The sequence below is a fragment of the Acipenser ruthenus genome, chromosome 23 (genome assembly GCF_902713425.1).
Source record: "Acipenser ruthenus chromosome 23, fAciRut3.2 maternal haplotype, whole genome shotgun sequence".
Lineage (NCBI taxonomy): Eukaryota > Metazoa > Chordata > Actinopteri > Acipenseriformes > Acipenseridae > Acipenser > Acipenser ruthenus.
This window is the reverse complement of record NC_081211.1, coordinates 18,094,867-18,156,224: the sequence shown is the minus strand read 5'-3', so window position 1 is coordinate 18,156,224 and position 61,358 is coordinate 18,094,867. Positions and strand designations below refer to the sequence as shown.

The following is a 61,358-nucleotide window of genomic DNA, read 5'->3' as shown; positions in this document are numbered from 1 at the left end:
GATGGCTGGTGTTGTAGACGAACCTGTCACTGAAGTGCAAGTACCGAACACAGTGAGGAAAAATTGATTCAATCATATGCCCATGGTCAAGTCATCCAATTAGGATTAGGGTTATAATTCGATTTAACTGACATTTTCCGGACCTGTTTAAACATTAAATACACCTCATATTTCAGAGCACTATAAAAGTCAAAACAAAGAAAACGTGCCTATTTGGGTCTAAAATTCCTACTGCGTTTAAAAAGTAAACAGCATGTTGTTTGAACCGAGGTAGCTGTGCTTGATTGGATCTGTAGTGCTGATTTAACTTGGGTACAACCAACAGGAATACTTTTTTTTTTTTTTTTGGTCTGCGCTGACTTTCGATTTTGTTTTCTGAAAGCTGTTTGTTTTACGTTCTGTTCAGCAGCTTCTAGCATTTTGTTTAATGTGTGATTCTGAAGTTCTAGCGATCGATCGTATTTTCTTTAAGTCACATTACAAGATGTGCAAAACAATTACCTCCATCTGCATGTACAGTTTATTTGGGAAATGTCTTGACACGATCCTCAGCCGAAATATACTTTGCTTGTTAATTGCTTTGTCGACCATTTTTGGTATTTTACGTCTAATGCTGAAAACTAGATTTTAGCAACCTAAATCAAAACAATGCAGCACTGACTTTGTCCCACCTGCTACGTACAGTACAGCAGTTCACAGAAATGCCAGTACAGACGCACTGATAGGCTGATTAAACATCGTAGTCATCTAGGCTGATTAAAACATCGTTGTCATCTGAACCGTAACAAGAGAGTTAGCCGCTTTGGAATATTTTTTAAAATTATATTTCTCTAAGTTTTTGTTTTTGCAATGCACACAGGAAGGCAAAGGAATAGAAAAAATCCTATCTACAAAAGAAAGATGCGTAGTTTGCGTCGCTTGCGTTGTGCAGTAGTTCATGAGGTTTCTTTCCTCCCCTCACCAACTGAAAGTGTCCCGATTTTTCACTCTTTCTATCTGGTCATCCTAGTTGCATGTAGAGCAGTGGCCCACAAAGTGCATTCGATTTGCACAAATAAAAGGAACGTAGTTTGACTGCACGTGTAATAGCCACGTTCTTACCTCGTATTAGCTTTATTAACATTAGTACTGATCTCTCTTGTATTGTACTATGATTTGGTTCTCTTTTGGCAGTCATTACATCACTTCCTGTTAAATTTCATACCTGTGGCGGATCTGAACATGCTTTAAATCACAAAATAGTACGCTACAATTGACTTTTCCCTTCATGCATTTTTGTTTTCCTTTGCTTATTCTGCCTTGTCTTCCATATAAAAGATTAAATAATAATAATAGTACCGAACTAGGTTTGAAAAAAAACTTTATTTGTAATGTACTTTATGTTATACAGAGCATATACAAAAACGTTATGTTTTACAACATTTTAAAATACATGTTTCCAAATCTTTGGTACCACAGAGTGTACAATCATGGTATTCTAGATTATTAGTCTGCACTGTGTGCTGTGTCTGCAGGCTGTCGAGTCGTACTAAAGGGAATATCCACACTGAATAGCATCTGTTGTACAGTTTTTACTGGCAGGCTTTATTTAATGAGCAAATAGAAGTTTCTGATAGTTAATATACAGTAACCTATTTATGAACTAATTAAAAGACAGCTAAAACTTTCAGCAAGCATCAGATACTGCTACAACTCCAAGTCGATTATATCATTGAAATGTTTATTCGTTTATTAATAGGTTCATATATATTAACAATTAACGCAACATGAACAACCCGTTAGTAAGTTAGTTGTCAACTGTTAACAAACGTAAAAAGTGCCACTTAAAATAAAGTGTGACCCAATGATATTCCAATCCTAAATAACGAATTTGCAATCTAATGCCAAATCTAGCCTAAAGTTGTGATTGACGGTCGGGATTAGATTTATGTGTAGATGCTGGAAGCTTGGATGATCCCGGACCATTTGAATCAATCGACAGCTTGTAACCGATTCACAAGCTCTGTAAAATACCCAGAATGATTTATAATACTGTAAAAACAACTTGGATAGAAGTATACATGGAAATATACACAGCAACTGCATGTAACGTTTAACAGAATAGAAAAGGCTAACACTTGTATGCATGTATTGTTTGTCTAACAATGCAGAGAGAATCTAAGATTCCTGACTGGCAGTATATTTTTCATCCCTGTGGCGACACAGCCACGTGAGTCACTGATGGATGCCACTGCCCTGTCTGAGCAATCAGTTTACCTTTCAAGCACAGAGATACACTGAGCTGTGGTGATCAGTTCTGAATACTGTACAACAGAGTCATTGGCTACCTGCCTTTCAGTCACTAGACATTTTGAGAGAAACTTCCCCTCACATGTATACTGTATGTCTTAACCCTGAACAGCCCAGTACCCTAGCACTAAATTTGCACCCGCTATTTCTAAAATCAAAAGGGCAATATTTACTATGTGCTTACTCCAGTGAATTAACTCCTATTTTTTGGATGGAGAAATACCGACGTTAAAGGTAATAAACTGAAAAACAATGAAGGTATCTTGAATTTTAAAATTTAGTAGTTTGGTTCTTGTAAAACGTAATTGGAGGACTGGAGGATACGTGGTAATGTGAAAGGAGTTTCAAGAAATAAATATCTTGTATGTAGGAATTTAGAGATATACCTTCAGAGATGTATAACAACTTGGTCCAGAATGTTTAAATAATGTTGGCCTGATAATTTGCTCTTAACAGTATCCTATCTAAAAAAACATTTTGCCAATACCACATTATGAAAATACTAAGGACAGTGCTTTAATATTTTTACTGAGCCGTACAGTCTATTAAACATATGACTAAATACAGTCACATACTGCAGTATATATATATTATAAAAATCAAACAAACAAGCAAAACAATATTCATAATCTAAATTTTAAAAAAATGCTTACTTTCCATAGTGCTGGAAAAGAATAAAAGTGCAACATTGCTACAAAATGTAATGTTTTTTTATATTTAGATATATTTCAGATATACTATACTTTACATGTTTGATAATATGAATGGTATCATGAAGTCCAGATTTTGTGATTTTTCTGGTTCATATAAGGCTTGGATTTCATAAAAAAGTATTCCCTTCTTATATAAAATAAACTAGTGTATCTAAAAGTAAATGTAATACAGCTTAATAAAATCTCAATCTGGTGTGCGGGCACTGCTCTAGGATATACTCTTATATACTAAATGAACAAGATGAGTGAATCTTGGCAATTCAAGAACATCTGGCAGTGATATAACATTGTACAATGCAAACATTTCCCTTTTAAAAAATCCTACAACACATAACAACATTAGGAACAATTGTAAGTAGTGGAAAGCCCTTTTCTTATGCATAGCTACTCAAGAGGGACAGTTGCAGGATCTACCCACGTCAGAGCACATGTGCGGCTCAGTTTTTGTTGAACAGCCTATAGAATATAACAGTAGGCTAGGTTTTGAAAAAAAAAAAACAAGCAACTCAAATCTAACTGCCAAATGATAGTTCATAACTGCAATATTGTTTTTTTCAACTACAGCTATGGCCAAAGGTTTTGCATCACCTACAATTTTAGGATTGAGACATATATATAGACACACACACACACACACACACACACACACACACACACACACACACCCCGGTATATGTGTGTGTGAACATCATTTAGATATTTTATCTAACATCATGTAATCAAAGAAACTACAAAATGATATCACAAAAGTCTACCGGAGGCCATAATAGTGGTACAGTATTTCATGTTAGATTCTGAAAGGTCATATTTTTCAATTTTTGTCAGTTTTTTGTTAAGTATATGGAAAACTACAAAGCGGTATGCAACAATATGTTAACATAACATTATTCAGGAGGTTTCATTCCACTTTATGAAGCTAAATTGGTGATTTCTATAGGATGATGCAAAACATTTCATTTTATTTCCCAATGTGGGGGATGAAGTCTAAATCCAATATCCTTAAATACATATACTTTTTTTTTTGTTCATTTAGTACCCTCAAGTTTGCATATTTCAGGTACCATAAGTCATATCTATTTTATACAACATACTGTTGAACCACAATCGTACCATCTAACTATACAATGAAAAGGAATGTATTTAATTTATTGCACAAGATTCATATTTGTTATTAAGAATAATACTTTGGTGTGATTTAAAGTGCAGTTCGTTTGTATTTGAAAAGCTTTGAGAAAAAACACAAACAAACCTGGAAACAAAACCCTCAGCTAGCCGGGCCAGTGATATTGAGTGCTATGAGCATCAGTCTTACTTTAATTAGTGGGAATCCTTTTGAACACATATTACAATGACAAGCCAGCATCACTAACTTCCACAATGTTCAAAACCCAATACAAAATACTGCTGAACAAATGTACAGACACATTCGTCCTGACAAGCAGTATATGTGCTTTGTAGAAACTATTTCTGAGGTTGTTTATTTGTGGGGAACTGTGGCAATGTGCCCCGCCCCTGTGTGCATTTGTGTGTTATATGTTGTGTGTGGTGTGTTAATGTTGGTGTATAGATATTGGTGCATGGGATATAAATGGGTCTGTGTAGCACGAGTGATTTAAAATATATAGTTGTATTTAGGCATGGGGATTGTACTTCACATGCATTTAAAGTATTTAATAGTATGTGCACACGGGGTTGCACAAATTATTTCACGTGCTGGGATTCAAGTGAATAATTAATTAGTAATTGAGTCCCGGCACAACAGTATATATAGATGCACCTTTCACTCACTCGGGGTTGTGTGTTCTGTGAGTGGAAAACGGGTGTGGAGAGGAGAGAATTAAAAAAACTAAACGAAGGAAAAAGTAAATATAAGTTGCTTTGATTTACCGTGTTTGTTTGTCTGTTCGTCCACTGTCTGATTATTGTTTTATTCGTTTATTCATTTTGGTCTCAGTTTCAACCCCAGTACTGCCTGCTTGTGTGATTCTTTCTGGCCTGTCACCCTACAGCCAGCCTGTTCACAGGAACATGTCATTGTAAATACATCTAATCGTCCAAAACTTCCCTTTGGTTTGGTGTTCACTGCTTAGCTGGTACAAAGGGCACCAGTTCTAATTGCTAATGATAATAAAGTAAGAGAATTGATTGTGAAGCCTTGATTATCACTGGGGTCTGTTTACTGATCAACAGTGGATCTTAATACTGTAGCCCTAAAATAAGATAAACCTGATCCTTCCAAACCTGATCTCTCCACAGAGTGGACAGGGTATGGAATGGGCTACCTTAAGGCAGTCAATGAAATAAGGCAGTCAATGAAAAACACCAGAAGCACCACCAGATTCTACAGTACCAGTAGGCTCTTTCTCCACAAAACATTGCCACCGTGTAGATTGTAGTGTTTATATAGTAATTACTGGATATAATAGGATATATTTTATGAGGCTACTAAATGAAGTACAGCAGATGTGTCCCTTCTTGTGGTGACCCTGCTTGCTAAAGAATAAAAACATGAGGTAAGAGTTTTGAAACCAGGTTGTCAGCTTCAAGCTCAAGTCCATACTGGCTCCGCACTCCCACCTTAAATCACACGGGCTGTGAACCTGTCATAGCCATGTTGACTTTTCTTTGGTCAGGGTTTACTCAAGTGTCCCTGAAGAACCACAGCCAGGTCACAGGAAGCTGTCCTCCACTTCTGGCTCAGATTGATCTAGCTTTGGGCCTGAACCTGGGCCTGATTCCTCTGGCTCTGCATGTGGCATCTCCATGGAATCAGTACCTGAATCCTGTTCTTCAGTTGCTTGCAAGCTTGAGAAAGAGAACAAAGGAAGCCTTTTGTAACAACCGATGAAGCCTAAGTGGGCATAACAGGAAAAAAAAAAAAACACGTTTCTGTCTGCGTTTTTAAATTAACATTTTGGAGAAGCGAGATTCAGTGGTGGAAAAACCCTTGAACCAAACTATTTTGGAACAGATTTTGGCTTTTGTTCAAAACCATTTTATTTTGGAGTGGCATACTTCAATTAGATATATGTGCTACAGGAGATTCACGACAAATCAAACAACTAAAGTTTTGATTAGAAAAGTTTATTAAGTGGTGAACCGTAAAAGCTGCATGGATTGTATAAAAGGCTGGAGGGACAGATTCACTTGGTTGGGCTGGGAATCTCTGCTTTAGGCTAATGATGAGTGTTACCTTGTTTTTTTCTCAGTATTCATATCGTTGATTTCTTCCTCTTCCTCTGGTCTGGGGTCTGGTATGGGGATGATGTATTCATTATGAGGGCTTGGTTCATTGTCAGTATCCTGCCTCACCTCTGCAGCAATGTTCCCTGACATTCTTGGCTTTGTGCGTACAATTGCAGGGTGGTCACTTTTAAAGAATTCCTCATTCACCTGGTTATATCTCTGCATGACACAAAAAACATTTTGGATGAACAACTCCAGCCAAAGGTAATCAATAGGCAGTTTTAACAGATTCAGACACATTCCCACAATATGGGGCATGAGTTACATAGCTCTTCTTTGGTATGTACACACCTATCCTGGAACTATGACATGGTGCATGTGTCATCAACCACAACCCTCAGCTGGAATGATACATATGTAATACGAATAGGCACGTTATTTCCCCTCAATAGCGTTACACATCTAAAGGTTATGTGCCTCACTTGTCCCTTTGTATGTGTACTGTCTGCATCCATGTTGTAATTCCATATGAAATCTTTATTTTCACGGTTTATACAGCACTTCGTATTGTTATGTTTTGTCAGCCTCTTTTCACTGATTTAATTTAGCCTAAAGCAAGTTGCCAGGGACAAGGGACAAAGCCTCTGCAAATCAGCAACCTCATTCGTTGCTAGGGAACCTTCCTTGGTCACGCCCGCACTCCATGTTTTTCTTTTATAGTGGGAAAATACTGAAGGGCAATGGGAACTTGTAAAGATAAGCACTAAAGGATTCTGTAGACAGGTGGTGGTAAATTTAATTTGATACACAGGACAGATAATAAACCAGTAGAGCTATCAAATCTTTAGCAAGAGTCACATACTTCTTGTGGCTCATGCTAAAGATCTGACAATCGAAGAGAATCTATAGGGTGTCAGTTAATCAAATAATAAACACAGTTGCAATCTAATATATTGATATAATAACTATAACAAGTAGAAAATCTAATACTCACTGTACAGAAGGAAAGTCAAGAAAATCCAACTTACCTTTGTGTAGCTGTCAGCAAGCAAGTTTCCAACTGCATGAACCAGCTCACTAAACTCTGGCCTTTTCTCATACTTTTCATTCCAGCATTTCTGCATAATCTCATAACTAAAAAAAAAAAAAATGTAATGAGGAATTGTAATGAAAGGATTTTTCTTTTGTAGATCAATGACCTGAGAACTAACAATGTTGCACGATAAAAGCTGTTAATCCCTTGTAAACTGCACAACCCCCGTTGTCAGAAGTTAGAAGTAATATTACTATACCTCCCCCCCCCCCCAAAAAAAAAAAGCTTAAAAACACACATAAAAAGCCCTAACGCTCTACACTTCATTACTAATGAAACTGTACAGTCTTCGTTGAGTCTTTGGCACCAACTAGATGGATACTTCCCAGAATTCTATGCATGCTACTGCCCTAGGTGTAGGGGAAGCCAAATCTGTTGAGGCACACTGGGGAGCCAATGGGCAGCAAAGCAGGTGTGGCATTGTCTGTAAGGCTCTGCAAACACATTCCTCTCTCTCACACAATCCCCAGGTTTTCATTTGGGATTTACATCTCCCAACCTGCACTCAAAGTTTGTTTAGGCATCTCCAGTTCAACCATTGATGGGAACCTCCAGATGCCATCTCATCCACTGGTAGAATACCTCTGTTGCTTCATTCTACTGATCTGTCCCCGTTCCTTCCACTCCATCCACCAGAGGCTCTCTCTGGCAGATTTCTCTGAGGTTATTAGTGGTGCTCAGCAGTTTAAATAATTAGCTGCGTGGTTCCTCTTGCTATGTTTCCGTGACTGATATTAAGAATGCTCTTGGAACCTCTCTCAGAAAGATTTGAGGTAGATGGCGAAGAAACAGAATAAAGGGAATGAAAAAAGGCAAAGAAGAAAATGAAAAATGTGGAGAGATAAAAAAAAAGAAAAGAAAGTGAGGTAGAGTGAAAGACTCACATTTCATCAGAGGCGTGGGCAGGCTTTGACATCCTGTACCCTGTCTTGAGAGCGTTGTAGAACAATTCATTCATGGGGAGGTCTGGGTAAGGAGTCCCACCTGCATTGCAATGTGATCCAATAGTGCTTATCAAGATATTCATATCTTACTACTGTAACAGATAGGCTTAAATGCAAAGATTAATTCATAATATTCTAATAATAAATTCATTCAAATGGTTTCAAAATTAGATAAATATTATACAGATATATACACATTATCTATATACAGTTTTAGAACTGAAGACAATTTCATATGTAATATACTACATTGAAGACATGTGCTCTTCAAATAATCTGTCCATAACTTCAAACAGTTAATCATAAATTCAGAGGTAAACTATACAAAACTTAATATAAGTATTGTCTAATGAACAACATAATGTAATTTTCATTCAAAGAAAACCAGAAAAAGAACATTTGGAATAGACAAGACAACAACTTTGAGTCGTCCTTCCAATTGTTAAGGGCCATTTTAGCGCCATGAGTGAAACTATGTTTACAAGAAAGGGGAAAGAAAACTGCAGGAAACCGAAACAAACTGAAATAAAGAAACTTGGGCGTTAAACCACAAGTAAGAAAACATGAAGAGATTGCCAAGCACATGTGGTGTACCTGAGATATTCCCCTAGAAGAAAAGAGGGATTACCTGAATGGTGCAGCGTTTAAATTGAGTTTGGCATTTTAGGGTGGTCGGTAAAGCTGGGAGACTCATGTCAAAAGGTCAAAGAAAACTAAGAAATTCTGCAAAACATCATTGCTCGTATTTAATTCCTCATATGTTGTGAAAGCAATCACCTTATTTACACATTTTATGTCACATTTCAATGATGTCAGGCTATATGTGCTTGTAAAACTGTCTAAATAGAAACATCATTCTGATTTCTACAGTGAGCGATATGTAGTGGAATAAATGTGTCTGTCTGAGGACTGAAACAGATGCCACCTAGTGGTGACTAAAACAGGTACAAAGATTTTTGACACAAAGAGGCCCGATCAAGATATTCCTCATCTTGCTGTATATGGTATAAAACACCATTTGAAAAAGGAAAAGAATACGGCCTTCTTAATAGTCATAATAGTGTTTCTGGGACGTGTTGGCTGAAAGAACATCTATCAAGGATTAATTGTGTGTCTGGAACAAAGAGCATGACTGGGTCCATGGGGGTAGCCATGTCATTATAGTTCTTGACTAAGACTAGGTACCTACCCATAGTGAAGATCTCCCACAGCAGAATGCCAAAAGACCAGGAGTCACTCAGTGTCGTGTACAGGTTGTGGAAGATACTCTCTGGTGCCATCCATTTCAGGGGCAGGAATGTCTGTGGTGATGTGATAATGAGATAAGTGACCTGCTCTTAAACTGATTGCCATTGACGAAAAAAAGTCATTATAAGCATACATGCAAATGACCTTACCAACTGCTGGTTTTTTGATATCCCTTTTTTCATATGGATTGTATTGGCATTGCGCTCACTTTAGACCTTTAGAGGTTCTTTATTTAGTGCCAGATGACGGGCATCAGAAAACTAAATTAATTGAGGTTCCATCACAATTTATCTGATGATTTTGGGATGGCTTTTTTGCACTTAAAATATGAATACAAAATAGAGTTAAGAAGGTTGAAATGGTCTGTGTCCCTTTGTGTGGAAAACAGGTTATGAATTTGTGTCACAAACCAAACGACCGGTAACATTTCTTAAGGATCTTATGAAACACCATTTGTCTGCCGCCCACCCCCTCCGAGAGCCCAGTTTTTTCAAGTCGTAACTCACGCTGCCTTTGGAGATGTAGTTAGAATCGTGCATGATGTCTCGTGCGAGCCCGAAGTCACAGATCTTCACCAGCTTTCCTTCACAAATCAAGACGTTTCTCGCTGCTAGGTCACGATGTACACACTGCAGTTTGAAAAAAAAAAAAACACACACAAAAAATTTATTGCTGAGCTCTAAGAGATTACTATTGTGGTGTGCTAGGAGGTTCTGAATGGGAGTTCACACTTGCAGAATAATACAGCAGATGGAATCCTTGTAACTTTGTCCAGTAATTTTAAATATTAATAATTAGGTTTTTAATTTTAGATTTTATTGGATCAGCAACAAAAAGAAACACACTTATTACTTATTCTGACAACTTTAAGTCAATTACTTCTGTTGTGTTTTTGCAGTGGTTTTGTAACTAAGTTTCCTGACTGTGAACAGACAGCAGAACAATACATAATGATGTACCTTCCTATGATGGCACTCACGTTTTTGGAAGCCAGGAACTCCATTCCTTTAGCCACCTGGTAACTGAATCCCACCAGGTCTGTGTAGCTCAGAATTGGAGACTCGTTAATCACCAGGGCATTGTCAACTCTCTCTGGAGCTACAGCGGGAACAAGCAGGGCCATTATCCACACACTCAAACCAGACTGATATGCACACAGTACAGTCATGTCTAGTTATTGCCAAGTGTTCTGGGTAATTCTAACAAAGATGGCAAACACCTGTATTTCAGTTATAATCTGTACAATTGCAGCCAGAATGCCCTCTAGCATGCAAAAGACCCTAATTCCACCCTGAACTCAGAAATAATAGATTATATCAATTATTATATAGATTATATAGATTATTTTCTACCTCTGAGGCAGAGTGGTGCTGTATATCTCTCCTCTACAAACTCTTGTGTCTAGTCAAGTTAGAGGAACAATCCCCATGTGGTCACATTTTGACATACGAGTTGTTTCATAAGGATGAACCAACAAATACTGATAATCCATTGCAGTGCCATGGTACCATATCTGCAGTACTGTGCTAAACTATCAGAGCCACTGTGGAATATTTGATTAAAATATGTTGAGATTGATGGTAACTGTGTGCTTTGCACTGGTATTATAGCAATATCCCAGTGGTATTTTTCTAACTTTTCTGGAAAGGTAGTTGATTATTATATTAGTATATGATTATTTGAGCCTGTGTTAGCAAAGGTTGAGAAGCCTTTAATGTTAAAATGAAATCCTTCCTGTTTTCCAGTCTCTTACCTTGCCCTTGGTAATTGTCCTGTTGGTATGGTGTTTCATACACGGATGGCTCAATATCTGCATACTTGATGTTGTCTGACAGTTCCAGCATGGGAACATATTCAGTGGTGTCATCCTTGCTCATGTCCATGTATCCACCGTCACTCTCACTGAACAGCGTCACGTAACTGGAAAAAAAAAAAAAAAAAAATTGCTTGTTTCTAAAGCAAAAGCTCTGATACATTTCTGTATTTCAAAATAATTCGGTATGGGATGTTATTGTGTGTGTTGTGTTGTGGTTATGTGTGGTGGATGACAAAACAATTTCTCAAGGGTACCTTTTCCCCTGGCCTTCAGAGGTGGTGTTTCCACACATATCGCTGTCTCTCCTGGTTTTATCAGCGTAGTACTGCAGAAAGGTGTGCTTGTTTCTGTGGAGGTAGTCTACCAGGTCTCCATGGCGACAATACTCCGTTATAAGAAAGATAGGACCTAAAAGGTAAAAAAAAGGTGAAACAATTTACACAATGCAAATAAAAAAGGTGTACGAGCCCTTAATAAGTTTACAACAGTAAATTTGCATGGTAATTTGGCAGTCTCTCCATGCTTTTAACATGGTTATACTATGCATTTACCATGTATTACCATGATTTGCCAGGTTTTTAAATATGCTTTAGCATATCTTGCTGGGCTTTATAATGCTTACCTATGCTTTACCACTATGCTTTATTACACTTTGCCATGTTTTTACTGTAGTAAACTTTTATAAGGGAATTCCCCAGTGATTAGGTATCTCAATCCTCTTATAGTGACCTTTGGTATTAATCTACTTTTATTAAAAGAGATTCAGTATGGTTTTATCTGGCACATATCATTAAATACACTTTTATTGGTTAGTACGTTACGTTACGCATCTTGGGTGTATGTGTAAAAGATGCCCTCTTATTCAGTTGAGGGCAAGGGAACTGCAAAACAAGCAACTGGAGATAGTAAGGAGGCAGCAAATATCCGCTTATAATTGTATTTAAGAAATAAGACGATACGAACATTAGAAAAGATAGGAACAAGAGGAGGCCATTCTGCCTATTGATGCTTCTCCGGAGAAAAACAAAAGTGCTTTGAACCCTGGTTTGTACCTCGTTTAGTGCAGGCTCCCAGCAGGTTAACAATGTTAAGATGAGGTCCCAAATGGCTCATGATCTTCAACTCTGACATCAGAGCCTGAGTCTCGCTCCTCTTAGCTGTGGCTGTGAGTCACAAAGGAGGAAGAAATGGATATGGAGCAGTGTGTCAAAAGGAAAGAGCTGGATCAAATCCAAGGCTTCCAAATACCATTACATTTCTGTACTCGCTGCTCACATACTGTTTTTATATATCTTCTTGTAGGGATGCTTGGATGTTGCTATATTTGAATATTTGTTTATTTCTATGAAAGCGGGTGACTATTATTGCACAATATTACAGATGCTAGTGTGACAGAAGGGTCAATTATTTTGGCAGTTGGTGTCTAGACATCCTCTGTTTACGTTTTGGAAAGTAAACAGAGTTTAAGAAGGCTTCATTATGACACACTGAAACCTGATTAAGCTTGTTTAAGAGGAATATAGTGTATATAGTGTGTGTGTGTGTGTGTAAGATGAAAATGTATTGGCAATATCTTTTGAGAGTAACATTTATTGGTAATGTTAAACCAGTTTACTGGAAGCGATTTGCAAAAGTAGAACAGATTTAAATTGATTGAAGAGACAAAGCATGTGCAGAAATGTATGGAACGAAATAGGGTAAACAATTAACCAGGGCTAAATTATATTACGGTATACAATTTTTAATTGAATATTATTTATACAAATTGTACTGGTTATATAAAAGTCATATAGATGTATGAGGGACATACAGTGACTGGTGGGTTTGGTAACAATTTATTTATTCACCACTATTAAACCCTGGCATTGTCCCTATTGTTAATATCTATAGCAAAGTAGTTAATTCCATGTTTACCCTAACACATAAACCTTACATGTGCATCATAGGAAACCTACATTTGAGCATTTTCACAGCCACTTTAGTGGTTGACTGGGAATGACTGAGGCCATGAGCGGATGCTTCCACAACCCGTCCAAAGGCTCCTGAACCCAAAGTCCGACCTGAAGCAAAAAGTACTCAGAATAAATACAATGGCAAGAAAGAAATAGATACATGTGGGTGATGCTTTATACAGCAAAACCACTGATCACAAGATCATTATCATAATACATTGGACTGCTAACAAGACATACCTGGACTTTATAATAAATTCATTTCAAGGAATGTAGTTTGTAAAGTTTAAATAACAAAAATGTGATTCAAAAATCTTTTTAAAGCAGCCGGCTGAATTCCAGGTTCGGTAGTATTTGAGATTCAGGCTTCGGCTTCGTGCAAGTGGCTAATTTTTGGTAAGGCTAATTCAGCCACTTTCCTTGAAAATCTTGATGTTTGTGATGCACCTTGCATATGAAGGATGACACCTCTAAGGTAAACACAACTAAAAAGCATTTTTAATGCAAACAACCAATCATAGAAATGTGTGATTACTGGAGACTGACGTCTGACCCCACGTCCCAATGAAGGACAATGTATTGTGAGGCTAGAGTTAGTAAAGCCATATTGCTGGTAATTAGTTTATGTAGTAATAACAATAAGTTATAATACAATCTGAATGTATTTCACAGCTGGCACTAAATATGAGATGGTAACCTCTTTAAACGTATTGTGCTACACAACGGGTTGCTGTAACTGACTCTGTGACTTGTGCAAATGAACTGGCTAATGCAATATGTGATGTACATAAACTGCCCAAGGAGTCTGGACTTCTTATTCAGTTAAATATTATTCTGCTCAACGTAATTCTGGCAAGGAATCTCACAATGTGAACTACCTCCCTCAATGGTGGAACTGGTGGTTTTGTAAGCTATTGCCCTGGTAATGACCGTATTCCCATCTTACCCAACACCAAGCAGTCTCTTGGGAATTCCCAGCTGGAGTCGTAGGGCAGGTGCATGGGGTCCACGTAAATGTACTCATGACCGTCAGAGCTGACTGACTCGATCACCTTCCAACGGATCTCATAGCGAGGTTTCTGAATACAGACAAACACTGGAATTTTTAGTGACCAACATAGTAAAGACAAACTGAGCGCTCAAGAAACCAACAGCAACAACAATCAAGCAAGATATAACACTGCTATATTCAGTCAACACAATTAACACATTCTCTGATCAAGGATTGAGCCCACAGTGTTATCATATATACAGTGTGTCTCGTTTCCCTTGGGATAAAAGGAGGTTAACATGTTCAGGAATGCTGTATCTTACCTTTCTCCACAGTATGATGAGCACAACAACTGCAATTACAGCAATAACCAGCAAGGCTACGATGGCGGCTGTTATTGCCACCTGGGAGTTTAACACTGCAAGAGAGAAAAATAAATGACTACATAAGAATTATTGTGTACCGGTGTAGCCAAACACTGGAGGAACGATTCCATTACAAGAATAAGCCCTATGAAGAGGTTGAATAACCTCTCAAAGCTCTTAGCAGACATATTCTATCATTATCAGTTGAGTACCACCAATCACTTAACTGGCAGTGTAGCACAGCAAGGAGGGGGGTAAATATCCTCCCTGCTTAAAAAAGTGTGTTATTGCATTATTATTTGTTAATTTAATTATTGTTTAATTATCACCTGCACCTGGCTATTGTTGTAAATTAGAGCCAAGTGCAGGGTATTTAAAAAAAGCAGTCAGTCTCTTCAGGGCTGCTGATGAAGGCAGAGCCTGGTCGTGAACCGTTGAAAGGTATTCAAAAGGGAATCACGCAAACGTAGTACTGCAAAGTTTTTGTTTGTGTATTGTTTTTGTGTTTTATGGCAGGTAAACAGCTTAGCTGTCCTGCGAGTCAGTCAGGGACCTGCTGTATGTGTAGTAAGTGCTTGTAAGAGCTAGGCTTTTGTTTGTTCATTTTATGGTTCTCTGTATTAAAAGTGTGCAGAAGTGCTAAACTTCAAGTTCCTGTGTGGGTCAATTATTAAAGGGGCAACGAACGACCGTGAGTGACGGCGCGTGTTACAGCAGTTAAGCAGGAACATTGGCTCTCTGCCATTCGAATCTACTAAGTGCTTTTGTTATAGTATTATTATTTAAAGCAAACTAGGAAAATTGCTGAGTATTCTAACTTTAAAAACATGTTGAGGTCCATTCAGTTCTTATAAACAGTCTGACACACACGCAAAAAGAAAAAAAAAACTAAAAAAACACAGCTGGAGCCAACAGGAAACAGTTTGCAAATGTATTTAGCGAGCACTTTTGTGTGCTACTTGTTCCAACAAAAGCAATACCTACAGTGTGAAACCAGTTTGACGTCTTGTGTTTTTCTCCCAAGCTTGTTCCTGGCTTCACAGCGGATGGAAAGCATCGTCGGCACATTCTGAAAGACGATAACGCTCCGTGCCAGATAAACTTTCCGACTCTCATTGAAGCTCACATTGGTCTGAATGCTGATATTATCAGGGTCTGTGGCTAGAGGGTTCCAGAGAACAGTTCTGTTGCTGCATCTGTGGACATTTAGTAAAACAGAAAGTTAGACTGTGGTCTTTTGTACGTACTGGACAGAAACTTAGAAGCGCTTTCCATAACACTGTCAATATGGACATACGAATTTGCAGTTTTGGATATGGAACCGCCCACCCTCTGAGCCCTACAATCAGCCCTATATTAAAGTCTGTCTCATCTTGTCTTTAGGGGGCAAGGAGATGCAGTTTTTATGAAGTTAATGAAACAGTATACAGTAGGGCTACTCAACCCTGGTCCTGGAGGGCTGCTGTCCCTCCTGGGTTTTGTTCCAACTGTAACCTAAATTACTTAATTGGATCAATTAAGTGCTTATTAGAAGCTTAATTGCTCCAATTAATTTAGTGTATATTTAGAACAAAAACCAGGAGGGACAGTGGCCCTCCAGGACCAGGGCTGAATAGCCTTAGTTTGTTTGGTGGACCAAAACAAAGATTTGCTTGTTAAATATGTAGTTCTATCTAATCTACAAGGGGTGTGTAAAAATATCTAAATGTTTTAATATACACTAGCACCACCTAGTGAATTAATATTGTAATTATTCTGTAAACAGTAAAGCTCAGAATTAAGCCTCCTAGGCAATTGTCTAGAATTAAATGCACCCACATCTAAAACTTAAATAAATAAATACTGCCTTTTTCCTCTAAGAAAACTATCAAGTGTATGATGGAGTCAGTTCTAAAAACACCTAAAAATGGTGAGCCACTGCCCTCTAGTGGAGAAAGTGAAGGTTTACAACAAATCTCAAGTCTGGTAAAGCATTCTTTCAAGCTGTGTTAACAGGGCCTGTCAGACTCACTTTTTCATCTGGCTGCAGCTGAACCACTCTATTTCAGGGGAGGGAGCCCCCTCGGCCACACAGACCACAGCCTGGCCCTTGTCGGAGGGGTGGTGGTCTGAAAGCTCCACAATCCTGGGAGGCACTACAAGAGAAAGGGGAAGCACAACTTGAGATTCACAACATGAACTTGTATTTGTGGTGTGGTTTGTAGTAGTGCAGATACTGTCGTTTATTGAACCTCTGCTTCTGTTTTTATCAGGACTCCTTTGAAAACAAGATGTCGATTCTCAGCCTGCATTGCGGTATACCATTTTTAATTGAATATTATTTATACAAATTGTACTGGTTATATAAAAGTCATATAAATGTATGAGGGACATACAGTGACTGGTGGGTTTGGTAACAATTTATTTATTCACCACTATTAAACCCTGGCATTGTCCCTATTACCAAATGCAGTTCACTTACCATTGACATTAAGATCGAAGGTCAACTCCTGGATCTCATCTTCATTAGAGACTCTGATTGTGTAAAAACCGCTCTGTTCTGTTTTAATTCGAACCAGTGTCAACGTGCTGAGGTACCTTCAAACAAGAAAATAGAGGGAGAAGTTATCATTAGCTGGTACTGTTATTAATAATAAAGAATGCACAGCTTCTAGAAGAATTATCATAGCATGTTTTACAAAGGTCTGGAGGATATATTTTGCCAGTACGCCGAAGAAGGCACTGGCCAAAATGTCTATCTACTTTACTCAACTTCTTCTAAGTTTTACCTAACAATTCCAAAGGAGCTATTTGAAGGTATCAAAGGCATATTTTGCCGTTATTCTCAACAGTATCAACTACACTGTTACCTGGTCTCTTCTTCCTCTGTGGTTTCCATGGAAACTTCGTCGCTACTCTCCATTACTATGCTATTGTCCTTCAGCCAGTGCACTGAAGGCTTCGGGTAGGCCTCTATCACCACACTGACATCGAAGCTCTCGTGGAGTTTGACAGACAGATTCCTGTTGAGGTCAGAGCTTAGCCTGACAAACCCCTTCTCTGTGAAAGCACATAGAAAGACAGGTAAGTATTTCCATTTAAAAAAATAAATAAAAATAAATAAAAATCCCTTGCTCAGCAAAAACATACACATCGGTGCTGTTTCAAAACAGAGCCAAAATACACATGGTTTTCCAGCCACCCCCTCTATCTGCACACAGAACAGGGCTTGCCATTTACATTGCTATATCTATCTATATCTATCTATCTATCTATCTATCTATCTATCTATCTATCTATCTATCTATCTATCTATCTATCTATATATATATATATATATATATATATATATATATATATATATATATATATATGTGTGTGTGTGTTTGTACTGAAGTGACTGTTTATGCTCTTTGGCTCAGGATGTTTGACCAGCAGTGTAATATCAGGGCACACTCTAGAGTCTAGAAGCATAAGGTTTTTATTCATTACACGTATGTTTATCTCAGGGAGGCTGCAACTCAATTTCCTATTTGTTAAATAATAGACATCCAATTCAGTTTAGTAGAAAAACAGCAGTCAGCAGAATTTGAAGGCTAACTAGAACAAAACCTGGCATGGAATTAGACATACCAAAACAGAACTAGTTTATTTTGAAAATAATCATTTATATATTAAAATTAACAGGAACAAGTTTTAAAATATATTAAATCAAATGTGACAAATTTCTCCAGTGTGGTGCCACTCAATATATAGAGGTTTGCTATCTCAATGTGTTGAAATTGGTGATAAGGTAGAAGATAGTTACATTGGATTCAAATAAAATGAAGATAAGAGAAAGAACAAAGAATCTAAAGAGAAAGAGGAGGAAGGAGAATGGTTAGGGTTAAAGTGGGTAAGATATCTGTCAAATACAACATGGCTACAAGCACACATTCTTCAGACATGCTTTAGTATAGGAGCCATGTATAAATCACTTAGAAATCAGTTGTAGTATGTTTTCATTATTTATAGATGCATTATTCACTATTTATAAGGGATATTCAACCACAGTGTGATGAGGCTTAATATCAAAGCACTCAAACTGAGGCTCTGTTCCTTGATCAGACAACCTACCAAGAACTGTGATCTTGATATGATCATAAGCCTCCTGCTCCCCGACATTCTCTGTGACGTTGCAGTAATACAGGCCTGAATCTTCCAGAGTGGCGTTGGAAATGTTCAGGATAGACCGCAGGCTCCACTCCAGGCCAGCTGTCACATCTGTTATTTGCTCAATAGTTTTGCCTGCCTAATGGAGGGGATGGAGAAGGCTTGCTTTAAAGAAAAATGACCAAAAGACAGTCCGCCAGATTGACAATCTAGGGTGAATGCAGGGCCAATTTGCACAGCTGAACCCGATTCACAAAGCTCTGACTCATTTGAAGAATGTTTGTTTAAAAGATAAAATACAGTTTGCACTGAAGATGAACTCTATACATGTTATTATATAATGTGTCAGAATAATGTAATTGTATGTAAAAATGTGTCAAAATAATGTAATTGTATGTAAAAATAATGTGATATCTTGTAACAATTGTAAGTCGCCCTGGATAAGGGCGTCTGCTAATAAATAAATAATAATAATAATAATAATAATAATAATAATAATGATGATAATAATAATAATATAATAACTAGCTAATATGGTCACCATAGGGAAGGGTTCCATTGCCATGCTAACATGAAAAACAATAGAATGTATGAGGGACGTGTATATATATATATATATATATATATATATATATATATATATATATATATATAGTGATTTTAAATATATATTTATATATTGACAAATATATACATCTCATTACTGTTTGTACAGATTAAACATTCCTTCTTTTGCCACTTCATCAGTTTTTATGTATGGGGAGCTGTATTTACTAAACCTTTCTTTTACGTAGGATGGTGGAAATAAAACACCAACATAAAATTTAACCAAGCTCTCTTAAATAAGAACAATGGTGAGATACAGTAACACAAAACCCTATTTTTACCTTGCTCGTACCAGTTTTCTACCAATTTTTATGTAGCAGGTAGGTTTTTGTCACCTAAAACAGAATTCATTGCTACTTACAGCTTTGCGTGGGTAATCCCAACTGAAATAAGCAAGCTCCGAGCCATGAATGGAACAGTTAACCATAAGAGGCTCTCCTTGCTTCAGTACCGCCTGTGTGGCGTTGATAATGGCTTCAATCGCCTCTGGAACTAAACGTTGAAAAAAAAAAGAGAAGAAAAACAGCATGAATTAACACTACTAGGGGACTTGTGAAACTGAAAGTGACCTTGTTCTGAGTGAACAATATCTATTATTCACTTTCAAAATAAATAACAAAGCAATTTAATATATAACAAAAGAAAACAAAAAAAAAACAGTTTGCAATCACATTTCTTAAGATGACTTCACCTGTCCCAAAACATCAATGTGAAGGTCCTGTATGCTTCAACAGAGGCATCCACAATAGAGCTAAGGGAACACATGCTTGTCCCTGCAACACTGTACTCATGTATACAAAAAACAAGGGAGAGTTCAGGTCATGTGTATGGAGGTAGCTATCAATAAAAAGTATGAGAAGATGGTTACCTATTATGCTGTAAACATAAAACTGCTCTGACTCTCTCTGGGTTCCATTGAAGGTTGCCCTGCAGTAATAGGACTTGTCTTCGACTTTCCCTGTAAAGCCTTCCTGTGGCTTGTACGATCCAGGAACAGGCAGGTCATGTGACTTATCATGAAGGGTGACATTAAAAGCGGGGTTGGTGACAAAGCAGGGAAAGGTGGCTTTGGCGTTCGTTTTCATCACCACTGATTCGCCATGCTCCAGTGGTAAGAACCACATGTCTGGATCTGAGGAAGGAACATACAGTCTGTACAGTAAACCAAAGCAGAGAAAGTCTCATCTCAGTAGCACACAGTACCATTGCTCTAAGATGTATGGTTATTCAGGCTCTTACCAAAGTGAGGATACGGAGATCTACAGTGTAAGACCATATTCAGTTCTACAACCTAAGTGCACATGTATTTTTTTTTTTTAATCATAATTCACCAGCTTTCCCCTCAAATATCCAACATTTGCATTACATCTTTGAACTATATCACCAATGTCAGATGTTTTTATATATATTATTATTTAATTGAACTGAATGAATTCTATAATTATATTTAACAAATCAAGATCCATATGGGTCATTACACAATATATATCTTGATTTACATATATCTTTTATTATGCATCTGTTAACTATACATTTTCAACTAAAAGTTTACAGGAGTTTGGTAATAAAGGTTTTTGGGGACATGATACAGCATATGGTATATCATGGATTTAGTTTGGTGTTTTTATACTTTCAAACCAACACAGTCAAGCTTACATTTGTAAAAATAAAGACACTGTCACCAACCTGGCACAAAAATGTATGTGCTTTTCTCTTGTTCTTCTGCACTCTTGTGCTGGCAGGTGTACAGCCCAGTGTGTCTCCCCGATACCCTGTGCAGAGTGAGGTTGCTAGATAACTCGCCCTGCACTTCAGTCACACTGGCATCCTGCCTGTATTTCCACACAACCTTGTCAGATCCAGAGCAGGTGAGGGTGAAGGTAGAGGAAAGGTCCAGAACATGCTCAGAATCCTCAGGTGAAATGACTGGTCTACGTGCCCCTGTGCAGAACTGTAGAATCGCTTAAAAAAAGAATTAGGTTTGATAGAAATAACTGAAGTATTTTATATATATATATGTAGGCAATTGAAGTCAGTGGGATCAAGCTTGAAGAAGTCAATAACTACGTATGCTTAGGACAGTTAGTTTCGGCAACAGAGAACCAAATGTGTGAAATGGGCTGGAGTGCCTTTGGAAGGTTAAGCATGGTTCTGAAAGGGAAACTACCCTTATGCCTCAAGAGGAAAGTCTAGTTCCTAGTGCTTATAGATATGAAACCTGGACCGTCAATGCAAAAATGACTAAAGAATTACAAACAACTAAACCGAGTATGGAAAGATGCATGCTGGGAATAACAAGAAGAGACAGGAAAAGGAAGAAATGGATAAGAGCACAAACAAAAGTATGCAATGTTATTATAAGAGCGAAAAAACTGAAATGGCAGTGGGCCAGACACGTAGCAAGAAGAACAGACCATTGCTGGACCAAAGAGATATTAGACTGGATCCCAAGAGATATAAAGCGACCAAGAAGAAGACCTCCAGAAGATGGCAAGATAAAATTAGGAAACACGCCGGAGGAACGTGGATGAGGAAAGCAGCAGACAGGCCTTTGTGGAAAAATCTTGGGGAGGCCTTCATCCAGCAGTGGACTGAAAAAGGCTGATGATGATGATGATAATATATATATTGTGAGACAGCAGGGAGGGGGTTAAATCCTCCCTGCAGAAAACATGTGCAAATGCACATGGGTTGATGTAATTGTTTTGTTTTATTATTTAATTATCCCCTGCACCTGGTGATCATTGTAAATCAGAGCCAGGTGCAGGGTATTTAAAGAAAGCAGCCAGTCTGTTCTATGGAAGGAGGCAGATAGTGTGCTCTGTCTCCAAGCAGTCAGACAGAAGTAAGTGCTGTGTCAAACCTGTGTGGTTTAATTAAGTTTTGGGGCAGGGAAACGGCTTAGCCGTCCTGTGTTAGTTAGGTTCCTGTGTGTGTAGTTAGTGCTCGATAAGAGCTAGGTGTTTATTTGGTTTTGTCTGTTTGATTTTTGTGTTTATTAAAAATAGCGCACCAGCGCTTAAAAATCCATTTCATTGTTCTGGGTCGTATTTTTAAAGGGGCAACGAACCCGAGTGAGTTGTGCTTTGTCACAATATATATATATATATATATATATATATATATATATGTATATATATATATATATATATATATATAGTACCCAGGGCATTTTTGTAAATTATCCAATTAATAACAGATAGCGGTGTAGTAAAAAGAGATTCAGTCAGGCACCTTAAAACTCAGGCACCCGGTTGCTACCTCTATGCGTACATACAGTATATAAATAGTTCACACATTCTTTTAGGACTGGAATAAAATCAAATTCATAGATCATAAAAATGATTGCTGGCGATGCAACAAAAGACTTAGCCCTTTTATTTTGATGCATCTGTGCATTTCAATTAAAAGAATCATATTGTAATGGATTTCAGTTGCTCTTACCTGTAAGAAGAATGGCAGTAGAGAAGGTGGATTTCTTCCAATCCTTCTTCATTTTTCAGGTATAGCTCTGAAAAGAGAATGATTGTTAAACAAGTAAAGGAAACTATATTAACTTCTTCAAACGTTTGAATTCAATCACATCATTAGCTCACAATTGTGCTTTATCTTACAATTTATTCTGCATATAGAATGATTTATTTAATCTATAACTTAGAAAATTAATCTAGTTTTGACAACCTCTTTAATCCCAAATCCCACACTCCAAATATGTTTTTCAAATATGAACTAGCATTCACACGTCTAGGCTGTTGACAACCCCCCTAGGCATGCAGACCCTGGACCATATTTAAACACCTTGGTGTGTGCTATTGCTTTCTTATTTAGCTAAAAATCTAATGACGCCAACTAAAATCTAATGATGGCTGGAGTGTCATTGGAAGATTAAGCATGGTTCTGAAAGGGAAACTACCCTTATGCCTCAAGAGGAAAGTCTTCGACCAATGCGTGCTGCCAGTGCTAACTTTCGGATGCGAAACCTGGACTTTCAATGCAAAAATGACTCAAAAATTACAAATGACTGAATGGAGTATGGAAAGATGCACGCTGGGAATAACAAGAAGAGACAGGAAAAGGATAAGAGCACAAACAAAAGTATGCAATGTTATTACAAGAGCGAAAAAACTGAAATGACAGTGGGCCGGACATGTAGCAAGAAGAACTAACATCTAATGATGCCATCATCCTTATACAGGGAATAAACATAGGAGAATGTAATAACCATAAAGGACATTGGTGGGAGTAAACCCTGTCTTCATTTACTATGTTTAGCCTCTTCAACAAGGAGAACAAAATGAACAACAGTAACATTTATTTTTTTTAGTGGCAATACTCTAGATTTCTACTCTAGAAACCTAGAGTAGAGAATGTCTTCAGAGCCTTGTTACTGGATGAATTGACAACCTGAAAAGGACATACATTGAAGATGTCATTGACCTGATACAGAGACCATCGATAAAGCTGGGTCTCACAGTCAGCCAAGGTATGTAACTTGACACTTTTTCAAGTGACATTTAGTTAGGCCTGTGTGCAGTTACTCCCCATGATACCTTCCCCCTACAGGTCAAGCTGCGTTCCAGATGTCTGGGGTATCAAAGGCATCCAGACAGAAGTAATTCACCTCTTTATTTAATTCAGGGTTCTTGTACAACAATTATCAGGGCAGGTTTTTGTAACAACTAAAAAATAATATTACATTTACTTTGAGCACATGCGTTTTAAGTGTCAAGATTTAAGATAGTCTGGGATCAGTTTTCCATGACAAGATTCCATTTTTTTTTTCAATGTGGCTAAAACTGTTATGTTCCCCTTTATAAATATCAAAAGACATAACGTAAGTGCATTTTACAAGACAGGGTTAGATTTCCAAAATCTTTTACCCACAATAGTTGAGATGTTAGTTTATGAGTAAGTAGTATAATTTTTGAAGTTATTACTTATTAGTTCAGAATTGTAATCTATGTTTTTTCTTTCAGAAAAAGTAGTGATTATAGGTAAAGAGATGAGTTTATGGCACGGACTGAAGTCGACCTAACTGTGTTCTACACTATATCGTAGAAAGATGAGCTTACCAAAGTATAAACCCAAGTCTACAACTAGCTGTGCGGTTTTACACAGGCTGGCACGTTACTTATCAATGACCTCAACGGGACTCCGGCTGTTTGACTGTGGAAGTCAGGAAGTTCTAAGGAGAGGCCTGCAACAGGGAGGGTATGGATCGATGACAAAGCTATTTGACATACACCATGTGCCAACACCACTAGAAGCTCTCTTTCATCCCCCCTATTATTTCATTATTTAGGTCTATTTAGGCAAATGAGATTTCAAACTCAGTGATGCATGACTAACACTGAACCATTCTTAAAAAAATTAAAAAGCACTGTATTCATGAATCCATTCTGACTAGGTATGATGTTAGCAAATACATGTGCTTGCATTTTATTTTGTTTCCCTAGGCTGTAGCTGACCTTGCAGATTCTAGATCAGCCTGATGCTGCAGGTACTATAGTAGCAGGAGAATGGTAAGGCTTTAAAGAAGCAGAAAGCATGTATATCGGCTGGTAAAACTGCTTTTTTGAAATGTCAACAAACTGTAAATAGAAAATGTAAAGGTAACTCTTGAGCCCACAATTGGCTTGTAAGCCCATTTGAAAGTCCCAGGGCTGTTGTCAGCACTCATTTTGCTCAGAGTTGGAATCTTGATATGGTTTTAAACACCTTACAGGTGGGCCCTATGCTTATTCTGCATGAGTAGGCCTCACTCAGCTATTGTAGTGATTCTGAATCCAGGCCCAGATATTTCCTAATTGAACAAGTAACAACAGCCCTGTTTAATTTGTTTCTGGCAATATAGTGTAAATAATGGGGTTGTATCCTGACCCGTGCAGTCGGGTTGCTATGAAAACCTGGCAGTCTAGTCGGGTTGCTATGGTAACATGTCCATTTAGGGTGATTGCACATTTGTTTCAATTAATTTTTTTTTTTTTTTACTGTTAGCACTGTGAAAAAAAATAGTAACTGTATCTTGGACTTCAAAGAATTCTTAACATCGTTACATTTATCACCATGTTCTTTTCTGGGTAATGGTGATAAAACACATTAGCAATCAATTGTGAAGTTTAGAGGCACCAGCACTGGGAACTCAATGCTGTCTATGCAGCTCAGATAGACTCTGTTTTGGCCCATGGTTCTAGATGCATGAAGAGTACACAGAGAAACCCAGTCGACAGCAGGCATTTTTGCCATTTCCTGTTTAAACATCTCTATGGCCACAAGATAAACAGTGCTGGGAAAATTGCAAGAGGAGGCTGAGAAAAAAACCCAAAAAAAACACATTTAACTGCAATAAAGAGAATGTCTTGTTTTGGGACTTTTTCAGTAAACACTGTAAACAACCCATCATTGTCTTTTTCTTCTGATGTTTTCTCATCGCTTGTACCCCAGGCTGCATGTATTTATTTAGCAGCGCTTTTGTTTGATAGTGTGTCACCAGTGAGCTAAAGAAATGCAAGGGGTGAAAAGCTTGGTTGCGTGTAGCTTTGCACTGTTGTGGTGTTATGCATACATTCAGCCTATATTCACTGGGCCGTTCCAAAGGGTTCAGTTGAAGAGGAAAGACAATCATTCCTATTGCTCTTCTAAGCACAATCCTGTTATTCAAGCTTTGTGATTTTTAGCCTTTCCTCTTTAATCTTGCTACATTTCTGCCCCAATGATCATAATTAATTCTCACTAAAGACAATCTGGAACAGAAAATAATCAAAATTACTGGACAAATACACATTATGAAACCAAAAATTAGCACACCATGGTTACATTCCTCATGCACTAGGTTAATTACTTTGCAGTTATATACATTCTGATATTCTATCAAGAAAACAGCTTTACTAAAAAAGAATACTGCGTAAATAAAACAGTAACAAACAGAGCTCTTAATGTCGATAAAATACTTGTAAAAATGACACAGGACAAACACAAAGTCCCCTTTCCCCTCCACAAGATATACAATCCCACATTGTATTGCATTAGTTTACAAACACTGGAAAGAGCCGGCGGGGGATTCTGTTAGAGAATACATTATTCATTCTATTCCCACAGCCTTCTGCTCTGTTTGTGTTTGCCCGTCTCACTTTGGCCACTTCCCCGCCAAACTGTTTGAAAGGCTAAAGGGTCCCATTTGAATGCTGCCTGGCAGGTTCTGAGGTATGCTGAGGCAATAACAGAAGCAACATTGTACGAGTGTGAAACTGGGCGCACTCTGCACGGTGGTTGCTTCACAATTTTGAAATAATTGATTTGAGGAGGATACTGTGTATTAGGTTATATACTGTTCTACAGTACATAAACCATAGCTTTCAAGACCCCAAAAGTCTCCTTTTCAGGTGTAATTGATCCACTGCCTACAAGGTATAAGTCTCTGATTAACTATTTAACTTTATGTAGTAACTCATGTTTAGTACATGTCTATTTAGGCTGGGTCTGAACCCGAGCACTGAAACTGGCCATGGGTAGCATCCAGACGTGATTAGGGATTGGTCTTCACACAGACAGACTACCAAGATTACAACCCTTATTATACTCACTGGAATAATAGGTAATAACTAACAGACTCCTAAAGTTAAGAATCTTAGAATTACACATTCTTATTCTTTATTGAACTGAACCTAATGTGCTTAATTGGGTCACCTAGTCAAGGCAAACCTTCTCTCAGATTCTGTGCAGGCTGCAAGGTTTCAAACAAAGTCAATAGCCTTTGTTGCCTCCTTTAAAATGATCACACCCACAGTCATGACCAGATACTCTTGGTAGCAATTGTCTTGGGGGTTTCTGGTTAAAGTGTGCATTGTCATGCCTCTCTGTCAGCAGTGACTGCTGGGAAAGAAAAGGATTCTGACTGGAAATGACTGCGTGACTATAATCTGTGTCATGTGTTGTGGGAACAGATGGAACACTCCAGAACAGAGATGCTGGGGTCTGGAAGCTATTAAAGGCAGAGTTCAAGATTGAAATCCACACGAGGGTGGGAAAAAGATGGAGGAGTGTCTTTAAAATCCTCCCAGGAACTTCTAATCTATTGGCAAATCACTCTAGCCTTTATTTGAACACAGAACACAGTATACAATACAGAACACAGTATTGTAAAAACTAAAGCTTTACTTTAGTTTTTACAGGGGTAAAAACTAAAGTACAGTAAAAGCCACCAGTCCATTTACATGACAGATCAAACCTTTCAGAAACCCAAAAAATTCTGAGGGGCAGTAAATATAATAAAAGTTGTACTGACTAGGTACCATAAATACATTTTTTTTTTTTGTTTGTACTTTGGCAAATAAAATTTAAACAGCTTCTCTACCAGGATACCTTAAAACATCTACTTACAGTATATATAATAATGAACATGGAAAATATTAAAATAAGTGGATGAACAATTTGCTGGATATCATTATTATTATTTGTTTATTTAGCAGACACTTTTATCCAAGGCGACTTACAGAGACTAGGGTGTGTGAACTATGCATCAGCTGCAGAGTCACTTACAATTACATCTCACCTGAAAAACAGAGCACAATGAGTAGGTGGTTGAGGTGGGATTTGAACTGGGGACCTCCCGGTCACAAGGACTTTACTTTAACCACTGGACCACACAGCCTCCTTAAGTCTTTATTAAGGATACAATTATGGCAGCAGTGTGGAGTAGTGGTTAGGGCTCTGGACTCGACCGGAGGGTCGTGGGTTCAATCCCCAGTGGGGGACACTGCTGCTGTACCCTTGAGCAAGGTACTTTACCTAGATCGCTCCAGTAAAAACCCAACTGTATAAATGGGTTTTTACTGGAGCAATCTAGTAATTGTATGTAAAAATATGTAAGTAATTGTATGTAATTGTATGTAAAAATAATGTGATATCTTGCAACTATTGTAAGTCGCCCTGGATAAGGGCGTCTGCTAAGAAATAAATAATAATAATAATAATAATCACGGTGGTCACTGCTTTGCCATTTGCACTCAGCTTGAAAATGGGAAGTGAGCAGTAACCGTCATTTGAAATGGCAGCAGTGCACAGTTAAATCGGTTCGCAAACATCAACTAAAGGTGAATACTTACACAGAACTAGAAAAAAGTAAAGTGGTGAAATGAAGTTCTTAGCAACTAGCAGAGCAATATCCCAAACAATCTCACGAAAGCAGGGTGAGCTGCTTCAAAGGAAAAACAAACTTCTAATTAACCGAAGACTTTTGTGCAGCAAATATACCTCTGCATACCCTTGATAATGCAAAACCTAAAGGGAGAACGGTTTACAGTTTTGGAAAAGCATGAAACCCCGCTTTGTAGCTCTTGCAGTAGTTGCCCTTCAGTGGTTAACAGTATCTGTAACAGTGTAGCTTGCACAACGATCCTTCTAATCTTTCAACAATGTGCTCAGGAATGACAGAGGTCGAATCAAAAGTGAACTTTTAATGTACATCTTGAAATACCAAAACCACAGCTATGTTTAAGTAGACATTAACTAAAAGGATATTGTTGTAAGATTCTCAATTTACAACCAGATCATTTATTTTAAAACATTTAATTTCAGTGTTCAGATCATTTTTACATTGGTTGAGGAATACATGTCAAATGAAAAGGCACTGTTAAAAGAAAACACATTAAATACATGTTAAATACATTAAATCGATGTTTATTTAGCAGAAATATAAAAAATATTACAATGTATTATATTAATAAATGTCAGTGTTTTAAGTACAAATTTTAGATGTGATCATTCTGTGAAACTGTCTATTTTTAGCCGGGACTATGCCATGATTTTTACAGTGACAAAATCATACCCTTAGTCATTATATTCAACAAGAGTCATGTAGTGACATATAACACTTCTGAGCTCATACCACATCTTTAAATTGCTCATAGTAACTGTGTTCACTCAGGTCCATATACATGCATCTGTAAACTGCCTTCCACCCCCCCCCCCCCCAGTCCCACTAGAAAAATAAACTAGGACGACATTCCTGGCTGGATAATTAATGTAATAATTTTCTCTGTATACACAATATTTTCTTTCTACTTTGGAGGTGTCTACTGAAGACAGTTTTATAAACACCTCTATCATTCGGTTTCATGAGACGTCTGGGTAAAATTTATCTGAGGAATTTCTGTAATACACCTTGTCAGCAGTTTTGTCATCCACAACTTAAAAATGCTGAATCAGAATTCTAGGGTAATGTTATAATAAACTCAAGTAACACAAGCAAACTCAAGTAAGTCAAGTAACAGTCAAGGCTTTAGAAACATGTTCTCATCTCTTATAAGCTAAACTCATTCTAACAATTCCCTTATTGTTTTGCTGTTTTATCATTTTGCTTTCCAGATATTTTCACTTGTACTAAATGTGTCATGCCACAACACTATAAGTTTGATGGAAGACTTTGGTCTGCTCTCCCAATTCACTTCCTGTGTTACAGATAATATAACACCGAATTCCTGTAACACAGTAAGCAAATATATGAGTTTGATTGGCACAAACATCTTATATCATTGAAATGTAAATTAGATAACTAGATTAAAGTTTAAGAGACACTGTTAATATTATATTGTAATTATAATTCTTGCTGGAATAGAAATATCTGTTGTCACAATGTTATAATTAATGTTACAGTTATTCAGGAACAACTGAGGTGTAGGTACTGTAAATCAAATACCGTTTATTCATATTTTTCAAAAGAAATGTTTTTTTACACTTACAAATACTGGAGCAAGCTTTGCACTGTAGTAAAAAAAATAATTTTAGCAGGCTACAGGTCAGTTTCCTCAGCTATTTAAAACCTGCTCCACTTAATTCTTTAAAAAGTCTTACTCAATTCACTGGAAAATTACCTCCTTGGGAAAATAAAATACATTTCTTTTCAATGCCAAAGTTGAACTTATGGTAGAAAATATTTTTTTCCATTTCCAGCATCTTCTCTCAATGCTGCAAAAGAACGGTATGGTGTGCTAGTTTAGTAAGGGCCTAATCTATTTAGTAATGTTCTATGGCGGTGACATGATACAGGGATCCTCCCTGCATCTTCTGAGATCTTCATCACTTTCTACATTTACATACATAAGGAATCAATACTGTTTTACTCTAATTCTCTTGAATTAGTAAACCAATGTGCAGCGATTACAACTGGGGTTCAGCGGAATCAGTGCTTCTGATCCTGTCCGCTTGAATCCAGTTAGAACCTCATCCAGATTCCGAAATGGGTTTACATCCGGATATACAGAAGATTTAGGAATCAATCCCTCTAAAAGAGAACTTGAATCCAATTAGATTTTATGAATATAAACAGGGCAACCGTTACCGTTTCACTAATTAAACTCCAGTTCTTTAATCACTGGGTAACATAATCCACTATCTTAATACTTCGTGTAATATGATTTGGTGTAGTAATAAGTACACCAGGGATTAACGTACACTGTGACAGTGTGAGTCCAATGTTTGTGAAGCTGCTTATATAATGATAGAAATTGTATGAACTTCCGTTAAATGTTCATGGGGGAATTGTCGAAAAAATAAAATCCTGTGCCACCCCTCCCCCATGTAGGGCAGCAGTGTGGAGTAGTGGTTAGGGCTCTGGACTTTTGACCAGAGAGTTGTGGGTTCAATCCCTGGTGGTGGACACTGCTGCAGTACCCTTGAGCAAGGTACTTTACCTAGATTGCTTCAGTAAAAACCCAACTATATAAATGGGTAATTGTATGTAAAAAATAATGTAGTTGTATGTAAAAATAATGTGATTTCTTGTAACAATTGTAAGTTGCCCTGGATAAGGGTGTCTGCTAAGAAATAAATAATAATAATTCTCACACACTCTATTTTGGTAATGATCTCTAAAACCCCTATCCAACTCCAAATAAAAAATATTTAATTTGTGTATTCTGGGCAGCTATAGTCGGTAACTGTTCAGTCACCCGTTACAAAAAGCACAGGTTCATGTTAAATAAACTAGAACTTCAATTTTGGGGGATTTTGTATTTTCTTTACAAGATGAAAATGAAAACATCTGCTTGGAGTTTTTTCAAAAATAACATTGCAAGCAGCTTCAAAACCTTGTGAATATTTTTCCTGTTGCCACAGAGGAACTAGAGGGAATACTTAACCAATAATGAGCAGGAAAGAAAGATTCATCAGTTTTTGTCCTTTGGCGGCAATTTAGGCACCAGAAAAACGCTTGACCTAAAATATTAAAAATGTTCCTTATAATGGCCAAATTGTGTTTCTAGCTGTGTAAGGTTTGCACAGAATACGAGCAGCAAACCAATGAAAAACAACACAGAATACTTTCATAGCCTGGATATTCTTTGCATAAACTGATGCAAACAGAACAAAAAAAGGGACCTGAATGTCCATGTTTTCCTGCTTTGTACTAGTCATTCTTTCAGAAACAATAAGCCACCTTTAGACTTTGATTAACTTTCCTTTACAAGATATTAAAAGATCCAATGGCTCAGGGCACTGTCCTTTTGGTCTAAACATGCAATTCTTTGTCTTGTATGACTTGTTTGATCCTAGTAAGTATTTTTTGGAAGTTACAAATGCCTGCTTCCACAGTGGCAGTTCTTAATACCACCACCCTAATATGTATGTACCTGATTTCACTGTATTTGTATTGTGTGTTGTACGGTAACAAAGTGGGCCAATAAAGAACCCCCAGATGGATTAATATAGAGTTGAAAAGCAATGGTATTTAGATGATCCACTGTTTCGATCATTAAAATAAATGATGTGTATTTCGATACGTATGAAATGTTTGGTAGTTTCAAAACCCTATAATATTAGTCTAGGATACTGTATTATATTGCAGGAATGTCTAGGTTCAGTGCTTTTAAAATAATATATACTGTAGAAGTAGAAGGTAAATGCACTGAAAGCATGTGTGCATTTACTGTAATATGCTCTGAAATAGATGAGCATAGCTATTTACTCCAAATCGTTTGCACATTCCTGAAGAAATGAACACCAATTATAATTCTAAAATGAATTTTAAAAAAAACTGATGAGTACTTGCAAACTCCATGTCTGTTGTTAATGTCTGGCTTGGTAACTTTATTTAAATTTCCTTTCTGATAAATAGCTTTGATAATATATCTAGTAGTCCAGTTTGCAAAGATGCAGCTTGAGAAGTTGAGTTGGTTGAATTTGGTATTTGAAACGCATCCGTTCTAGTTGAAGAAAAATAGAGTGGGGTAGGGTTACAGATTGTTCACACCAGTTAGGGAGTCCATTTCTTTTCCCTGCTCGGGACATGCCTTTGCCCCCTGTGTGGGAGGACTAAAATGGACATTGAGATATGTAGCAAGACAGCCAGCATGCAGGACTGTGGGGTGGTCTAACAGCTGATAATGTCCCAAAGAACAAAAGACAAGTTTATAACAGAAGAGAAAATGCTAATACAATGGTGTTGGGATATGGTAATGTGCTTGTGGGAAATGGATTATATAAAAATTTATATTGCACCAATTTGTTTATAATTTAAGCTAATAATGGTCATCCGGAAATAAAGGTTACTGTTGCATTAACCTGAGAGCAAAAATAAAATAAACCATCTGTTTGAATATACACCAGTGTATACCATGTATAAATAACCCTCTTTCAACCATTAGTATTCCCATTGTGCACTCTCCAGGCCTGCACCATTTACAGATACTGACAGAATTGGTCTTGGAAACACTTTTTGGTATGTAAGGGGTTTGGGTTGGTCTGTGGGAAAACTGAGTTAATGTGTTTCAGTAAAAACAAACTTTAAGTGGCTTTTATCTTTGCGGAATGATGGATTTATCTCTCTTTAAAAAAAAAAAATCCTGTTGCTTACAGTTCCTAATGCACTTCTTCCAACAACACCTCTACATTCTCTTTAAAATATTGTAAAAATAACCATTAACATAAAACAAGCTGATATTGGAAGGAAATACATGTTCAGTATTGTTTACATTTTAAATCCACGTCTTCATGATACATATGGTTACCACACATATTTAAATGGTATGTTAGACAGATGTTATAATGACTGTAACATACTGTATTAATTTCCTCCAATGGGAATGTATACAAATAAATTCAGCTGAGGAGTAGGTGAACTCAAATGTTTGCACTTCTCTGGTTTACATGCTACATGCTGCATTGTGGACGTTTACCTGTGTGCCTGTCTAGAGGTACTATGATAGGATTTCCAGTATTAAGAGCAGAACTTGGCTCATCTTCGAGAGATCAAACATAGACAGTGGGCCCTACTCATAAAACAGCTAAACAAACTATTGGACTGACAAGGCACTGTGTATACAAGCTTTGCAAGTCAAAATGGTAAGTTTATTTTTGATCAATGTGTCCCAGGCTTTTCTATGCTCTCACACCAGGGCCTCTAAAGATGTAAACCAACACCCATGTAGATCTGCAGTAAATGCTGATCATATCAGTCTGATGGAGCGTCTGAGGAGTGAGACCTCCTAAAACTTAGATAAGATTTCCTTAACACTGTACTTTGACACTGTACAGATTGCTAAAACAGGCCATTACAACAAACATCTGTGTTTAACAGCAAGGACGACCAGCACTGAGCAGTAAAACAAACAGTTCTGTGTATTTAGAGAGAACTTAATGGGCGGAAGGCTGTATTTACCTGAACAGTCAACATTTTAATTGAATACAATTTTAGGTGAAACTCACTTTAGAAAGAAAGAAAAAAGAAAGACCTTTATTCCTGTTGAATGGTAATATAGCGGCCCCTAATCGCAAGTGTTATTCATTTGATATTCCCAACCATATCACCAAGACTGTTCAAACCAACTTTATTGGGAAGCTGACCAGTTGTGGATATATTCACAACCTTTCCTTGAACTGTGAATCCCATCAATAATTGTGAAAATCAATACAATATCACATATGCATGAATAATTAAGCTTTATATTGGCAACATTATCACTGTTCAAACCAACTTTATTGAGAAGCAGACCAGTTAAAAATACAGGGGATGCCAAATTAGACAGCTGACAATAACTTGTATTATTTGGTATCCCGTGTTTCTCACTGTAAACACACCCAATATCAATCAAACCCTTTGTGTGTGACAATGGGGCACAGGCAGACACACTGCAAATTTGACATTTCCAGGAGCTCCACTGCCTGAAATGCACAGGGGATACCAAATAATACAGCCATAGACCATGCTATTGTCAGCTGTCTAATTTGGTATATAAAAAAAAATAGGCTACTTTGAAATCGGCATAGTCGTTTATAAACAGGTAGGTCGCACTGTTAATAGATTAAGCATTAATAATTTAAAGATTGTTTTACCATAACTGATTACACACAGCACAAAAATATCATGCCGTCCTGTTGAAAAAGTTAGTAAATGATTGCAAAATGCATCTGACAGCTGCTGCGCGTGCACATCACTCGTATTTTACCTCAGACACGAGCAAAAGAAAAATCAGGCGTGCTTGTGGGACGATCTCATTTTACGCATGCGTAATGCACCAGGGATACCGATTTCTTTGAGGGGGGGTTACTGAATTGGTAACACCTGTTCACAGAGCACGCAGGAAGTAATTGAAAATACCAGCTTCTCGATTTCTTAGCTGTGATATTCTGGTTATAAATTGACCATAAGTGGATAAAACTTACATTTGAATAACTTATTGAATGTGTGCATGTAATTACTTATTTTCCTTTAACCAGGGACGCTGCAAGTCCACTGAACCTGTGCACACGCTCTGTGAACTCCGTTACCCGTCTACCTGGGCTCAGACCCCAAACAACAATGACCCACACAGGTAAGTACATTTTGTTTCATTAATCATGGGTTTCAGGCTTACAATATACTGTAGGCAAGATATATTACATACACAATAAAATAAAATAAAAATATATTTTAAATGTAGGTTGCAAATGTCAGAAACGGTGTGGATTTCACTCCGTTGCAGGGATATTGTATGGATTTTCACAAATTATTTATAGGATTCAGAGTTGAAAGAAAGGTTGTGAATATATTCACAACTGATCAGCTTCACAATAAAGTAGGTTGAACAGTCTAGGTGATATGGTTGTGAATATCAAATGAACATCAAACTTCAAACCCACTTTACCCACGTGAGCAATGGTGCCTGCTAAGCAAACGTGTGTTACACATGCAAATCCTACTGATCTCTAGGCTCTACACCGAGCTTGCTATTTAAAGTTTATTTAAATGGACAGAGTTCTTTATGATGTGGTGTTTATCTAACTGTTCAGACTTCAGACAAAATAACATGAAGCCACAAACATGTTTTTTTCTTTCCTCAGTGTTTATGAAAAATCGGCACAGACTAAATCCTGGAAATTCCTCACAGCTCATAAAAATGTTCCAGTCTGGCCCGATGCATTACTTTACTTCTCTGCACAGCAGCGTCGATTACAACATTCTTACAAGATAGAATGTACCCACATTAAGAATATTTAATCTAGCCCAGGTTATTCAATAAACGAACCAATTAATTAACCAAATTATTTCAAAAGGGAAAACTAATAGTATTTTAACAGTGTCTATTTATGTTCTTTTAAAATGAAAGATGACTCTGTGTACCATGTTTATGAAGATGAAAATCTTTGAGCATCTATAAACTTAACCTTGTGCAATACAATGTAATTAAGATGCAACTAGTACTTCTGAATAAAAGAATACTGTACTTTAGTATACTGTAGTTCTGCTATATGGGTACAATGCGATTTATTGACTAAGTTGTGCAGTATATTGTAATGTGTAGTTTTATAACAAAAATCTCCATTTGCTGATTTCAGTTAAGTGTGATTATAAAACCTAAATCCTGGTCTTTCTAGAAAGTTACAATAAGATCAATGCTTCCTTTATATATGCTGCAGAGGCTTAAATCAGCTGTCTGCAAAGGAAATGCTGTCATTTAACAAGATATTACAACTCTCACGATCTTAAAGGAGCAGTGACCGAGGTGCTGGCTGCCCTTTTAAACTATCCCCATCTGGAGTAATAAAACACCGTCTGTCCCTTTAAAATCTGCATGGCATATTATCTCTTGCTGGTAGAGACAGTGCAGCCCCACAGCTGAATATAATTTTTGCCAAATGCGATCCTAAACTCCTCTCCCAAACCCTAGACAGACTTTACTCATGTTGTCGTCTTTAAAAAATCTCAATGACAATTATCCAAAGTTAAACTTACAGACATGTAGTTACCCTAACTACTAAAAATGTAAGCTTTTTTAAACAAAGATTTTGCAAGTAATTTTACAACATAATAAATATTATTATTTATTTCTTAGCAGACGCCCTTATCCAGGGCGACTTACAATTGTTACAAGATATCACATTATTTTACATACAATTACATTATTTTTTTTACACATTATTTTTACATACAATTACCCATTTATACAGTTGGATTTTTACTGGCGCAATCTAGGTAAAGTACCTTGCTCAAGGGTACAACAGCAGTGTCCCCCACCTGGGATTGAACCACGACCCTCCGGGCAAAAGTCCAGAGCCCTGACCACTACTCCACACTGCTGCCATTTACCATATTGAATTTTTTTTTTTTTTTGCATTCTTATTTTATTTCAGGTTTCTTCCAGCCGTTTGGGACCAAATTCAAAGGTGCTGAGAGTACCTTAAGGCTGAGCTGATCTTTATAATCAACTTGCTTGGAATAAATAATTCACCAAATCTGAATAATTTTACAAAGGGTCTTTACATCTCTCTGTCCTTCTCTCTTGCCAATATGTGCTGTACAATATGTGGTTTTCAATCTGTAATCTGCCTGGAGAGCATAACCACAGTTCAGTGTACAGAGCAGCTGCAAAACTTGAAATGTTAATAAAATATAATAAAAGAGAACTCTTTCTCTCCAATCTGCTGCCCAGACGGCAGATCAAGCCTGGCAGGTTCACGCTGGAGTTCTGTAATTGCGTTTTCTTTTCTAATAAAAGCAGCTGTTGGTATGTTTGCTGTGAATGTACAGCTGCAGAATGCATTAACTGATGAAGCAGTGTTACCTCTCCATTCTGATTCTGTTTGTTGTATTTTCTGAGAGCTGGCGGGGGTGTTCTAGCAGCAGGCTTTCATAGCTGTTCATTGTCATATGATAATTTGATACGTACCATATTTTTGGGGAAATTTTCCTTAGCTTTTAGAATAGACCTGATTTTTGCTGAAAATAATTTTTGAAGCGTGTATTAAATGTTATGCACTCAGATGTCACCCATCTGCTAGGGATGTCTGTGCAAGAAGATTACTTTGCTGGTACACAAATCATATATGAAATATCAGTAAGACTGCTGGTAAATTCCTTTGCCTGTGGAATAACAGGTTGTAAAGACAGCATTTACAGATTAGATTAGTAGTTTAAATACTCGGTGTGCTGTACAGTAAATATAGGGTTGCTAAATTGCAGTGGAGCTAAACTACAGTTGCATTGCAGTTGGACTGAAATCTGTCTACACCCTCCTGATGAGCTGCACTTTCACTATGTATCTTTCGGCAGTCTCCTGCTTGAGTTTCTGTAAGCTCTGTAGAAAAGAAGACCCGACGAGACTGTGGGCCCCTTGCAGTAAATGCCTGCTTCTAATTAACTGACAGTTATGCAATTGGTAGCAAAGTAACTACTCAAAGTGCCCAGCCCCTTATAGTCGGGGCATTTACCCATACCGAACCTCCTCATTTACTGAAGCAGGAAGAACAATCGAATGCACTATTGTCAATCCAATAGCACTGCACTGTAATCGTAATCCTTGTGTATTGTCTTAACCAGCCAGGCATGCACTGACAATATCCCACTGCTGTACTTGCAATCTTGAAACGCTCACTGTAACTGCTGCTTCATTTCTTTCATTTTCATTTTTGCTCAGGAAAAGTGAGGGACAATGGCACTAGCTATGGTCAGGCATGGTGCTAGCATTTCATGAGCTGCATACAAGCCCTGCACTCACAACATAACCCCTGTCTTCACTCCTGGGTCTCACTCAAATAGATTTCCAAATGTATTTCCAAACTGTGTATTATTTGGATTCATGAATGTATTCTGGCGGCTAAGTTGAGACACCAAGCTAATTTTACTTGTGACTTGTGCTGAATTGAAAACCAGACCAGGTGAAATACATGCTGGCAATTTAGCCCATTATTACACCTGGCCCTCCTAATTACAAGGATGCCAAGTACATCCTGTATAAAATATATTATCATTATACCAAAGCGGGCATTAGATGCCAGATAACTGTTCTATGTTATAGTTGAATGTATTTAAACAGTCTTAATACCATTTTAAAAACTGATTTTCTGAGGTCCTCATTTCACTGTATGTATTGTATGTAGTAAAGAACTCCGGAGAGACATTGACACACACTTCACAGATTTGACAGACAGGTGGCCACATTGTCAAACATGGTCTAAATGCGTGAAAGTAAACAGTACAAGACTTACACAGGCTCTGCTGAATACAAACAAACAGGGAAGATTCTCCAAGTCAATCCCAAATACAACATCATGGAGGACCTTACAACTTTGGAGAGAATTTTTTTTTTTTTTTTTTCCATATGTGATTCATATACCAGCGCTAATACAACAAAATGTAACTCTTATTTTGTAAATAAATAAATACATTCTAATTCAAAGGCTCCTATCTAGAATGGTTAAACTGGATTATAAAAGCAATTTGCTTAAATATGTGATAATGTTTTTTTTTATCATCCACTACTGATAAGAACAAACTTTAGCGTTAGCCAAACAGATGTGACCTGTCAGCAGCACACTGTCAAACCTTAACAGGAATATGATAAGCAAAGCATCAATTCTATCTGGCTGATTTTGGAAAGGTTTATGCTTGAGTCTGCGCATGATTTGGCTAATTTGTTACAAAATTGTTATGTTCGGTGCTCTCCCATCAGCATTTTACAAATATATAGCATGACACCTTACTTACCTTCATTTTGGATCTCTTCTTGAATAATTGCTGATAGTTTCTAAAGCACTATATAAAAATGAATAATAACAAGCTGTCTTGCAAACAAAAGCAACACATTTATTTTGAGTCTAACACTATTGTGTGGGATCCTGTAAGTGATTGGTGATATTAATTAATACAAATAAAGTTCAATAAAATTGCTATTCTAAAATACAAACCCCAAAGTATATGAACAGCTAAACACATGACAAAAATGTAATGTTAGATATGTAACTACCACTGATCAAATCATTCCCAGTAATGTATGTAAAATGCAGCCACACCAGCATACCAATGATGTATGCATTTGTACAGTGTCCATAACACAACTCTCCTTTCCCTAACGTGATTGTATCAAAGTTATTCTATAACAAGTTCAAGTGTATAGAAAAGAGAAAACTTGGCTCTACTGTTCACAGAAAACCTGGCAAAAACATCAGTCCAGAACAGAAATCACGACATGTGGTTTTGTTACCAGCAGTTTCCATGATCCCAAACTTATTAAAACTATAAAAACAAACTTGCACGCTAAGGGAGAGAAAAAAAGAAATAGTATATAATGAAAATATTCTTACCTTCAAAAGAAAAACTTTTCACTTTCCACTAAAGTCCAGCAAGTATTGGCCAATTTAGAAGGATTTCTTTGTGTTATCCTTTAAAGCATTGTAGAAGTGTAGTTTCTGACTCCCAGCCCAACACTCCCTCTGAGCAGCTGTATGGACTGAGTAACAGTTTCCAATTAAATTCTCTAGTACTTGGGTAGATTCCTTCAGTCTGTGGGGATGGCTGTCCTAATCAGTTTTAACCCTTAGAGCACCCTCACAGAGGACTGATACCTTGTTTGTTTACTCAACTGAAAGGACAGGCGCAGACACTGATACAGGAATGCCCAATAGTCTTTGTATGTGTGTATATATATATATATATATATATATATATATATATATATATATATATATATATATATATCAAACTACTTTTAACAAATTAAAAAAAATCTATATACAATATGTGTATGCTTTTAATCTTTATTAGTTAACTGATGCAGGACTAGAAATGTTTTGCTGTCCTTTCCCACCTTCTATGATGTTCTCACCCTAAATTTTATAAATTTCTTTCACTTCTTGTTTCTTTCACGGATTACATCAATCAGAAAGGTATGAAAAAAAATCACCAAAACCTGTTTTGGTATGCTTCACTGCTTGCAACCAAAAACCCCTTTTGGAAACTGCACATTTTAAAAGGAGTTTTGTTGTGACTGGTAATGAATCAGAGGAGGGATTGGAACAAAATAACTGAACATTAAAAAAAAAAAGGTAACAGCTCTTGAATAAATTTAAAAAGAGTGTGAAATAATACTTTTTCCTCTCGGGTCCCAATGTGAGACTGTGTCTGTTTTCAATCTTGGCTTTTTCCCTTGCTTTTCCTTTTTTCTCTTTTTTCAGGATATGAGTGGATGGCTAGAAAATTTATAACCCATGCCAGCAGCTGACCTAAGGTTTTTTTTTTTTTTTTTTTTTCGTTTTGTTGAAGGGTTTTTTTGGGCTAAATTGGACTCTACAGACAATATTGTTACAGTAAATTGAAACACCTTGTGTAACTAATTAAAAAGCTGCTGTGTATAAAGCTATTGGATTGAAGCGGACAGTGTACTGTTTGTCTGAAGACAGGTTGTGGTACACAACTGTTAGATCTCTTTACACAGTTATTTAGAAGACCTTAATATAGATTTAATCAAGTTCCATCTACATTTATATTTGCTTCACAGTGATTAACTAACTGGAATTGAAATAGAGGACCAGTCTGTGGACTAAATGTCCTTTACCTAAAAAAAATGCACTTTATTTCAAAGAAGTTTTTTTGTATTAGTTTGCATATATTTCCATTTGTATCCCTATGGAGCTGTTATCTGTAAATTAAAAACATGCTGGACAATTCCCTTTTTTAACCCTTGTAAAAGTATAATAAATCACAGTGGAAGTATAGGTAAGGATTGTAAATAACAGCGAGGTATGGTAAAGCAGATTAATAAGCATGGCAAACCAGTGTAAACTATGGTAAATGCACAGTATATCCATGGGAAAAGCATGGGAAAACTTAAGAAAATACAGTGCAAAAATACTGTGGTAAACCTTTATAAGTGCAGTTCTTGTTTTAATTTAAGTGGCCTAACATAACTTGATGACTTGAAGGAGAACGTGTATTTGCTGTACTATAAATTGAATTTTATTGAGGTAGAAGCTTAACATTTTGTTAGAGATTGATTTTTTTACTTTGGAGATGTAATTGTCAGCAGGACTCCATGCATATACAGGGTGCTGCCCCATGTTTGTGTTTTTTAGCTTTGTTTTGTTTGAACTAGGACCACTGTAACTATATGTGTGGCTGTCTATTACTGGTGCTACTCATCCTCCTGCATTAATTGTATAATCTAACTAATCACTTCATCAAGGTATTTCTCCAAGTCAGTGTTGGTGGCTGGCTTGGTTATTAACAGAATGTCTTCAGTCTCCAAAGGCAGTAGATTTTAATCCTCTGTGATCTGTTCCAACTGCTCCTTTTGGTGTGTGTGTGAATGTTTTACTTATACAATACCTTCCTTGTGAATGAGTGAAAATATTTAATCCCACTCAGTTTGGCAAGCCCTACTGCTATAGTCTTGATCCATTATTCTCTATAGCCACATGTGAAACGTAGGAAACCAGCAGGAACCTTCAATTAGGGGATTCCAGGTCAGATAGACAGAAACTCTTGTCTTTAAGCACAGTCACAGAACGCTGTTGAAGTGTCTTGGGGGACAAGCGTAAAATGTTTCCTCAGTTCAATGGCCAGCAGTGTCAAGCTTCTAAGAGTGGGACACACATCCTGTACATGTGAAGCTGACCCAGAATGAGTTACAAGGAAGGAATGTCTCCATCTCTCCAGTTTTTAACATTTAAAGCCAAACAACTAATATTCTGCCTGTACTGATAAGGCCCTCTGAAGAAAAAATGATGTTGCTTGATGACTCAACACTGCACTATGCAGATATGTTGACAGATATAATCAGGCCCGTCGAGAGAAATTTAGGGCCCTGGTAGATAATGTTGGCTGAAGGCCCACACCACCTCACATCCCTTCTGTCGTATTTATAGATTTAAACAGCAAAAATCTAAATGGATTTCATTAATCAGTTTTAACCCAACTTAAAGATATCTGGAACAAAAACTTAAAAGAGGAGGGGAGGGGGGGGTGAAACCATTAAAAATGCCTTTTTAATGCACAAAAATCAAATCAACTCATTATTTAACTTGAAGTCCATCTTGGATTCTTGGATTTACTGGTGATGATATTAAAATAACACCATGATTCAAATAGAAAAAGTGAATGGGTGCATCTTAAATCTCTGAGTCACATCTGCCAATCTAAGATTTGAACTTGAGATGAGTTTCTGAAACTGTAGTGGATATCTTATTGAGAGTTTATGAGTTCAGTTTCCACAATGACAGGGTTAACAGTACAGCAAGGGGGACAGGAAATGAATGCATTCCTTTTGACAACAGCTATCTGGATTTTGTTTTGATAAGCAGGGGCCAATGGCATTTACCAGTGGGAAACCAGCAGGTTGTAAAACAGTTCTTACAAGGGATTTCTGTTGTTTAATTCAACAATGTTCTCATAAAGACAGGAATGTGAAATCATAAACTATGTAAAATGTAAATGTATCTTAATTGCTCTACCTGTATGTTAAAGTGGTATGAGGTGATTTTTTAGGTAAGTTCAATGATTGCTGTTTTCTTTGTATTCTATCACAAAACCTTTATCCTGTAAAAATCCTTAGTGTAGAAATGAAGCCTGGCAGCTTGACTGATTCAAATATTCTATAAGTTTAAGGCTTACAGATGGCAATAATTCTTTGACTATTCACTGCTCGAGTCACTATTGGGCAATAGCACAAACTAGTTTGGGTCATGACACTGTTTTAGCTCATGGCACTGCAAGTTCTACTCTAAGTTATTTTTGAGAACATTTAAGCAGTGGTAGTTCCAGTAGCTCATTTCTATTTATTATGGGTGGGCACATGGCATTTGTGCTTCTATTTGGGCTTTTACAAAAATGATGTATATTGAAACATAAACATATTGTAGATGCTTTTATGCTACCATTACCCCTAGTAGAAAGCCATAGCATTGTAGTGCCTCAGCGCTGCCATTAAAGATTACGATCATGTTGCTTCCACAGTGAACATCACTGTATACAAATGTGATCTTTTTATCTGTGTCTGTCTGTCTGTCTGCTTTCCTGTCAATACAAAGATACATGTTGAAACTGACCCCCCAAGTACAGGACCACTGTCTTTGTAGCGCCTCTGTGTTGCCTACTGAAAATCCTTTGGTAAATTGCTTCCAGAAAACAAATTTGTGAATAGCCTTGTAATCTGATCTGTTTGTCTGTATCTCTGTTTACCTGTTTTCCTGCCATAGATGCAAAAAAATCTGCTAATCTTTCTATATAAATATACACATATATATATTTATTGTTATTTTACATGGCAGAATATAAATAATATTGGGGTGTCCTTGAGGAAATATTGTAGTTGTGTATTTACTTTGCTGCAGCATGGGTGAACTGGAGAACAAGAAATTACAATAAATCCAAAACACATTTGTTGCGTACAAGTACAGTGTACAGGCAAGTCCATTTTGTCAGGTATAGTAGTCCAACAGTATTGCTATAGTAGAACAGATATTTCAGCACTGTAAGTCCACCATTATACAGAAGTGTCTGTGCCTTGAGCCTGCGAACAACCAACTAACTCAACTATCAACCTCCCGGTGTCTGCTCACAAAGGCCCCATTGAATGAACTTTCTATTAGCAATCTTACTCCTAAGTCTATATACCATAAACTAGAGCCTAGCATAGTATTAGCAATTGGCTTTCTGAAACAATATGGAAAATGCAATCATTTTATAATTGTGCCTTTATTTACTAAGTTCTGTTGTCCAAAAAAGTAACACAAATGGTTTCCGTAAAAATTCTCCCCATAGGAACAAAACAAGTGTGTCTTCATTCTCAGTTCTCACCATACATCTGCTGACCTGTAAAAGGCCTCCTGTGAATATAGGCCTAGCTAGTACTGTATTGTATTCTTTAGCTATCTACAGCTCTCTGGATGAATAACTAAAAATTTGTGTGTGGATTTTTTCAGTCACGTCAGATGTTGATACATCTGTTTCTGTTTTGCAACATCCTGTGGGTCGACTCCTGGTGTGTTTTCTAACATGTGGATGCTCACAGCCTCTCTCAAGATAAAGAGAGATTAGAGAGAAACACTACAAACGTGATTATTATTTTTATAATGGGATTATATGCACTTACCTCCCCCGCATAAAATGGCCAGTCCAACCCATAGGGCACATCTTGTAAGACATCTTGTAGACTTGCTACTATTGATGACCAGATTTGTCTTTTATTTGAATTGGACACTGTAGAATTTATAACACTGTCATAAAGAGTACATGACACTGTATAAATATGTGCATAATCCTTCATTATCAATAGAAAAAGACACAACATGCATATAAGTATTTATAACACATTGTCATAGCATTTGCTACAAAAGTGCTGAAAAAATCATATTATTTAATAGATTTCAATAATAGCATTAATGCCTAAAAGTAACAGAAATGAACCTGAAAAGCCGATTTTTAGTTTACAGTACTTTGAAACAAATGTTATGACACATGTTAGTTATGTTTAGCCCAATTCTTATAAAGCGTTACCATCTGTTTTAATTATTCAATTTATTTATGAAAGTCTTTCTATTTCTTTGGAAAGGTTGGAATTGCTTGTGTTTCCTAACATACTATAACTTAAGAGGCCTTTTACAAACACTATCAAATATCTGGATGCATGATTCAAAGCCATGTTTAATCATACCACCTTGGTTACACTGGCTCTCTCATAATGAGTTATCTCAATTTCACTGATATGCTTGTCTAAGAGTTTAGAATGATTCATTATATGGGGTTAGGTGGTGGATTGAAGTATGGGTTTGACTAATAAAACCAAGGTGCACGTAGTGGAGCTTTGGATGACAGTTGCATCATAGATCACTACCTCTTTAATTAAAGTGTGTGTGAAAGGTTTTGTGAACATTTTCTTGCACTCATATTACACCTCAAACATGTTTTTACAATCATTTAAAGGAAAGATTAATTTAGAAAAACAGAGTGAGTGACAACAGGAAAATAAAAAAAACAAAGCGAGTCTGTTTGAAACTATTCTGTGGCTTTGAGTTGTGTCCACAAGTGTTTTGGCTGCCTACTGCAGTTATTTTCATGCATCTCAATAGCAACTGTTGGCTGGTGTCATAAACACAGTCTGGTTAAGCCCGCCGCACACAGCCCGACTGAAGCTGTCCCGACTCATCTCATCTCATCTCAACTGACCGTACACAGTCTGGATGAATCGTAGCAGTGTGCATGCCCTTAAAACCAAGATTATGCAGAATTCAGTCAGGATGTCTTCAGATTTGAAGATTGAACATGTTGAATCTTTTTCGGACGCATTTTCGTTCAGATGTGCTGACCAAGACTGACTGAGCCCGATTAGTCATAAGGGTGTCAACCAATGGTGAAGCAGGTTTAAGTGACGTAGCTTGTCATGTAAGTTGTCATACAAGGTGGCGGAATATTGACAGCTTTAGTTCCACAGGTAAAAATACGTTAGTCTCGAATTGCACTGAGTGTCCCGAATTCAAAAATACCAAATATGTGCACATTTGAATATTTTTTTGGGGTGTTTACTAATCAAAGGTAAATTTATCAATTTACCTTTTTATTATCAATCTACTGGCAGCCTATATTTTATTACTGCGCTAAAACAGAAGTAACAGGTGCGTCCAATAGGTCACAAATCACAAGCCCCTAGATCCACACGCTGAGAAAAAAATGCCAAAGTCAAATAAAAATCAACAGGTTGGATTTTATTTACCACAGGCTGAAGTGTAGTAGACAAACTATACAAAAAGTCAAACACTGCCTGAAACATTTGCATGGTGTAAATGGTCAATAGCTAAATTAATAGGCTATTAATATGCGCTTCTTTTGGTCTCTGCCATCTAATCAACATACGATGTCATGCATAATATGAGGGTCGCTATGTTGGGCTAAGTTAATACAAAAACGTGTACAGGGCAGTATTAATTCAATTTGCATACATAGTAATCACCAGTATCTAGTTGTGGTCAGTAATTCAGTCTTACCCAGTCGGGAAAAACTCAATTGTGACGTCAAACCAAAACTAAACACAACTGATCGCAGAATCTGTGCAAACTCAGATGAGATGAGTCGGGACGGCTTGAGTCGGGCTGTGTGCGGCAGGCTTTCCAGTGACTGATTCCCACGTTCTTATCTGGGTGAGATAGGAGTTGTCTTCCCTATACTACTACAGCAGTCTGCAGTTTTGAGTTGTTACGTTTCCTAGATTTACATAAAATTCTGCAGTGTTGAAAGGCAGTAAAAACTTCAATACAAAGGAAGGTTCCAAAGCTCTGAAAGTGATACTGTAGAGAATACATTCACCAGCTGTGTGAACAAGCCCTGTTTTATTTTTATCTGTGGTCAAGCTCTTTGTCTGTGGGTTATAATGTTTTGGCAATCACTGTAAAATACCATGTTCCTCGCCCCCACATAGATTTGTACAGTACATTGCACAAGGCAACAAAAAAAAGAAAGAAAAAACCAACAAGGCAATCATTTACTTCCGGAAGACATTTGGAAAGAATTAAGGCGGCTACATAGGAATATGAAACCAGGCTTTTAATAGGGACACCAGCAGGAGCTCATTTAAGATTTGCACCATATGGGGGCAAAAGTATGTTTCTTTATCATGAGAACTAGTTTCAGTTGCAACCCAGGTAGTCCTTAACTAGCTGCAGAATACTGTTGGATGATCTTGAGATAAGATAGAAAGGTTTATGTTAATGCTTCCCAGCATTATGTCAGTTCTGTAATTTTTTACCTCTTATAAACTTCACCATTAGAAACGTTTTCTGTGGCCTACCATAAAAGATTAGTAAAGTATGGTGGCGCAGTGAAAGCAAAGTAAGGTAAGTATGGAAAAGCATAATAAAAACAGCATCAAAATGTATGCAGCAGTGTGGAGTAGTGGTTAGGGCTCTGGACTCTTGACCGGAGGTTTGTGGGTTCAGTCCGAGGTGGGGGACACTGCTGCTGTATCCTTGAGCAAGGTACTTTACCTAGATTGCTCCAGTAAAAACCCAACTGTATATATGGGTAATTGTATGTAAAAATAATGTGATATCTTGTAACAATTGTAAGTTGTCCTGGGTAAGGGTGTCTGCTAAGAAATAAATAAAAATATACTGTAGATAATAGGCTGTCAGGATTTTTTAATTGGTGTGTGTGTATATATATATATATATATATATATATATATATATATATATATATATATATATATATATATATATATATATATAGGGCTGTCAATTAATTGCAGTTAACTTCTGCGATTAACACATTAATTTTTTGGGCGATTCATTTTTTTAAGGCACGTTAATCTCACTTCTCTTTATGGTCCCTCTTGCATTACAGTAATTCATTTCCTGCAGCACCATTTTAATGTACACTCTAGTGCATGCCAGCATTGAATGTAGTCATCGTTTGAATATAAAATTAGTCATGGAACCATATTATGTAGCAAAGCACTGAAATGGAAGGACTTGTGAATGGACTTCTGACAGTTCCTTGGATAGAAAGAGAGTTACTTGTATGTATTGTCTGAGTGAGTTCCAGTATCACAGAAGTCCATCTAGGATCACTGCAAACCCATGAATCAAGCTAAGTGCGATACTATAACCAGTGCTGCTGCAAGCTCGATAGCTACCCACTGCAGACCTGGTAACGTTGTAGCTTTGTTTTATTTCAATAATCACATTTCTTTTCAAACTATATTATTTACAATTGTAAATGCAGTAATAAACTGACTTCATTGTGAGTTAGCAGTTGGTTCAAGCAATTTAACAACAAATGCTGGATTGTTTTGATGATGATGATGATACTACTACTACTACTACTACTACTACTACTAATAATAATAATAATAATAATAATAATAATAATAATAATAATAATAGTGGTAGTAGTAGCATCAGTAATAAAACAAACTTAAATGAGATGGATGCAGTAAATATACGATTAAAACCAAGATTAACTGAGAAATTTTTCTAATCTCAAGATTAATTGTGATTGATATTTTTAATCGCTTGACAGCCCTAATTATATATATATATATATATATATATATATATATATATATATATATATATATATATATATACACACACACACTATAATACATGGATTATATCATGTAAAATAAAGAAGACACATGTTGAGGTTTTAAACAGCAAATAGATGTTATTAGTGTATTGTTTTCAGACTGCATGATGAACATTTAATCTATTACATAAATATATACATAAATCATGTAATAATTTTTAATGTGGTAGCAATGTTTTTATTTGTTATAAGCATAATCTATAACTATAAATAGCATAATTATTCTGCTAATAACATGTTATATCACTATTTATAATATAGCACATCCCTAAACGAAAGTGTTTTATTTGTGGTTATCAACTGAATTAATTTAAATAATGATTTGCTGTCAGAACTAGTATTAAAACAATTTTTTTATACACGGGTAAGGCTGCAATTACAGCCACTCCATGCATTATAACATGATCATTTATGACATATTAACTGTATGTGAACATACACCATGATACACCTTTATACAGTTCAGAGTATCTAAAGGGTTTATTCACTGTAGAGTAGAAAAATAATGCATTTAATCGACAGGCTTGGCTATTCCATTAAGGGAATCTCAGAGTAAGAGGAGGCTCATTTAGAATGGAAATGGTGATGCAAACCCCAGAGGAAGAGAACACCCCTCATTGAAGTTGCTTTCTCACCATAAATCAAATGAATTGAAAATAGCCCTGTGACACTATAAACTTTACATGCACTGTTCATGACTTCATTACTACAGTAGTTGGAAATTCAACATCCCTTGTCTTCTGTGCTGCAGATGAATAACTTATCATTTTCCCCCCTTTCCACTTTACGTCTGTTTCTGTTTAGCCACATCCTGTTGGTTAACTCCTGGTTTCAGTGTTCTTTGCACAATAAAACCATAATGTTATGGTTCGGACTATTAACTAATTTTAGTGTTTATTTGAATTTTTAGACTACACTACATGTACTTTACAAAAGTAAGTGTTACCAAAATAGACATCATAGTGCAAAATACTGTATATAAATAAACACTTGATTTACAGTGTTCATTTTAGGTCTAATGCTGATAGGGCTTACTGTCATTTTAGGTCTATTCCTAAAATTAATATATATATATATATATATATATATATATATATATATATATATATATATATATATGTGCTCTGCACATTTGATTAATGATTTTTATGGTGACCATGCTTTTAAAAAAGGTGTTCATCTTCTAAATATACTATATTTCTATATCACATACCAATACAATAAAAACACACCAGTTTCCTTGCAAATTGCTATTTGTGTGTTTTGCTCCAGCCCAATCGTCTGAACCACAATTTCATACGAATTCAACAAGCTGTTCAAAAGTTGTAAGCTTACATTGAAACATCCAAACAACCAAAAAGCTTGCACGCTAAAAATATTACTTAAACAAAAAAAAAAAAATAGTATACCACAGCCTTACCAGCAATGGCAACACAATGAATTTTGTGCATTGTAAAGATATAGTATGGTACATTTATTTTTGTTTCATTGGTTTTTTAAAATATATGTGTAATATTGCCACTCGTGGTACCATTTTACCAGTGTTTAATAACATTGTAACTTGCATGCACTTAATGGAGATACATAACTATTGCATTGTTTGTGGCACCATTGTATTGGCATTCCATATTAATTCACAGGACAGGAGCAAGGGCTGCGTGGAGGAAGAACATCAGGAATTGAGAATAGGAGAGAAGTGCTTTGTGAAGTACAGGGTTTTCGCTTGGCTCACGGAGAGCCGCCCTTGCAGAGGTGAGACCAAACCGATCAGTCTCCAAGGCTGGTGAAGCAAGGATTACTTCCCCCAAGGGGAAATTATGAGAAGGATAGATCAAAGAGAAGTCTAGAAGTCTCCCGGCTTACAAGGGTCGTCTACGCTTAGGGAGGTCGGCGCTACTAGACTTCCGAGGCTGAGCCACATAGGGAGACAGGAACGCTGAAAGAGAGAAAGAGGTACGCATGCAAAGGTGTCTACAGAGAAGGATACTGGCACAGAAGAAAGCAGACAGTAAAGAGTACAGGGTTTCCCCTTGGCTCATGGAGAGCTGCCCTCGCAGAGGTGAAACCGAACCAATCTGCCGCCAAGGCTGGGAAGCAGCCATTACTTCCCCCAAGGGGAACCTAGAAGGTAGAGAATGGGAAAATGGAACAGTTGGGATAGAGTTGGCCGGGGTCCCCTCTGGCTCATGGGAGAGGACAGGCCAGCGCGACTGGGCCTCTAAGGTTGGGAAGTGAGCTTCACTTGCCCCCAGAGGGAGACCGTTGTAGGTGGAGCAGGAAGGAAGGATGGAGGAAATGAAAAACACAAGACAGAGAATAAGGGCATGACTCTGGGGGTTTAAATATGAAGATTGGCAGATATTGGCGGGAAAGAACGGGAGGAACCCTAGCTCCTGCCCCCTGAACCACACTAAAGTTACAAATCAAGTGCGTATGTCAACCTTCGTTTAGACCGAGATTTTTATATTTTTTTTGGTAACTTTACTATTTGGATGAAAACTATACAAAATGTTTTCTTTTTGCAGACATCTGTTCTTAATTGCTGAGGTTGGGTTTAAAAATAGTTCTGTACTGAAATCAGAGCAGAAATGAAAATTCAATAAGAATTGGTTTTCCTTTAAAATAGAGTACAGTATGTTTTGTATTCCTCACTTGAGTAATTTGTAAACAAATAAGAACTAGGTTTGGTTTATTTCATCTTGAAAATCTGAAAAGGAAATTATATTAGCTGACAACATGTCTGCAGTATTTAGCTAATGAGGCTAATTACTTCAGTTACTCTTAAAGAAAAAATATATATATATTTTTTACATATTTCACATTTGTTAATATCAAAATTAATTACATTTTTTAGACATGTCGGTGTACAAGAAGTTGCCCTGACAAGACTTTGAAGAAAAACATATGCATTACAAAGTATAACATAGATAGCAAACTTAATATAGTACAGCTATACATGTAGGGAGGAGATATATAAAAGAAAGAAAACTTTACACTGTACTCCCATGATATATGATCCTGCTTAGCACTTGGAACAGGCAGAGGGGTGAATTAGGCCACGATTACTTAAGTATGGTACAGTAAACCGAATGACAGCAATCTGGAGGCTATAATGACAGCAGCACACTTTAGGTGCCAGAATTACACAACAGTTATTTTTGTATTTTTATTATCTTGATATATTATTTCAATCCCACTGGAAAAATGCCAAGATTGCACACCACATGATCTGGTTATAATTGGGTATATTTAAACACAGAGGAAGATGCTGTATTATTATTTATTCCTTGCAGACACCCATATCCAGGGCGACTTACAATTGTTACAAGATATCACATTATTTTTTTGCACATTATTTTTTACATACAATTACCCATTTTTACAGTTGGGTTTTTACTGGAGCAATCTAGGTAAAGTACTTTGCTCAAGGGTACAGCAGCAGTGTCCCCCATCTGGGATTGAACTAACGGCCTTCCGGTCAAGAGTCCAGATCCCTAACCACTACTCCACACTGCTGTACTTTCTAGAGCTTAGTTATTGTGGGAAAAGCATTCTTACAGTAAATGAGAATTCCATAGGAACATTTCCCTAGGCCTTATCTAAGTAGACTTCTGTTGTATACTTGGTAGCTATTTGGAGCTTAAGGGTCCCTTAAAAAGCACTCAGCTTGGCAGTGGTATTGAAGCCTCAGATTAAGGGAATGTTCATTGGCCTGTTAATAATGATCTTGACATCAGGGATGTAATAATGGACAGGCTCTATCACAATGTAAAGTAGTTATACATACTGTAGAAATGCTGTAAATTCCTGCACCATCATGGGCTTCTATGTAAATCAAATCTAGAGCCAAAAAATAATGTGGGAGACGGAGGAAGTTTAGAAAAGTAATAAAACTGACCAAAAATGGATTTCAAGCACATGGAACTGAAGCAGAGAAACTAAGAAAGACCCCTTTCAGAGGAGTTGAGTTGGGAGGCTGTGTGGTCCAGTGGTTAAAGAAAATGGCTTGTAAACAGGAGATACCCGGTTCAAATCCCACCTCAGCCAATGACTCATTGTGTGACCCTGAGCAAGTCACTTAATCTCCTTGTGCTCTGTCTTTCGGGTGAGACGTAATTGTAAGTGACTCTGCAGTTGATGCATAGTTCACACACCCTAGTCTCTGCAAGTCGCCTTGGATAAAGGCGTCTGCTAAATAAACAAATAATTAATTTCTTGAAAAATTGCAAAGTGTATGTAAAGCATATATATATATATAAAAATTTGCTCTGCGATCTATGAAATATACCATTAGAAAATGTTCAGTCTGTTTTAAATCCTTTGTTTCTATCCAAGTGACTTTCTCTTGTGCCCAGTTTGCAACTAAAATAGCAGTACTTAATTATAAAAAAGCATCCATAATTTTGTGATGTTTTGATTTTTGATTTTTTTAATTTTGTTTAGTGTGAAGGATACATTTAACAAAATGCATCTATATCCAAGTTGTAAAAGTACTGAAATATGATATATGGATATAAGGAATAAAAGAGACAACTAGCCGAAGTATTTTTTAATGCCCGTTATAAATTAAGCATGTTAGGCTTATCTTTTGAGAAGGCCTGAAAGCCTTCCCATCATGCATCAGTAGAGTATAAATACAGCTGTGCTCAAACTGCATCTCAGTTTGATTGTGAAAGGATTAGGGAGAATAAGGTGATGCTTTTATGAGGTAGTTGCAAGACAATGTTGTAGAGATGCAGTAGCAGTGTTAAACTACTGATATCTGGCACCTGTAATTGTATAAATTTGGAGACGCTCACTGTGTATTTTTTAAAAAGTGCTAAATGTTTCCTGAAAATAAATGTTACATGCAGCTCAGTATGCCTGAACAAATACTTCTTTAATCCCAGGCTTTGTGATGCTGACATTTTGTATGAAAGCATTTTGTATGTATCCAATTAATGATGGCATGAGGAGCCAGAGAGGAAATCTCAAGAATTTGAAGTACCCTTCCACAAAGCAAACTAAAAAAAGGCAACGTATGTGATCCATTTTCTTATAAACTGCATGCCTTGAAAATGTAGTTGGCTATAAGGTGGAAATGTTGATTTAATATTTTCCATTTATCTGAGGAAAGAAAAAAATAAATAAATAAATAAATATGTGCTTCTAAGGGAACATGAATCTGAGATCTACACTTTTTTTTTATCTTTTAACTGAATTCATCCCTGGTAATTAAAAGCTGTTTAGCTACTGGTATAGGTTTTAAACCTTTAATGATTCAAATAAGCAGTGTCTATATTGTACAAAAGCTAATTTCTGGTTTTATTTTAAAATCTATACGTGCTAATTAGAGGCAATGTGCAGGGGTAGATTGACAGGTTTGCTTGTTAGGAGGTCCCTTAGTTGAAAGGAACATTAACTCGGAATCTGTCATCTAGGACTAAGCATGTATGTGTTGTGTATTTAAAGATCTGAAACAAGGAAGTGGAGGGGTGATTAGAGAGGGGCTGCAGCAGGCCCATAGGGATCCAATAAAACAGCACGTGGGCAATTCAGGAACACTCAGATAACATCCCATTCCTGACCAGACTGGATCCTTAGATTAAGGAAAATTATGGAATGAAACCAAGTCAATTGGATAGATATAATTCCCCTGAATAAGCATTTCTAGAAGTTTCTTTTAAATGTTATATAGAGCAGATTGGGGTAAACCTATTGGTTTTGCTCTCCTTCTTCATGGAGGCCAGCATATCAAACATGTTGTTTTTGGAGAAACAATTTTGATATAAGCACTACTTTATTCACATTTAAAATTGGGTCCCAATTGCATCTTGTTTAAAGCTATACTCCCTATAATAATAGGTTGCATCTTTTAATATTGTAAAAATGTACCTTTAGTTTCAATGTGCCATTTGACTTTATCTATATCAATACACTTATTGTCAAGCAGATTAACATTTATTTTAAGTTTCATACTTCTTTTACACAATGACGTCGTTGTCGACAGCTATGTCGGGTTTGCAATGCAATGGTTGCGACATTACAATGTGTGAGGGATTGATTTGATCAACCTGTAACCCTGCTGAAATGATCTAATAAGTGACGTCACATTCAAAACAACATTCTATGACAAAACCAATCTGATAAATATCGTATCTAATAGTCTGGATTCAGCTTTCCTATTTATATATGTAAATTCATTTAGTTTGGTTTATTTTGTAAAACGCGAGTATGATTAACTGTAACCTAGCAACCGCAAAGGTTTCCAAGATGGTGAAAGAAAGTCTGAAACATCTGATAAAACAATTTTAACAATTTCTGTCAAATTTCAGCAATTCTGCGTCATTTGATTAAATCTGTACAATCTTTATGAAACAGTGCCAAGCCATCAATGAGAAACTGTGTAGCGCTGTCTGCGTACCGATATAGTAAATTATTCACTGGATGCCAGTTGAATGTTTGTACTTTTAAAGGACCGTTTGTGGTTCACGTTTTTGTACTTAAAACAAGGTTTCCTAGTTACTCTCCTATTTCTCTGTATGCTACTTTGTGAGTGCTTTTAGAGTAATTGTTTTAATCTACAGGCTGCTGCTTTTCAGATGGTATTGTGCTTACCAGATGTTCAAGCTAAAGTGAAACAGGAACAAAGCCCATGTCATTAGACTGGCTCAGTAGCTAACAAACCCATTAGATAGTATTAGGACTTCGCAGTCAGTAGCTGAGTACACTTCAAATACTTTAACATTAGAGTTCTACTATAGGAACAACACCAGCATCAGTCCATTACCGTCCCCAACACAACAAGAAATGGCACCTCTGAGATGTTGAGGTGGAAAGCCCCGTAGAGCTTGTTTTATTTTGTTTCTATTTTTCTTTAACACTTTTAAAACATGGAAGTCTTGTATGTGCAATGGGCAGTATTGTATGGTGCTCTGCAGTTACAGGTGCGGACCCTTGTCAGTGAGATGGGGCTAAACAAGCTGTAAGGAATGGCCTGGTTCTTTTACACGGTGGTTCAGAAGCTCATTTGAAGAACATAAAGTTTACAAACGAGAGGAGGCCATTCGGCCCATCTTGCTCGTTTTGGTTGTTAGTAGCTTATTGATCCCAGAATCTCATCAAGCAGCTTCTTGAAGGATCCCCAGGGTGTCAGCTTCAACAACATTACTGGGGAGTTGGTTCCAGACTCTCTGTGCGTGGTTTTCAGAAATATGACCTTTAGAAAATGTTCACTGTCTGTTTAAATCCTTTGTTTCTATCCAAGTGACTTTATCTTGTGCCCAGTTTGCAACTAAAATAGCAGCACTTAATTACAAAAAAAGAATCCATAATTATTTTGTTTGAAATGCATGGTAGCTGTCAATGTTATATGTTATAGCATATGCTATTGTGATTTCAATGTTATATTGAAAACAGGGCTTTAAAATATAGGCAATTAAATTAAATTACATTGTTAACAGACATTGTTTGGTTATATATTGCTGTTTAGAAAAAAAAAAAAAAGAAAAAAAGAGAAAAAACAGGTATTATAATATTATGGATAATATTCTGTCTCTTATATTGTGTTTACTCAATGGCTTTTGTGATTGGGAAGCAAATTATTTTAAACTTCTTTATTTTAAAATAGATCTATATCTATAAAATATAGAGGTAAGTATATTAATGTGTCCAAGTTACCGGCACAATTAAATGCAATTAATTTTACCAGAGACACTTTGTCTCCCTCTTCTGGATGCTGTTAATAAATACATTTTATCAAATAGGACATGTGGGCTACTGGCGTTAACATAATACTTTTACACACATTGTCACACAACTGGTCTGTTTGTCCTGTGCTCAGCTTTCTGTCAAATAGAAGCAGCCATTATCTCACGCTGTGGCTCCCCTGAGCTGCAGTGTACAGTAACTGATCGCTGACGCAAACGTATTTGATAATGTTTTGAGTCGTTTCTTATCTAACTTTTACTTATTGAGTAAATGTCAACAATAAACAGATAACACAATCAATCAAAACATCTAGCTTTAAAACAATAATAGAAAAGAAAAAAGGGGTGGAGTGAGGGGATAATGGAATCTATAATGTGTTTGAAGCTGTGGATGACTGTATCCCTCATGCTCACAATGTTCATTCAATGAAGAAAGAGCCCAACCCATCCTTTAGCCATGAAGATTAGAGAAGCAGCCTTGGCTCTGTAGCAGCCCTGCAGTAACAGCAGGAACACAAGCACAGCTGTGCCTCCTTGCTAATTCAGGCCCTGCCCCGAGGTCTTTTCCATCCCCTTTCTTTACCAGCATCTGGGTTTCAAACTACCTCGAACTGCACTCTAATATTCTCAATTGCTTGTACTATAGAATGTGCAAAAAGTTGCATTATTCTTATTAAAAAAATAAATAAATAATCAGTGAAACATTGACATACAGACGTGGTCAAATTTGTTGGTACCCCTCCACAAAAAACGAAGAATGCACAATTTTCTCTGAATTACTTTTGTCAGTTTCAAGTTAATTGGCATCCACCATTGTTTATTCCTTATTTAATAGAAATCAGACTTTGCTTTTGATTTTTTATTCAACATAATATTGTAAATAATAAAACAAATGAAAATGGCATGGACAAAAATGATGGGACCGCTAACCTAATATTTTGTTGCACAACCTTTAGAGGCAATCACTGCAATCAAACGTTTTCTGTAGCTCTCAATGAGACTTCTGCACCTGTTAACAGGTAGTTTGGCCCACTCTTCCTGAGCAAACTGCTCCAGCTGTCTCAGGTTTGATAGGTGCCTTCTCCGGACTGCAAGTTTCAGCTCTTTCTATAGATGCACGATAGGATTCAGATCAGGACTCATAGAAGGCCACTTCAGAATAGTCCAATGTTTTGTTCTTATCCATTCTTGGGTGCTTTTAGCTGTGTGTTTTGGGTCATTATCCTGTTGGAGGACCCATGACCTTTCTGACACTGGGCAGTATGTTTCGCTCCAGAATGCCTTGATAGTCTTGAGATTTCATTGTGTCCTGCACAGATTCAAGGCACCCTGTGCCAGGTGCAGAAAAGCAGCCCCAAAACATAACCGAGCCTCCTCCATGTTTCACTGTAGGTATGGTGTTCTTTTCTTTGAAAGCTTCATTTTTTCATCTGTGAACATACAGCTGATGTGACTTGCCAAAAAGCTCCAGTTTTGACTCATCTGTCCAAAGGACATTCTCCCAGAAGGACTGTGGCTTGTCAATATGCATTTTAGCAAATTCCAGTCTGGCTTTTTTATGTTTTTCTTTCAAAAGTGGAGTCCTCCTGGGTCTTCTTCCATGGAGCCCACTTTCGCTCAAAAAGCGACGGATGGTGCGATCAGAAACTGACGTACCTTCACCTTGGAGTTCAGCTTGTTTCTCTTTGGCAGTTATCCATGGTTCTTTTTCTACCATTCGCACTATCCTTCTGTTCAATCTGGGGTCGATTTTCCTCTTGCGGAGGCGCCCAGGGAGGTTGGCTACAGTTCCATGGACCTTAAACTTCTTAATAATATTTGCAACTGTTGTTACAGGAACATCAAACTGCTTGGAGATGGTCTTGTAGCCTTTACCTTTACCATGCTTGTCTATTATTTTCTTTCTGATCTCCTCAGACAACTCTCTCCTTTGCTTTCTCTGGTCCATGTTCAGTGTGGTGCACACAATGATACCAAACAGCACAGTGACTACTTTTCTCCATTTAAATAGGCTGAATGACTGATTACAAGATTGGAGACATGTGTGATACTAATTAAAGAAACTAATTAGTTTGAAATATCACTATAATCCAATTATTTATTATCTTTTCTAAGGGGTACCAACAAATGTGTCCAGGCCATTTTAGAATATCTTTGTAGAATAAGCAATAATTCATCTCTTTTCACAGCTTCTTTGCTTTATTCTATGACATACCAAAGGCATGCAAGTATACATGATAAAATAGCTTTTAATTTCATCACTTTTCAGGAGGAATGAAGCATTATTTCAATGAGCTGTAAGGGTACCAACAAATTTGAGCACGTCTGTATCTGTCGGCTTCTTCACTATCCATTTAGTTAAATATATGCATACAAGCAGGGGAAATTATTATATGGTATATAAACCTGCCTTGTACTCTATATGAAAGAATTGGTAATATATATACATAAATAGTTTCAGTAAATGGCATTTGAAAATCTGACCATTATATCTAAACAGCAGTCTGTGAAATTAAGTTGAATGGGCATACACTGTAATTTTTTTTTTTATAGAAACATGTACCATGATGACAATCTTGGATTCAAACCTCAATATTTGCTCTCGTAATAAGTTATTGACATCTTACTGGTAACAGTTTCGACCATGTTGCTTTTCAGCTGTCCTACCAATCTGATATTTACTTTCATTCAGGATTGCAAATCCAGTGATCCCGCGCTAACGGGACACAGTACAGTTTGGATAAACAAACATCCCAAAGGCTCCCCTTCACTGCAATGCACAGCTTAACATTGAATTATTGATCTCATTGAAGTCTGAGCTGAAGCATAACATAACTGACTTATTAAAATAAATTAAAATCCCTGATTTGATTTGCCTTTATTAATCGCTTAAGTCAACTATATATAATTCTTCTCACATTGTTAATTTGTCAGCTCAACTTGTACTTGTATATATTGGTCTGTATTTTGTTTTAAACATTCTTAAAGGGGCTAGTCAGCAGGGTGAGAGAGAAATTCAATAAATCATTGTTTTTCTTTTTCTTGTTTTTTTTTTTTTTTAAATGTATAACCCAGTTCTGGTTCAATAAGGGATGAAGCATCTCCCCCATAATAATTAAAGCTGACTTGGCCCTCTTGCTAGCAGAAGTGCTTTATGGGAATCTTAAGTAAACTTTCTAGCGTCCTCCCCCAGAACTCTTTGCAGTCCAGCTGGGTGTATACAGCGAGGAGAGCTCTGGTAGATACGAGTCATGAACACTGAGGTTCCTCCTATAAATTAAAAGGTGAGGGGGGAAGCAACAGGAAATAAAGAATTCTTGTTATTACGTAAGTCCTCCACCAGAGGGAAGCACCTCATCATCTCTTAAGGGAGTTGCCACTCTTGGTTGAAGTTCAGGCTAGGACACACTTTTCTTTGTCAACAGGCACCCTTTTCATACTTTCAGTCAGGTCTGATCATAAATGGTCTGGACAGGTTCGTTTGAGTTATTTCTGCAAAACAACTTGTATTAGGCTACCTGGGCCACAACACTCCTGATTTTCATGACTTACTGCACTGTATTTGTAGAATTAAAGTAAACATAAATGTGTTGCTCTAATAAGTATACATACAACACCTTACTTTACACAAATGAGTCCTTCAAGTTTAAACTGATTATAATTTTATTGAAACATATTTGTGATGTAATGAATACAACACGCACTTATACAATATAAAGTTTATGAATGCTACTTAAAGCAATACAATATATTTAATCTGTTTAAAGATACTTTTTTTTGTGTAAGACGCTCAAAGCACAATATACATGACCTACAGAGAGTTATGTGGGCTGTATACTGAGCAACAATGGGCCCCATTGATACAGCTTTCACTCATGAGTTGGAAGTCTGTTATTATCCATGCAAATACTACACTTTTACATGTAGATTTTCAGCATGTCATATTGGATTGGAGGCCTGTTTATTTGTGTTGTTTGTTTTTAATTACAGTTAATTGCTGCTTTATCAAACTCTCCATCACGTGGGCATGCTATGTATTGTTTCATATAAACAGTACAATTATACAATATTTTTGACAATATACACTATAGCGTTGTATATGAACACAAACTGGTTTTTGCTTCGTCCATAACTTCAAAAAGACAAGTAGAAACAGTCTTGTGCCACAATTTGTCAGCAAAAAGCCAAATGCACACCATGTTTAAAAAAGGTGGGGTAGGTATTTTCAGAAAATATAACTAAATATAGAGAATGAGGCACAATGTTGTTTGTTAGTTGATTCAAACATTTTTGCTTAGTTTTTATATTTAAAATATCTATTTTCACTCTTTATTCTGTGTCCTCAATGGAGTTGAATACATTACCTATACCCTGTGGGGATATTTACAGCACTAGGGAATCATCCTGACTGCATTAATAAAATCAATCCCGATGCGCCACCGCACATCATTGAAAATTAATCCAAATTGATACAAATTCATGGATTTATTGCATGGATTTGAATTTCCCCAAAACCCCTTTTTAATTGAATTGAAATTAACTTATTTTAAGCTTTACACTCCATCCTTCCACATATTGCATTGCATATTCCTCTGTAAGGGTGGACCTCATGAGCAGAGGAAGGGGAGGACTGCTATTTATGACCCTGGTGCTGTTTCAGAGGTTCAGAAAACAGTCTAGTTGACAGGGAGGCTCGCACCGTCCTGTAACTGGCCATCCTTTCCTCTGCAGGACATTCCCTGGGGTGGGGGGCAGGGGCAGGAATTATCAGAAGATCTTTATTGGTCCATTGTACTCCTCTGTAATTTTGTACCTCAGTGAACTCATAACAAAGAGAGGACAGCGAAAGGGCTGACGGTAGACACAATGAGGTTGACTTCCTATAGATCTGAGCCGAGTGTTAACAGAGACCTGTGAAAAGCGTCAGCCTCACTGAGACTGGAAACAGGTGACTGCTGGGGAGGGGGGTTGCTATACCAAGGGATTCTACTACTGTTAATGTTAAGCTAA

At 36.9% G+C, this 61,358-nt stretch overlaps 1 protein-coding gene and 1 long non-coding RNA gene across 2 annotated transcripts; one reads left to right on the top strand and one right to left on the bottom strand.

Moving 5' to 3' along the window:
* Positions 1-1,343: 1,343 nt before the first annotated feature.
* Positions 1,344-40,121, bottom strand: LOC117413283 (platelet-derived growth factor receptor beta). Its single transcript, XM_034022231.3, has 23 exons — positions 39,888-40,121; positions 22,779-22,845; positions 21,021-21,296; positions 20,203-20,466; positions 19,696-19,826; positions 18,693-18,867; positions 17,447-17,636; positions 17,059-17,174; positions 16,609-16,732; positions 15,582-15,793; positions 14,556-14,650; positions 14,188-14,320; positions 13,245-13,349; positions 12,342-12,452; positions 11,544-11,697; positions 11,227-11,393; positions 10,453-10,571; positions 9,980-10,102; positions 9,415-9,526; positions 8,166-8,265; positions 7,217-7,322; positions 6,196-6,407; positions 1,344-5,807 (listed from the first exon to the last, which is right to left on the bottom strand). The coding sequence occupies exons 2-23, from the start codon at positions 22,828-22,830 to the stop codon at positions 5,672-5,674; spliced, it is 3,213 nt and encodes a 1,070-aa protein (XP_033878122.3). The 5' UTR covers positions 22,831-22,845; positions 39,888-40,121; the 3' UTR covers positions 1,344-5,671.
* LOC131699619 (uncharacterized) lies at positions 34,803-36,036 on the top strand. The gene is made up of 3 exons (XR_009308220.1): positions 34,803-34,912; positions 35,046-35,140; positions 35,649-36,036. It is a non-coding gene; the product is annotated as an uncharacterized LOC131699619 (long non-coding RNA).
* Positions 40,122-61,358: the final 21,237 nt, after the last annotated feature.

Bases quoted from the DNA above. Each gene is read 5' to 3' on its own strand.
- LOC117413283 (XM_034022231.3), bottom strand. From the start codon at position 22,830: ATGAAGAAGGATTGGAAGAAATCCACCTTCTCTACTGCCATTCTTCTT. The intron at 14,651-15,581 runs GTAGGTATTGCT...TCTCTCTTGCAG, and splicing joins CGTCAAACTGGTTTCACACT to TGTTAAACTCCCAGGTGGCA. The intron at 10,103-10,452 runs GTGAGTGCCATC...TTCAAACTGCAG, and splicing joins AGTTCCTGGCTTCCAAAAAC to TGTGTACATCGTGACCTAGC.